Consider the following 72089-nt stretch of genomic DNA (forward strand, 5'->3'; position numbering starts at 1 on the left):
ATTTGCCTCTCAATTAGAGAGAGCAAATGTGCCGGCTGAAGAGATTATTACCTTGGCTCGGTGGATGTATTGATTTCTATTTTTAGTATATAAGGATCTACCCCCTTTGGTAGAACGAACTTAAAAAAATAAAATAAATGTTTGACATGACTCCAAAACTTCAAACAAAACTTGACATAACATTTTCCAAACATCAAGAGATTATGAAAGTGTAGACAAGCTTCGTCAAGGTGTTGATACCCTTATTAAAGGGTGAAATAGTTGTGACAACCTTTTTTAAAATCAACAAAAGTTTCACAACTTCATAGATTTTTGAATCTATAATGCAACACTTAAATTGATTCTAAAGAAAGAGGACATTACAAATGATTAGTGTAGACATATAAATTTGTCCACTAAATTAAATAAATATTTAATGCACTAATATTCTTATATTAATTAAATGTACATTTATTTAGTTCATTTTTTTTTTTCAAACTATGCCTGGTAAACTTTTTAATGTGACCGGTGACGCTGGCACGACATGCGCTTTTGACCCGGAGCTATGAACCGGTGAGGCCACAAACGGGGGACCTCATCCCCACACTTCACTTGTTCAAATCCGTAAGCACAATGGCCTAGCAAAGGCACAAGGCCTTGCGAGCACAATGGCCCAGCAGGAATTTGAACCTTGGTGGCCACTTCACCAACGAAGTGTTTAAACCACAACACTACATGTCTGAAGACATTTATTTAATTCATTTCAACCCCATTCTACTATTTCAATTAAATAAAATTCATAAATTTATTTAAATTAAAATTACTAACTATAGTCTAACTATTAAATAAATTGATTAAATTTATTTAATTCCCCCTTTCTTCTCATTTAAATAAATTAAGATTTATTTAAATAGATCCAAAATTCACACGCATATCTAAATAAATAAACATTTATTTAAATCCTATTTACCCTCACCCACTTGCATTCTCCTACAAAGCCCACTTGCTCACTAACCCTTCTTCTAGATTCTTCTAATCCCTTCTAAATTAGCCTAAACCCACTTCTAATCATTTGCACAATCCCAATCCCAAATTAACCCTCAACCCATCATCTCACCCATTTAAGACTCTTATAGATACTTAAATGCTTCCCTTCTTCAACACACTAACCCACATGGGTTTGGTCCCCTTTGACCAAAGCCTAACCATGGGTAAACCTTGCACAAGAGTTTACCCATTGGATATAAGCTTTATCCAATAACCTAACCACCCTCATGTCCTCTTAAACATTCAATGCTTCTTCCCTCTCTTCTCAAGCCCTCCCATGGTACCACTTGTCACCATTGCATTGGTGGAAGTTGCAAACATGGATTGAGGATCATGCCTCTCTCATGCAATCCTAGCCCTCCACAAGCTAGATCAATCTTGACCCTTCAATCAACCATTTTGCCTATAAAAGGAACCCTCATCCTCAAGCAAAGAAAATAATCATTTTGAGCATTGTTATTATAGTCGCTTAAACATTTCTATTTAGCTTTCTCATAGTAATTCCATTTGTGCATTTGCATGGTAATATGAGTTCATTTTCAACCATTCAATTCTTCATTTGGCATCCATGGCTACATGCTAAGAACTGAGAGCTACACTCAAGCAAGCTTTTGGATCTTGGAGAGGAGAAGAACAAAGGAGAGACATCAAGAGCATCATTGGAGCTTCTTAGGGAGTCTTTTCTCTCTTATTTTGCTTGTTATTGCTTCTATTATATTCTTTTAATCTCTTTTGATATGCATTTGGAAAATTTAAAGTTCATTTGGTTTTAGTTTTAGTTGAGGTTAACATATTGACATTTTGATCTTTGGTTTTGCTTGTTCTCCTTTCACGTGTATCAATTAGCATAGAGCAACATTTACACAAATTACGTATGATGCAATAATTACAATATCGTTGATATATTGTTCCATATCATAAAATATATTGTTAGATTATATATTGATATGATATTATAATATTGTATATGTATTAATAGATTGCATATTAATAATACACTATAATAATTGATATTATAACTCTATATATCATATGATTATATATTAATACTATATTAAATTTTTAATACTGTTTTTATTATTACACTCTATATTAATCTCATTTGATGATATGTTGACACTATATTAAATAATATTGTATTATTATATATAATATTACATTATATTTTAACCTCATGAATGTGTGCGTGTGCGTGTGTTATATACTATGTATTAATATCAGATCACAAATTTTCATAAAAAGCTTTCAAAAGTGACATAGTAGTCATGCACAAAAGATATGCCTTGGCACCATGATAGTTCCTAATGGCTAGGGTATCACTCTTACTATTGCAAGATAAATGTAAAAGCTAAAATATCTACATTTGAATCAAACAATAAAAAGAGACAAAGGAAAATGATGCTTCAACTTAATTTTTCCTTTTGTTTTAAATTAGGTTTATATCATCTTTAACTAAAATTTTAATTACTTTATTAGAAATTTGCTAAAAATACATGTTTTGTTTTATATATAGATTATAATACAAATTATTAAACATTAGTCTGAAATAGTAGTTTCTTTAAAAAATTCTAAAGCCAAAATTTAAGTGATCATACTTAGAAATTTCAGCAAATGAATTCTTACAAATATGTCAAATATTTAGAATCCAATATGACTAAAGTCATATCATTTGAGACACAAAAATTAAACACATTATCTTTCTGTTTTTTTTTTCTAGGTAAAGTACAACCAAAGTTGTGTAAATTGTATTAACTTATGAAAATTTACATTAGAGAAGTAGGGTCTTCTGCCCAAAAAATGGTTTCCATGAATCAAAGAGGCATACACTTAGATACAAATTAATCCTCGACTACCCACCCAACTATGCCAACAAACTCATCGACCTATAATACACAACAAAAAAGTAGATAAAACAAGTCGACCACCAAGGAAGAACCATACAAAGCATGGGTGGGACAATTACTTACAAACTAGATCATGTGAGCCCAAGCATGTTGTCAAGCCAAAATCATCCACTAAAAGACATAAATTAGGACAAAACAAGAGGCTACCAAAAACTAGAATGCCCAAATCCTCAGGCTTTATTATAGAACTCGTCTGTACTCACCACTTGGGCAAACCTCTACATCCACTGCATGTTAGCTTCCACCTCAATGCTCACCAATTTGTGAAGGAATTTCTTACCCATAACCGCCCACCAACAATGTCTCTCCAAGCCATTGACATCTAAATTTAGAATGAATGGTTGTCTAGCCACCTCACTCCTCGGTTGAAATAGTTTGAGAATAATTGTTGTGCTTCTGGATCAACTATGTGAAATTTTATTTGCAAGCTCTCATCTTGATGATGGATCATGGAGTGTGATCCAAAATGTTGATGCAAATAAAAGTTCACATAGTTGTATCCAGAAGCACAACAACTATCATTATGGATTGTCAAAATCTAATGTATTAGTTTGAGAATGTTGTCTAACCATAAAATCCCAACCCTTGGTTCGAAAAACACCACTACATCTATGCCATTTAAAATAAATTTTGACTTAAAAATCTAACATAGCAAAATCAAATACTAAAATTAAACACATAATCTTAATCATTAGATCTAATAAACGTTAATTATATTCATATTTTAAAATCATCTAACCTTTACTTCTACTAATTAAATTTTTAAACTATTCAACATCACCATACAATGGGAAAAACCTAACCAATGAATCTCTTGTTACTTAAACATTTACTTAAACCAACAAACATATGTGACAAAGAGAAATCAAACTAATAAATCACTTACTTCTATACATTAATTATTACATTTAATCATTATTCAAAGTGAGTCAAATCGAAGGCGACGAGGAATGCTATTTTTAACGTCGCAATTTTAATAGCCTCAAAATTATGAACCGCCCCACGGTTTGCAAACCACTTCTCATTAATTTGAAATAATTCTATTAATATTTTTTCCTCAATTTAACTGCATAATTTTTTTTTTGAACATTTATCTCCTGGAAATCAGTGATCCCTTTTTCCTTCATAATCTCTCCAGAATCTCTCTCAGGATTTAATATATTATATCTGTGGGAGAGGGTAAGTGATCGATTCCCTATTTGCGTGGAAAAACACAGGAGAAACAGGTATTTTTGATCGCTAATCCATGGTTAAAATAAATTGAAATTTTTATACAAATTTATCTGAGAAATCTTTTTTGTTTGTATGGATGGAGATATTTCACGAAAACAGCATTTGAACCTTTTTTTTTATTTGGATTCGTACAGATTCTTGCAAGGGTTTCTTTTTCATTTTTTTGGGGAAGGGTATCTTTTTCCTTTTTTGGTTTGATTACGCAGTGAATTTGGTGAGAAATTGAAACCAATTGGAAAATTAATGAAATTGATGAAAATGGTAATCTTATTCTTTTTAAAAAACTGCTATTATGGTAGATTTTGATAAGGGCTTGTTATTCTGATTACTTATACAGTAAATTTTGTAAGGGTTTGGTATTGATCAGAAAAATCGACTAAATCTAATCAAAATGTTATTTTAACTCCTTTCTCATGTAAAGTTGTAATAACATTACATTTTGACGAGGCATTTTTTCTGGATTGCCTTTATAGCAGAGTTTGATAAGAGCTTGCTTGATACTGACTAGAGAATTAGTAAAGTCTGATAAAATGTCATTTTTTCATTTCTGTCAAGACTACCACAATATTATATTTTGATAAGGCTTTGACAGTCTATACATCAAAATTGATAAAGTTTTGCCGCATACTCCCAATCCAAGAAATGAATAAATTTGCTCAAAATTTTATTTTCTGCTTTGAGTTCAGTTCTGATCGGAGAAATGATTAGTAGATATAATCACAATGCCATTTTTCAAATTTATTAAGAATTTGATGAAAGGATGTCATTTTGCTCCTTTCTTTTAACTGCTTTTGCTATAATTAAGATAAGAGTTTGGTATTGATCAGAAAAATCGACTAACTCTAATCAAAATGTTATTTTAACTCCTTTCCCATGTAAAGTTGTAATAACATCACATTTTTACAAGGCATTTTTTCTGGATTGCCTTTATAGCAGAGTTTGATAAGAGCTTGCTTGATACTGACTAGAGAAATAGTTAAGTTTGCTAAAATGTCATTTTTTCATTTCTGTCAAGACTACCACAATATTATATTTTGATAAGGCTTTGACAGTCTCTTCATTAAAATTGATAAAGTTTTGCCGCATACTCCCAATCCAAGAAATGAATAAATTTGCTCAAAATTTTATTTTCTGCTTTGAGTTTAGTACTGATCGGAGAAATGATTAGTAGATATAATCAAAATGCCATTTTTCAAATTTATTAAGAATTTGATGAAAGGATGTCATTTTGCTCCTTTCTTTTAACTGCTTTTGCTATAATCAAGATAAGAGTTTGGTATTTATCCAAAAAATGAATAATTTCAATCAGGAAAGTGTATAAATGTGATGATTGAATTTAATTTTAGCTTTTTTTTATATAATAAATAAATCAAGAATATCAAGAACCTGCTCTTTTAGTAGATTTTTACGAGTGTCTTTGTTTTACCGCTTTTACACTATATATTGCTAAGTGTTTGATGCTGATTGTAATTTTATACCCTAGGTTTGTTAGTCAGATTTATATCCTTTGATTATGCCCTAGATTGTAATCAGATTTGTAGCATTTTAATAAGTCATCATTCAGTGAAAATCAGAAATGAAGTAAGTAAACAGGAGACAAACACACATACCCTGGGAAAACCTCTAAGGAGGAAAAACCCAGCATTAAAGACCCACAGGTCAGATTATATATTCTCCTCTAAGATCACAAGTACAATACTTAGCTTCTTTGTCACATCTGATCCTTTTGTATGGCAGATCTGCACTTCTAAGTTCTTCAAGTCTGTACCAAAACAGCCTATGTCCTCTTGGACAATTTCGCACAAGTCTGAACAATTTCGCACTCCTCCTTGAGAATTCGCACCTTATCAGGCAGAGCTAATTCGCTTTACTTGGAATTGAAATATGTTTGACTTGCAAAGTGTCTTTCATTTATATGCACCTTTAACTCTTATTTGCAAGTCGGCCTCCTTTAAATTTTGGCGCCAATATATATTATTGTGGCGTGTGTATTTAGGATAGCGTGAAGAATAGGGCTGGGCATAGACTTGGGGTCACGTTACCCTTTAGGATAGGGCCCAGACCTAAAAGGGTTTGGATGTTGCCTTAAGGCAATCCGAACCCATATATAGCCCTAGTTACAAACAACACTGATGAGGAAATCAACAATTTTGATCAATTAGTGCGATTATGAGTATTTTTGTAATGCTCTTGCAGCTGATTTTGTCAACGGTTTGTTTGTATTTGGCAGCTATTATGGTATATTATGAGAAGGGTTTGGAAACTTTTCACCATTCATATTATTAATTTTATGAGTTATGCCACTGATTAGTTTGTCATCTGTTTTTCTCTGGCTGATTGAATTCCCTAGGGTATCCTTAACTAAAATTAGCTCAAAATTGAAAAATTGGTTTCTAGCCATTCTTATAAGTTTAAAATCCTTTCTTTGCTTCAGAAGGAGCCCTTGATGGGGCCGAAAATCTACCCAGTTTGGTTCTATGCCTTTTTCTTTTCAGTTCAGGACCTTTGTTTAGTTATTAAAATCCTTCTTCGTGGATAAGATCCATTTTTTTCTATGTTGGATAGCACCCAGGTACTTTGTTGCTCATATTGATTGGTTTGATTTGGTTTTGGATACATCTCTTTTATGTATTTGGTTTAAATCCTTTTTCATTCTCATAGTGATTGGCTAAAAAGATTTTACAATTGAGTTCAGTTTCTGCAAATAGCAAAAATAGATATAAAACTACATATCTTAAAGTTTTTTTCTTGTTCTCCACCTATACCAGTCAAAATTTTATAGCTATATCTGCAAATAAGCTTTAACATACCATATCTAAAATGCATCTGAAAAACACTAACTCCTATGCTATTTGGCATGGTTTGGTCATGGCATTGTCATTGTTGTAGAGCTTGGTTCTCCCTCCTCCTACCCCCTTCGGTTCCTCCAAACGGTTGCAAGGGAGGGTTGAACTGGTAATAAACTTGCATCCAACACCCACCTCTTGCCCAGAAGCCCACCACTGGTTCAGCCATTGCAATGGAAACCTCCATATTGCCCCTCCATTTCTCCTAGACACATTCTATCATTCCCCTTCATGCTTCCTCCTTTGTTCCTAGCTCAAGGAGCCATGCAAAGAACAGTGAAGCTATATCCATATTAGTTCTATATTTGCAGTCTAAGTTCAAATATTTGTCATCTAAAAGCATCCTAACAGCCTATAACATCAGAGGGCTACTTCTTTTGAAAATATTCTGCAGCCTCTCATTTGTCACTCTCACCCTAAATGTAATCTGTCAGTCCTTTGCTATTAAACTTAAATTGGCTTCCATGTTTGTGTGCTTCTCCAATTGTTCATTCCCATTTATTACCTTTGTCAACATCTTTCAATCAATATTGCAATGTGTATTGTAGGAAACTCCACCTTTAAAATGACAGTCTGCTTCCAACATGCAGAAGTGCATGGCTACAGCTCTCAAGGTACAACAACCATATGATTATGAACAACTGTTCATCTGCCTTCTGTGATTCTTAACTGGAATATGCTTCTGGTAAATCAACACAGGATACACCAAATCATAAACAAACTCAACAATCAAGTTGCCAATTTACCCAACTTCAAGATATGGTGGCTAGCTTTCTATTCTGTGTTGTTTGGGATGGTCTCAAACATAAATGAACCCATTCCTGGTCCTAGTAACGAGTTCCACCACTTTGAATTTGTTTCTGCTATTTTCTGCCCTAAATATAGGTTCAATCTGGGTCAAATCAATCATGTCTGCATAAGTTACATGTTCAGGTTGGATTTTACTTGTTTAATCCTGTTTGAGTACGTCATTAACACTTTAGCTTGGATGGTAGAGGTTAACTTGAGGAGGTCATAACTTCATCATTCATACTCTGGTTTGAAAGTTATTCAAGGGATTAATGTGGATGTTTCATTAGGTTTTGATTTGAATTTGCAAATTTTTAAAAGTATGATACATAAATCTTTAAATCTAGCTTAATTTTGCATACAAGGAGTCAATTGAGTGTCATCATAACCATGCAAGCCATGTGATTTGATTTGACTAAATTTGGCTGATTAATTTATGATTGCTTTTGCAATATTTTGATCTGTCAGATCTGCAGCTTACAGTTTTCATGTTCTTATTGTTTTACGATGCCAATTCTCATTTGTATCCACTGATTTTGGTTCACACTTAATGGGTTTTTATGTTTATTAATTGTGTTTTAAAGTGATGCCTTAATTTGTTTAGGTGTTCTAGCTTACCATACACATTGTTTTTAAATGTGAACCCTAATTCATTTAGCTGTGTTTACTTCTACCCATTTTTAACATTGTTGGCTGTGTCAATTGCAAATGCATAATATGAATTTAGACGGTTTTCTTTCTTCCTTATTTGTTTTCTATAGTGTGTTCGTCAGTCAACTCTACTTGTCTACTATAATTCTCTTCTCTTATTGCTTTAGATGACACTAATGGTGCATATATGAATTGGGTTTCACTGATCATTGATTCATGTACTCGTTTTTTATGTTTCCAATGGGTTTATTGTCTAGGTGTTCTAGCTTATTACAAGTTCCTATCAGATTGTGTCAAATGTGAACCCTTGCTATTGTAATTAGTTTCACTTTCTATTGTCCTAATTGCAAATGTATTGTACTGGGTATATGCAAGTTTAAATGAGCTGTAGTGGTGTGTCTGGCTCACCTCCCTTTTTCCTGCTCATTTTAGTTAGAAGCTCACCTGTATTATAGTATGGATTCCAGTTTTCTAAGGTTCCCACTCCTTGGGGACATATCAACTGCACACTTGAAACCTGCAAAGTAACAATTCATGCCTGTTTGAAATATGATTGTGCTCCAGCGCATTCATAATATTATGACATTTACTTTCTCTGTTACAAAAAGTTCTTACTTAAAAATTAATAAATCATGTGCCAAGAGCTATCAAATCAGATTGAGAACTTCTTATCTTAGTATATAGGATTAACAAGTTTCCTATGGTGCATTTTAAAATCTTTTGTTTGGCAGATTCTCATGCAAGTTATTGTGTCATTTCTTGGAACTTCATATTTCATGGTCGGTGATTATATTTTGTTGGAGCAGTTAAACATTTGGAATGTGTCAATTTCCCTGGCGTTTAAACTATGTTCTATAAATGTTTCTCTTTTTAATCTTCCATTTGGACAATACATATTCTTGTATTGTGCTTCTAGAGTTAACACACATTCATACCATTGTAATGAGGTTCAAACTTCATTGGTACTTGGCAAGCTGATTTTTATCTGACATGGATTTGGTGAAGTTCTTGGCCAAATTTTGGCAAAAAATTGGTAATAAAAAAAGAATATGAAAAGTAACTTTGTACAAAAATCAAATAAATCAGGCTGTGACTGATTGGAAGTGATGGGTGAGTGAATTTAGAGTTTTTAAAACTTTATTTTATTTTTTCCATATGTATTTGTAGCACATATTTGTTTTATTTTATTTTAATTCTGAGATTCCTTTTAGTCCGATCAGATTAGTGGGCTGTGCTGGCCCACAGAACTGAGGCTAGAGATTCACAGCTAGTACCTTGGCTTGGGCTTGCCAAGTGCTCGCCATTACTTTACAACTTTCAACACTTTTGTCCATCACGAACACATCTTCTTGTCTTCTAGTAGGATGTCTCTCAACTACAATTCCCAACTTTGTAATTTATTTTGTCTCCATTAGTTGTTTCGTAGATGTTTATCCCTTCATAGTTGTCTTATCACGGTTTTATTTTGTATCTTAAGAATTTCTATCTTAGGTGCCATCATTAGATGTATTTATAGTTTGGATTTAATAGGATATTTTAGCATATTTACATCTGTTTATGAGTTGATTCTGTGTTTGTCATCTCACCATTGTTACTTTGGGGGTTTTACATTTTTAGATATTATGTGCTATTTATTAACTCTTTATAATCTTGAATATATATGTGTATTTATAGTTTTTATGAATTTATGTGTTAAGTTTACTATCAATTATTGATGTCTAGTTTAACTTTTCTTTGCAAGTACAAATAATGTTTTTCCCATTGTCAGTAGGACTTACTATGGTTATCCTTGTTTTTGTTAACAGGGTTTCTGTTATAGGGAGTTCAATTGAAGAATTTGATCAGGGGGTATGTGCAGGATCATAAATTCACAGAAGAATTACTGAAAAGGTTTGTTAATATTTTAATATTATTTTCCAGCAGCACATGCAAAAGATGTCAGACAGGGTGGGATATGAATTGTTGGAGGTTCCAGATACCCCTCCAGATCATTTGGCTACACAGGATTGTTGTCGTTTAAGAAGGGATTTTGGTGCAAGGAGACATCGTTCTGTTTGTTTTCGGAAGAGAGGTGGAGAGGATGAAAAGTTAAGCAGAGAACAAGACCAAGCTGTAGGAGAAAAGGCCACTGTAGGTTCTTATTTGTCCCCACATTCTAGAGGAACATCACATAGATTGCGGTATAGCTTGAGGAAGGACGGTTTTACACAAAAGCAAGACCATCAGCAATGCACATCTTCCTCTTCAGAGGTTCGTCCTCATCAATATTTACGTCATCAGTCAGAAGGATTACCGACAGAGTCATATATGGAAACTTGTAGTAATATGTCGAGAGAGGATGAAAGCAATCATACTCTTAATATTGATGAATTATTTCAAACTGCTATAGAGGAAGTTAAAAGGAATGACAAATCCACAATTTCTGGTCATGCAATTCCTACACCTATGCAGAATCGAAGAAAAATGTTGGTACGCAATGGTCGCATATCTCCAAATGGGATTGCTGCAGATGAAGACATGTCAAACAAGAGTGTGAAAAGACTACGAGAGGCCAGTGTAGAGGGGCATGTTATGAATGATGAAGCTGCAGATGCAAACAGTTCAATCAGTTGCGATCTTGATTTTCAGCCTAATAACATTTCTTTACCTCGTTCTGCCCAACAAGAGGATAGAAGGAAAGGCAAAGCAATTATATCTGGTGATATGGTTGAAAGTGATGAGAATAATTGTGTCCAATTGCTACAAAGGAGGTAATTGATAAATTTTGGCTTGAATGTGGTTTGACCTCTTCCAATTAAAATCAGATGTACTTTATATAGAATGTGTTGAATTTTGTTGAGGGGTAATTCATTTTTTCTTCTATGCTAGTTATTCTCCATGTTAGATTAATCTTTGGTCAAACAAATATATGAAAAATTCTGTTCCTTTAGATTCTGTATATACTGTACAGTCTATCTGAAAATCTTGTTTCCATCATTGTTGTCCTGCTGAGTCATTTCTTGTTTATAACAAGCGTTGTATATACTTCTCTGTCATGGCATAGAGAATGGAAGTTTTTGAATTTTTGTTGTGTGATGTTTGATAGAGATTTTCAGCCTTCCTTTCAGTGCTTTTCACATTTAATGTATTAAGAAAAGTTTGAGTACATATCAGTATTTTATGTGCTTAAAAACTCAAAGTAAGGCTTTCATGCAAATAAGTGTCTCCTAATACTATTGAGTTCTATATTTGTTTCCATTTATCATTCATAGGGTGCTTGACCTTGTAGTCTTTTCGTCTTTAATGGATATGACAGGCTTTTATGCAAACAATTGTCTCCTAATGCCATTGTGTTTGATATTTGTTTTCATTTATTATTCATATGGTGGTTGACCTTGCAGTGTTTTCATCTTTAATGAACATGACTTGGTTTCTGGAGGTTTTTGATTGTTTATAATTACAGTGGGTGCTTGTATTTCATTTTAGGTGTTTCTATTGTCATTTACCTGGGTGCTTGGTCTTTGTAGTGTTTACTTTTTATGATTCACATCAATGCTTGATATCTGTATTCTAATGGTATAGTTCAGTATTTAACTTTTTAAAAGTCTTTAGTAATTATTTTTAGGAATTTTGTTTGTCATGATGTTCAGGCATTAAGATAACATTCTAATTTTATAAGGACTGTAATATTGCCATTTACTTACTTCTCTGTTGTCTTTTGGCAGGAAGAGAATGAGGGCTAATTCTTCAAGTTCTGGAGAAGTTAACAAATTCTCTGTATGTAGAGATAGTACTAGTCGCTGGCCTTGTAGTTCTTCAGGTTTGGCTATACAGGGCAAGAGCCAAGCTTGCAGAAATGATGTTTCTCTCAATAGTTCAAGGGATGATGCATCGGAAGGAAACATAAAGTTTACTCGTAAGCCTCAAGGTTGCTCAAGAGTGCATCGAAGTGAAAGGCATCTGGCAAGGCTTGACAAAACCAGAGGTGATTTACCTCCTTTATCTTCAGTTGGGGATCAAGGGAATTCTTCTGAAGCAGGTTCACCAGAAGTTGTATTCCTGAGGTCATGTAGACCGTTGCGAAGAAATCCTTTTTCTACTAGTAGATCTAGAAATGTTGTTCAGGAATCCATCTGTGATGTTGAGGTTGATGATCGTACCCCTATTGATGTTGATAGCTTAGAATGTCCTATCAATGAAACTGCAAACCTAGAGGAAAGTGATAAGGAAGCAAGTGCTAGGGCCAGACAAATAGAACAAGATGAACTTTTGGCCAGGCAGCTCCAGGAGGATTTTTCAGGGGATGAACTCGAAGGAAGTGTACAGGTAAGTCAGACATATTTGTGAATTTTTTATTATCTACCAGTATAATTAATCTTGATTTAATCATGTTCTTCCATCTGAATCTAAATTGAGGTGCATGTTCATAAATATGTATATAATTTTATGGTTTTAAAAGAATGTTGAAAAGTATGAAATGGTGAAACTATAGATGATTATAAATTTTTAGTTACAGAGTTGAAGTCTACATTGGTAGACCTTTAATGAAATAAGCGTCACTCATTTTACTCAATGTTAATATGAGTGCATGCAGCGAGACGATCCTATTTCACGTTTGATGTTACAAAGGGAGGTAAGGGAGCATGTAGCTGCCCCTTATTTGGATTCAACTCCTGTTTTTAGTGGCTTACGTGTAAGTGAACTATGTTACCACTTATCTGGAACCTGCATTTTGTTTATTTAGGTTATATCTTCAGAAATTATCCTCAAATGCGGCTTTTGATAGTTTTCGTAATGTGTCTCTTGGATGCTGTTCCCCTTCTGCAGTCTGCAGAAATGAGCAGCTTTGTTTTATTTATTATTTCTTTTCAATTTTTGTTATGTTAATTCTATCCTTATCAAGTACAGGTCTTATACTTAACATGAAAAATTGAAAATGCTTTTTTTATATTTAGAGGGGCTCTGAAGATTTGCTGCTATTCTTATTTTTAGTGCAAGATGCTTTCTGTCTTCTGCTTTAGATTTTTTAGGACAAAGCTTCTTTTTCTAGACTTGGTGCTCCACTGTGATGAGTGTTTGTTGATATCAATATATGAAGGATTCCATTCATTGCAAGCTTGAATAATCTCTCTGTCTTCTTGAATAGGTCTCTATTTGTACCAAATTTATTCCAAATTTACCAACTTTAAAGTAGTAAATATTCATTTGGCTTGTCAGCTATGTCACAGGGTTCACTGTATTTCATGCAAAATGTTTGATTATTGGTGAATTTTACAAGACCCAAAACATTTGTTTTAGTTTTCTTTAAAATTCATATGGAAAAATACTTAGGGTTTTTTTATTAAATTATATTTGAAAAAACACATTTTCTAATAGCTTTTTTTTTCTTTAAAATCAACTCTGAACAGGCCTCTCTCTAACTTTCATGCTCTGCTAAGTTCTGCACCTTTGGTCTCTTTATAGAATAAGGCAGCTAATTTAAAAAAAGTATGAATGGCAACTAATTTTATATTTTGTTAATATTTTTGAATATTAATATTTTTAATTTAGTATTCAATAATTAGATTAGATATTTAAATTATAAATAGAAATTTTTTTAGTTGATAAATTTCTAAAACTTCATAGCTCAAAGAGGGCCTAAAAGATCATAGTTCAAGATATTCAGAGGACAGAAATCAAGAAAATAGAGAAACAACAGTTGAAGAATAATCGGGGTTCTCATCAGAATTGTGATTGAATTCAACATCTGAAGGAGGGTCCATTTTCCTAGAGCAAGAGCCTCACATGGAATTGGAGTCTAGACTGTAAAATTCTTGAATCAATATATGCATGCTATCATGTGTATCCTCTAGAATCCCCAGGTTGGCATTAATCAAGGTAAGGGTATTAGCCTGATGCTGTAAAACTTGTCTATGATATTGCCATTGGCATGTAGCTAAGAAGGCTATTGGCGCTGTTCAGAAGATTGTGAATGCAGGAGATTAACTCTTTTCTGTACCTCATTTTATGGGCATTGCCGAGATTCAGCAAATTCTGTAGAGTAGGTTGAAGATCATGGGGAGGCCATGGGGTTCATGGCTCATAGAAGCACTCTAACAGGCCTCCAGAATAATGTTCAAAGCAATTTGAACAGGCTCATGGATTCCATAGTGCTTTTTAGAGGGCACAAAATCCACGGAGGTAGCCTTCCTTTCACCTTTCAAATGTGAGGATCTTGAAGGAGCCCAACCATCCACAACATCAGGAGTGAAGGAACTTGAAGATCTGTCGTTCGGCGTAATATGTAAATCTGCATTCACACCCCGTGTGCCTTGTTGTGACCTTTTTCACACATCGCCCCATTGCAAATTGGGACCCCCCCCTGATTTTGCTTTTTAGGGTTTTTGTTAGAGCGTTGTGACCTTCCTGCATCAGTATTGCCAAGTTTGTCAGTTTTGAATTGTCTGAATTTTGAAAGTCATGAGTCAGTTTGTGCAAGCCATGGTTAGAACAGAGTCTGGACACCGTCAATGTGCCTAGAAAGTCCAAAGGACAAAGATTGCAATTGATTTGAGTAGATTTGGACAACTTTCTATTTTTGTAAAGTTTTGCTTTTTTGCTTTTTCCTATTTTTAGGAAGTTTCGTTTTTGGCACTTTAAGCATGATCCCCGAAATGGCTATTTTTAGAAAAAATTTCCTATTTTTTAGGGAACCTTGCTTTTTCTATTTTTGGAAAGGGGATCTAGGGTTTGCACTTTTGGCTCCGAGTTACATTGAAAATGATCGACAAATTCCTTCAAAATTCAAGTTTTGACTGAAAAAGCCAAATTTCTAAATTTTAGGGATCATGAGGAATTCAAGGGATGATTGAAGTATGGCTTTCGAATTTCAAGGCAATCCGAGGAGTATTGTTTAAGTTATGAAGATTCGAAGTTTTGATCTCATGCTGTGGATTTCTGGAAGTCCGTCCTCCTTGGTTCTTGAAATTCATGAAGTCCACCCTCCTTGGTGCCCAAGATAAGTCAAAACCGCCTTGAAGGAGATGGTAAGTGGTGCCTAAACATGATAAAGTCCACCCTCCTAAGATCATAAATGTGACAAAGTCCGCCCTATCAAGAGGTTGAGCGCACAAACACAAGTCCTCCCTCCTTGGTCACATAAAGAACAAAGTCCGCCCTTGATCAAGTGAATGGTGCACAACCTTGGTGAAGTCCGCCCAAGAGAATAATCAAGGTGCACATTCGTCACCAAGTCCGCCTAGAACACATTGAATGGCCCATCAAATTAGTGAAGTTCGCCCAATCTGCAAGGTAATGTGGTGCATGATATCTGTCAAGTCCGCCCTAGGGAATGGTTGCAAAGTGCGCAAGTCAAACAAAGTCCGCCTTGGAGGTGATGAGTTATGAAGCAAGGTAAGTCCGCCCAAAGGATATGAAGGGAGCATGTATGAAGTTCCTAGCTTGTGCAAAGTCCACCCGTGTATGAAGTTCTTGACTTCTATGAAGTCTGCCTAAGAGCAGGATATTATGGTGCCCAAAGTCTGTAAAGTCCGCCTTGTGGAGAAAGAAATTTGGTTAAGGTCAAGGTGCACACATCTCTCCAAGTCCGCCCAAGAGTATAACATGAAGTGCACAAACTCATGGAAGTCCGCCCAGCAATATGGCCTAGTGCATGAAATAAACAAAGTCCGCCCAACTCACAAGGAATGGTGCACACATCCCTCCAAGTCCGTCCTACCTCAAATGCAAGAAGAAACACTTCAAGTAAAGTTCGCCCAGCAACATTTTGCAAAGGGAAACAAAGTCAGTCAAGTCCGCCCTCATGAGAAACATGCTAAATTTAGAGAGAAGGAATATTCCTATATGATATCAGCACAATCTCTTGATCAAGTTCGAACTAAGTGCAGATTTGGAAAGTTTTTGAAAGAATAATATGGAAGATCAAATTCGATTTGCAGACTGAAAACCAAAATAGAAACTTCCATTCAGACTGAGATTTATAATTCAGTTCAACTGAGATTTAATTTAGAAACTTTCTCTTGCACTTTGAAGGACTAAAGACTAAATGGAAACAAATTCAAGAGGATCTTCTATGTTTCTAAATGAAAAATTCAAACTCTATACAAATACTTCATTCATTTCTTTCATTTCAACAGTTCGAGTTTGGAGAGCAGGACAGTTGAAGAGAAGGTTATTTCGTTGCTTCAGGAACAGTTCAAGGATTTTTCTAAGGCATTTACAAGAAGGAGAAGTGAAGATTTTCACACCAAGCATCCTTTCTACTCATTCCTTGCCTAGATTCTGAAGGTGACAGGAGATTCAAGACATGTTTGTGGAGTTTTCAAGCTGCTTTTCAGATCATGAATGGAAGCCAAGGCGGGATCATCACAGAAAACACAAATGGAGTTTCAAGCCAAATTCAGAATTGAAGACAAGTCCACAAGCGAGGTTCGTCCGAGCATAAAGATGGCCAAAATTTGGTCAAGTATGGGAAAAACTATTTCATAGGAAAAATTCCAAATTCCTTCATTATGGCGAAGGCATAGAAGAGTTCTTCTCCAAATTCAAGGCACTTGAAAAAAATTTCAAGATATCAAGAAAGAAGGGTTCTCAGACTTGGTGAAGATATGAAAAAATTAAATAAATTTTCGAATTCTTAGGGATTTCATCTTACAATACCAAACCTATGGAAGCAATCAAGACAACTTCTCGAAGGATTTCATCTCCTGAAGAATTAAAGATAAGCTCCCAATCAGAATTAGATGGTGACAAGAAGAAACAAGTTTCCATACTTAGACAATTTCTTCACACAAATTGGAGAATTCAAGGAAGACATCCAACACGTTGAGGTGGCGCCTTGTCATCTTCCAACCAATCGGATTGTTCCAAGTCAACATGTCCAGGTTCAATGAACTTGACTTATCCACAAAAGCTTCTAGAGGGCACACTTCACAATGCCATTCAAAATTTTTGGACTCCTATATAAGGTTGCCTCCTCTCATTTGGAGAGTGTGAGCTTTTTGAAATATTGTTGCATGAAGGTCATTTTTTAGATAATATATTACATGTGTGCTTTCTCTTAAGGCTTTGTAATCCCTATTATTAAGCAAGGTTTTCAATTTTTTCAACACTTTAGTTAGAATTTATTTCATGTTGTTAGATGAATGAAAGATCTGATAAGTATTGGTTTATGGTGTATCACCGCTCATCCTTTTGGTGAATGGATGATTTTCATTCAATGTGCAAAGTTAGTCTGAGCTTTTTATTTTGTGCATGCTTAAACTTCCCATCAAAACACATCCCTTGAAGATTGCATCCACTTTGTGTAGTTGTCTTAAGTGAGGAGAAGAAAAGTGTGGTTTATTGAGTTCACCGAATCAATACCGTTTCTTGAATTCATAGGAGTAGAGTAGACTTCTAAACCCTAATCCCTTTTATCCTTTTTTTTGAAAGTCTAAATCTGAAAATCCAAAAAACAGAGAAGAGCAATCAATTGATAAACCTGTCTAAATCCCAAAGTGGTGAACGATTCAAGTGTAAGTCCCTTTGTGTATTACCAGCATATCACAAAGCCCATTGAGCTTATCCACACGTCAAGACCTGACAAAAACAACCTTGGAATCGCCATATGATCTTCTAGCAATCTTAGCATAAGCAGTGATTTTTCAAGAGGATAAATTATCTTTGGGTACTTTATTCTAATGTTTAGCATATGATAAAACGCACACCAACATGCCTAATCAGTGGGAACATTACTCATGAAATCAGGTGGCCTAGTAGTAGGTTCTTTCAGCAAAATTTGCTGCATTTCAATACCATCATTGAGGTTGCTAGAAAGAGCCAAAAAGGCAATGGCTATACAAAGAATTCTCTGAGCAAGAAACAAGAACAACACAGGAAGAGCTATTGATGTGTAGGAATTTCCAAAAATATCTATAGAATCTGCCAACTGTCACGCCAATCAGTAGAGAAACAATGCTGACAAATGATGGACTAGGTCCCGTTTTGAAAAAAGAAATGATAATAGGATATCATACTTTTCAACAAAACACCAAAATCTATTCCAGAGTCCACCACCAACCATATATAAAGAATACAGTAGAGAAGAAAATGAGATAGAAGATAATGTATGTATAAAAGCATATCCAAACGAGGCCTGCTGACAGCCGACAATAAAACAACACTCAGCCCATGAAAAGCATGTTTTCAGAATATATCATAATACCAGAGCTAACCGGAAGAAAACTAACCTGTCACAACTAGATAGAAAGAACATTTAGTGATCTGTAATTGGTAAGATGCCAAAGGTAATATAGAACTCCAAAGCTATGTCCAGAAATCCAAATTGTGTGGAACTTCAATATACTAGATGCAAATCTCCAAGGAAACATAAGATGAGAATAATCATTTAGAGATTCCATCTGTATTAGCTTTAATGAGTTTTGGTAAACTCATCATAGGGTGCATCCCATCTTAACAAATCCTCAAAAATCAGCAGAGAATGGAAAGTGTCTTGTAGCTTATGCTGGCCACCTAGTCCTTGGCCCTATTACCTTACTGCTTAGCATCAGAAAATCTAAATTTATCAAAATTATCAAGAAAGATTCAAAGCTTCAAAAGGGAGATTATGGAGTTGCTAATGAGAAGCATTGTGGGAAATCAAACAGTTAATGATTAAAATTGGAATCTTCTTATATTATAAGATTTTAGACTTGAGCTCAAGCTCCTAAAACAAAGTCTTTTGCCTTTGCAATGTCAGAGTTACACTAGTAAAGAAAGTGCCCAGGCCAATTACAACATCCTAATGATTGATAAGCCAGTATTATTTTTTAACAGCACCATCAAAATAAAGTTTGATCGAACATGTCAAGGGAGGATGCAATGAAACTTTAGGCATTTTCCTTTTTCCTTTTTCCTTTGTGTAGGGCCTTATTAAAATATTGACTGGCTTCCAACCAATTTAGAAAAATAGAAACCTTATTAGGGCTTGTTTCTTTCTTTTTATCATTATTTAGACATTTGCATTGTTAGTGTGAATAAGGGTTTGTACCTAGCTAGTAGGGGACTTATTCACACGACTTAAGTTTAATTAGGTCTTAGGTGCCATACTAGAAGTCTTATCAATCTTATCTTTATGACTTTATTTACTTCTTGTCTTAGGTCATTTAATATTTCTGTCAAGAGTTAATCATACTACATCACACATTGCCTTTATTAGCAAGGCGTCTCGTTGTATATTTCATATTGAATTAATCCATTCTTGCGTTCATTTCAAGCAAGCTATTCTTGCCATTTTCTCTCTTGTGGAAGTTATTTTGGTTTTGCAGGGTTCCTAGGGGTGTTGAGGAGTCACCATCAACTCCTACATGCATTACCTAGAGCAGGCATGAATGATCTCCTAATGATTTTCTTTCAACTTTTCTTCCTCTTTGAAAACTATTTTATTATGCCCCAACCAAATTTTCCAAACCATCATACTTGGAACCATATGCCACAAATCTTGAAGAAGATTAAGATTAGTAGAGGACAATGTCAAGCTTTCAGTTGCTCAGCAAGATAACCTAAACTCACCCAATCCATATTAAAAGGTGCTAGAAATGAATTCTAGAGTCACACAAAAAAAGGAGGTGATTACTCTTCTTTGTAGACCATACAAAGGGGACATCTACTGGGGCCAAAAATATCTTTATTTTTGAGTTGATCCCAATGAAGAATTTTCTTTTGGAAAGCTGAACAGAGAAAGAGATAAGCTTTAGGCCAAGCCTTAGCCTTCCATATCATTTCCTAGGGGAAGGTTGACTTCTGATTTGTCTTTGAAACTTGAAAGTATCACCTTTTCATAACCCTCCACAGTATAAATGCCCTTACCTTTAAGATGCCAACCCAATAAATCCTCTTAGTTACTTTAAAATGGTCTGTAGCTATGCAGTAAAGCAGATTGATTGGCAAAAGCTTCCATTGCAACTTCAAGGAGGTTAGTAAGTGTTTTTAAGTGAAACTTCCATAGATCTCGTTTTCCTTCTAGTAGTCTTTAACTTTGACTCTCCAAGAATCTTTGTAATGGATAGAGAACATCCTGCACTCAAGAATATCTCTGAAGGTTTTGTTAGTCAACCAACAATCTTCCCAGAAAGAGACCAAAGCACTATTATGGATATTTCTGAAACCATATGTCTTAATATGATTTTTTGCAGACATATATCCTCCTAGACAGAATAGCCCTTAGGCAGCTCAGTGTTGTTGACATTGAAGTCAGATGGGCCCCATGAATGTATGCATTCATTAGAATAGGGCTCCTGGAATTTTGATCAGAAGTTGTTAATCTCCAAACCAATATATAGCCAAAAGAGCTTGATTAAAAAGCCCAACTATATTAATACCAAGGTTGCTTTCTTTCTTACTGGAGCAGATTATGTCCCAGCACACAAGAGAGAGTTTGAAATGATCCGCAATGCTTTTCTAGAGAAAATTCCTTGTAAAAAGGCTATTTTTAGCAATGGTATTCCTGGGACCAGGCAATAAAGAGAAAAAATAGATAGGGATGGCCTAACAAACAAACTTAAACAGAACCAACTTACCAACAGAAGAAAGCTGTCTCCCTTTCCTCCCATTTGGGAAAGTACCTTTACCTAAGGAGAAACATCTACAAAGAAAATCTTGCTCCAAACCTTGACTATTGAGGGAAATAATTTTAGATTCCATTTTATTCACTGTCTAACTTGATGCTTGTTCATAATCTGCTAAAAGATCTCTTAGTTTTCTGACTTGAAAAATAGGAGCCAAGAAGAAAATGGTACATCAACAAATTGCTGATGAGTAATTGCAGTCGAATAGGTTGAAGCTTTTAAATCTTGAAGAATTCCTCTGTTCTTGAGGGAGCTGATGTATCCTAAGTCACAAGGTTTGAATTCAAGTTCGAGTTTGGCACCAATAAAATTCAGATGAAGTTTGGGAAGGGCAAAATAAAAAATTTGTCTTATATAAATTTGAATTTTAAAAATATATACAAATGATAAAAATCCATTAAAAAATTTAACTATATTATAAACTAAAACTATCAAATTTATTATTTAGAAAAATAAAATAATATAATATTAAATTTAAAATTAATATAAATATTTTCACTTATTAGGTGTGAACAGGAGTCTACGGAGGAACAATGTAGGATGTTGTTTAAGATTGGTAATGCCTAGACTATGAATGCTTTGGAAATGATTCTGGGATCATGCATGGGCGAAGGCCATCAACACAATGGAACTATTTTTGGTGTTTTATTTCATGCCATTGTGCAAACAATGGGGTCTGCAGATTGGCTTTCGGGTTGGCAACGATTTCGTTACAGAAGCCTTCTGGCCTAAAGTAGCTGATCAGATATTTGAAATTGGCCTTGGAACATTGAACTTGCCTTTGTCTCTGTTCATTGGCAGTACGATTGAGGAGGTGGGTGATTCAAAAGGGCAACATGAGGAACAGGTAAATGAAAGGGCCAAGCAGACTATTCCGATCCAAACTGTTTGGAGGGTGTTCCAAGAAAGTGCCCAAAGGAATGACTTTGGAGAGCTGTGCAAAGTTATTTTCTCTAGTCTGATTCCATTCTCTGCTAATGCATCAAGGAAGGTCTTACTGCTATGCAAGGGTATCGGGTTCTTTTGTAGAAATTTTATTGAATAGGAGCTACGGGTAAGGGTGCTATGTATATCTTTTTTGTAGTCTTGTTCAGAATATGGTGTAGGGATGCTAGGTGAACTTAAGGATGTCTTTGTAAGTGTTCAGTTGGGATTTGCACAAGGGTGCATGTTATCTAAGGATATATCTGTGTTCTTTCTTCAATATAGGGATCTACCCTCGTTATAGGTAGAACTTACTACAAAAAAAATAAAATTGTTCACTTATTAAATTAAAATTATTAAAAGTAAAGCAATATCATTAAATTTAAATACACTATAATAAATTTAAAAATATTAAAGTATAAATATTTTCAAAATTTCAATTTTAACTTGTAATATATAAATAATATGTTAAATTTTTATAAAATAGGCTGACTTTAGGCGGCCTTCATTTCCGTCATTTACAGATTGTGATGGACTTCATTTCTCCCATTTCCACGAGCAATGGACTTCATTTCCTCTCGGATCTGCTCTAGCCTCCTGATAACTGCTTAGGGTGGTTGTTCCGGGTAAACATAAACCGCTACCCTCATCTATTCTGTATCTGTTGTAGCTCCTGAACGGGCTCGGATACTTAAGTAAACACGATCTGTGATGGATTTTTTGTGATTCCTGAAGATGGGAAAACACCTAAACCTTGTTCCGTACGAATTCATGGCAAACTTGAACAAATTTTTAAATTTTTGTAAGAATTCATCGAACTTCGAACTTCATACATAAAGTTTGGCGAAGCTTGTGACTAAGGATGTATCTACCTGGAGCTTCCAACCTGAGGAAAAATAAGTATGGGGATAAGAGGTCCCTTTGATGAAGGCCATGAGAGGAAGAGAAAACACATTCATCGAAACCATTAACTAAGATCAAGAAGGAAGTTGAAGAGTAGCAGCCATTCATCGACTCTCTATTGAGGGCCGAGGCCAAATTTCTCCAGGACCCTGTCCAAAAAACCCTAATTTACTCTATCATAGGCATTTGCCATATCAAGTTTAATAAGTATGCCTTTTTTATCATTGGCAAGAATACAATGAATTGATTCATGGATAGTAACTATCTTATTAGTGATTTTGTATCCTTCAACACAACCAACTTGTTATTCAGCAATCAAGGATAATAGTATGGACTCTATTTGCAATGCCTTAAGATATAACTCTGTAAATAGTATTGCAAAGGGAGATAGGTCTAATGTTTTCAGCCCTATGTGATGGAAATATTGTCATTGATGTCAAAGGAATTTGCCTATTATCATATTGGAGATCGATGAACATATTGATGATGTTTGCACATATGAATCAGTATACTTTACAGTACCATATTGGATGATACTTTACAGTACATTTTCTCTGTCTGATTATATAGTGATTACAATCCCAGTCTAATTACAGTGAATATTCACAATGCCAATCATGGTGTATGCATGGCAACAGAAAAATGCAGCCAGTCCTTTATATATATATATATAGGCAATCATATATATACAAATATACAGTGACCAAGTGATATAGATGCAGATAGTACTTTATACATACAGAATATGTATACAGCAATAAGCATCCTTGATTGACAGCGATCAGCACTTTGGCAGCAATGATAGTTTGTCTGATAGCAGTGATTAAAAATTAATGTCAGACTGATTATTATCTAGAAGTTGTGATTCTATTAACAGAAAGAAGCAATTCATATTGATAAGTAGCACTGGAAACTAAAGTCAGCAGGGACAATAGCGTTGAAAAGTTTGTGGAAAGAGCCACAAGTTATAATCAACAATTCATTATCAGAGATTACAGCAGCAAGTTAAGATAGTTATATTGATTGCCACATACCTTACCATAAACCAGTAATTATATTGGCAAACGGAGGCAATGAGGCATTTTTAGATTTAAGACATCAAGCAATAAGATAATTTTGGGGGAGTTAAAAGAAAATCTTTCAGGACGTAAGATTATGGTAATTTGAAGGAAATGCATATCGACTATATTTGTCAATGAAAACAATTTCCTACAGTGACTCAGATCAAAAATATATTAAACAAAAGTATGAAACAATGATTGTTATGAGCAGTGATTCTTATACACAGTCGATTCTTAGAAAGGGTGAATTCAGACGAGACAGAGAAATGGGATTTGATCATACACTAATATGTCTAAGCTTTGGGCAGCGATATTAATCAGAGAGTCAAACAAAGTCAAAAAGAAAAGGAGAGACAAGTCAGTAAGGATGATTGCCACGTAACTTGCCAAGGATTAGTAAGAGGTGAAATTAAATGTTAAAATAAATAAACATTATTATGGGGTCCACCTCCTTATGAAAGAATTCCCCACTACAAGACAAGATTTGTGTGGCCCACCTCCTTATAATACAGCCCCACTAAAAGACAAAATCTTTTTTGTTCTATTCAAAGAAAAGACAAACATACATTTGTCTTATCCAAAGGAAATGCCAGCGATTAGAAGCAAATGGATTAAAATAGCATTTGTTTATTTGAAAGCAGATCCATTTGTAACGTTTGTCTCCAATCTGAAAAGACACGAGATGGAGTAACTTCATAATGATCGCTCAATGAAAAGGTGCGATCTTCTAAATCTTAGGTGCCCCGTGATTATTTGTGATACGATATCATTCAGAATATGACTAAACAACATAACATAATCGTTGTGTTGAGGAATATCGACTTTGAAGGTAGTGCCATAATTTATCAATGTCTTAATGTATGTTAACAACAAACATTTTTAGAGAGGTACGATTAAGGAAAAGATGTGACCTATTGAAGAGACATGATGGTTAATGAAATGAATCTATACAAGAACATATTAGAAGGGTGAACTTGGGTGGTGTGTCTGAACATGAAACAGGAGTATTCAGTTCTCAGAAGACTGGCAGATTGGATTGTGATCTTCGTGTGTAATAAAAGAAGATTCTTGAGAGAAGTGTGTGTATACGTGAAAATATGATGTGAGATGTTAGATGCTAAAGAGATAATCAGAAAAGAAGGAAATACTGTGTTCGTGGTGTGCATCAGACTGAACACATACAGATCAGCCACAAGAAGAGTTTAAATGTAAATTAACAGCAGATTGGACTGAAAATTGTGAGAAGATTATCTACAGGTGTATGGTGTATGGAATTTGAAAAGAAAGACAGATCAAAGATATACACCAAGTGTGTGTAAATAAAAGGAAAGATAATTCTGGAAGAAAGTAAAGAAAAATATAATGACTGTTTCCTAAGAGCAGACATAGAAGAAATATAATATGTGAGAGATGTGTGTGACGTGTGTAATAAAAAGGAGAATACAAATAATAAGAGGTGTAAATAATTCTGAAAAATATGACTCAGTCAAAATAAATATGTGTGATAATACAGATGAAAAGGTAGCAGATTTGTGGAAGAATTTATAGCAGATGTAAGAAATAGTCTATAGCAGATTTGTGAAGGAAAATTGAGACAGCTGTAAGTGACAATAATATATCAGACTTGTTGAAAGAAATAATTGCAGATTTGTAAAGGAATTTACAACAGATTTGTATCACAGATTTAGGATGAAAGTGTGGCCAGGTTTATATGACTGGTTAGTAATATTCATCATAGTAGTTTGAAGAAAGAAATTAAGTGTCCATCATCCGTTGTTATAGCAACATTGTCAAGGTGGAAAATCAGATTTATGTGAAGTGGGTTGGTGCTCACAGATTCTGAATTGGGAGTTGGTGCTTCCAGGGGGTTGGTGCTCACAAATTTCAGAAGTGGGAGTTGGTGCTTCCAGTGGGTTGGTGCTCACAAAGTTCAGATTTGGAAGTTGGTGCTTCCAGTGGATTGGTCACAAAATCAGATTTGGGAGTTGGTGCTTCCAGTGGGTTGGTGCTCATAAACAAACTTAGGGGTTGGTGCTCATAAACAAACTTAGGGGTTGGTGCCTCTAGTAGGATGGTGCCTACGAATATTGTAAAAGAGGAAATATATAAAAGCATTAATTTACCATGGTTTTCTCCCGTAAGGGTTTCCACGTATATATCTTGTGTTCTACTTGTGTTCATATTAGATAGATCACATATGAATGTTGGTATGCAATGAATATGTTAATGTGATAAGTTTATACTTGTGATTGAAGTTGAAAATGTTTAAATTGGTTGTTATACTGATTCACCTCCCCCCCCCTCTCAGTATAACCGTGTGCTCTTCACTATGTACATTATTTTTCGTAGGACTAAGAGTCAAGAAGGTTAAGTTTATAAGCCTTGAGGACAAATTTGACTCCATAGATTCAATCAAAGAAAAATTAATCCTAGAAAGGATGACTTGAACTTGAACAGCCATCCATGAGTCTAGACAGAGAATCTCTAATGAAAATCTTCAGATGGTTATATATAATAGCAAGCCCTCTAGAGGACTCTTTTGCCACCTTGTTGAAAACATCCCATTTCCCTATAGATCAAGAACAAGCTTGGATCTAATTCATGTTGTCCAACTTAGTTTTTTGTAATTAAACATTGTTGAGATTATAGTTATTCAAGAGGACATTGAAGAATTTGATTCTTTGAGGAGTAATTAAGACTCCTTATGTTCTAGGACAGAACCTTTCATTGATTAATGTTGGACTTTTTGGTGCCTTCCAAGACATTTTTTAATTGGTATTGGTTCTCACATTTTGTAATCTACACACCAATGGGGTCTCACCTTGTTATTGTTGCCAAAATATCCCTTTCTTTTCTATCGCCATTTTTGATAAATTGATTTTGTAATATCCCTTTCTGTACATGCCCTAGTTTTTGCTCACAAATCCTAGTTGAGATCCACAAGAATATTATTTCACATCAAATCACAGTTGTAATACTAATATCTGTATGCCTGAATCTGATTATATCAGGTCTGCCCCTGCTTGATCTCTTGCTGCTCTTAAAGTCTGAAATTAACTACTCATCTCCATAAGAATTATTATTTCACATCAAATCACAGTTGTAATACTAATATCTGTATGCCTGAATCTGATTATATCAGGTCTGCCCCTGCTTGATCTCTTGCTGCTTATAAAGTCTGAAATTAACTACTCATGAAGTCTGAAATACTGTGCACATAGTCTTCGCACATTTCTGCTCATAAATGTTCCTTAGATCTGTTCTAGGGTCTTCTTATTTATACCTTGAATACATATGATATTCAATGGAATGCTTATAATCTGCTGTATTAATATATTTATACGTTGGATGCAATAGGCCTGCTGTGATTTGTAGAATCCTTCTTCTGCTTTTAGTTGGTCTGAGCTGATTCAGTTCCTTCCTTGATGCCCTTCCTTGGGGATATTGTTCTACTTTTATATCTTTCCTTTGGGGCAGGGACATACCTCTTCACACATACCTTTACCCTTGGCAAGAATTGTGTCCTTTCAGATTGAGCACTTGACTTAACAAGTCTTAGATTGGCCCTACCAATTTCTTTATTATATATTATATATTATTATTATTATTATTATCTATTTTGAGTAGACTGTCTTAGATAAATCGCTGGCATCCTGATTCGCTTTTAATTCGGGTTGGCCCCATCAAATAAATTGTTGGCAATTTGAATCTTCATAATTCAGGTCGGCTTCCTCAATGTAATTGCTCACAATCAAATTCTATATTATCTAGGTCGGCCTTTGAAATACATTATTATTGAATATTCTAGTTGGCCCTATTTATTTTAATTACCTGGGTTTGACTGTTATAAAAGTTGTGATCTCCTTTACAAAGGCTGCTATCCTATTTATGTTCAGGCATATGATAGATTTTCTTATGCCTTCTTCCTTTGTGCTAGATGCTTCCAGAGGTTTTTGAACTGCATTAAAGTTATCTTGATTAATTTCCCTTGGAAAATTAAGCTAAGGGGGATCTTTTCTCTTATCTTGTTTCTTGGGGCTTTGGATGATGTAGTATTTGGTTGCTTCTTCAAGAGTTTTTTTGACCCCTTCTGAAATTGTAGTTTCTAACATTTCTTCATCGTTTCCTTAACTATCTACTTGTTTCCATGATTATTTGGCATCCCTTATACTTTATTGTTACACATGGAGCTTTTGGATTCTTGATTCTCATTATTTGCTTCTTTTTAGCTTTGATGAAGCCATTTTATCCTCGTTAATCTTAATTGACCCTTTTCCATTTTGGGTTATTCTTAGAAAAGTGGGGCATTGTCAAACGAGATGACCATGTTAATGATAACCTCGATAGCTGAAGGCGAGTCCTTAATACTCTGGTGCTGTACACCTTTCATGTTTATAACCTTAGGAAGGGGGGAAGTGAGATCTAAATCAACAGATATTCTAGCATGGCCTAATTGACTTCTCGAATGGCATGGCTTGGAGATATCAATGGTCACCCTTAAAGATTTGGTGATCGTTTCAAATATGTAGGGAGACTGGAATTCTTGGATAAATATGTACATGCATATCCATAAAGGTGCTGTAGTGGGGTTTGCTTTTGAAGAGTTAAATCCCACATGTTAGTGTTTTATGAAAACGTTTTTATTTGAAAGAAATAAGTACCTCCACTAAAAAGTTAAAAACACCATTTCTGTTAGATGCATTAGTAAAAAAATCTATAAAATAACCCTTAGCATTTGAAGCTCATATTCTCCTTTAGTCTTCCAATTCTTCCTAATCCATGCAAACAACTCTTCCAAAGAAAGTTGGGAGCCTAGAAATTTTGTGTATTAGACTCTTACCTTTATTAGAATATTTAATTATATTTTAGTCACCTATATTTAGTTCCTTGTTTAATGGTCATTTAGCTTTTAAGCTTTATTTAGCATTTAGCTTTTTCTTTTTAGTTAATTAGCTTTTAAGTTTTATTTAGTGTTTAGCTTTTTGGTAGTTCACTTTAAACGACTTGTTCTTAATTTAGAACGTCGTCCTTGTATCTTTATATACGCTTGTATATTGTTGAATAGATTATTCGATTATTGAATCATTCATTCAATTTATTTTTCATGGTATCAGAGTGGGTCGATGGGATTCTTTAAAGTTTGGCGAGTTTTTTAATAAAAATTCATGGCCTTCTTTCTGGAATAGTTTCTAGATTTTTTTTATTGTTTTTTATACAAAAACGATTTTGCTTTTTTGAAGGCTTTTTGAGGGTTTCGAGGGTTTTTGCTTCGTGGGCGAATTTCTTTGTACTGGGCAGCAGTTCATGTTTTTTTTAGGGTTTTGGAGATTTTCGGGCTTGCAACCTAGAGGTTTTTTTTTTGCAGATTGAAAATTTTCCTAGGGTTTCTGCAATTTTCGACTAGGGTTTTGACCCTTCAGTTCAAGTCGAAATTTTATTCTGGTTGCAGATTCTTAGTGGGTTTTTCGAGACCTCATCTAGGTCGTCGTCAGATTTTTTTGGATGCATCGTTTTTTGTGCCTCAATTTTTGAACAGTCGGATCTGCATTCTGATTTCAGATTCTTGGTGGGTTTTTCAAGACCTCAATTGGGTCATCGTCAGATTTTTCTGGGTGCATCGTTTTTTGTGCCTCAATTTTTGAGCCGTCGGATTTGCATTCTGACTTAAGATTCTTGGTGGGTTTTTTGAAAGCTTTTCTAAGTTGGTTTATATTTTTCTGGGTGCCTCGTTTTTCGTGCCTCAAATTTTGTGCTAGCAAATTTGCCTTGGAATTTAAAAACAGTCAGTGATTTTTGCTAAGTGGACGTCGGGAATTTTGGTGTCTTCTGGGCACCATTTATGTTGTACATCTGACCTAGGGTTTCTGCCCCTATTTTTTTTGCGTTTTTTTGGGAAAAAAATCGTCAATATTTTTCTGGTTTTTTTACAAAAAATCAGAGGTATTTTTTTATTTTCTGCAAATTATTATTTTTTTCTGATTATTTTCAGGTAAAATTTCAGGTTTTGAGTTTGCAGAAAATTTTAATTTCTGGGTTTCTTCCAAACCTCGAAATTTGCACCTTGGAATTCGTGCCAGAATTCTCCTCCAGGGTTTCAGATTTTTTGTGCAGCTGCTTCTATTTTGATTTTTGAATCAAATTCTTCTGTCTCATGCTTTCACTAGGTTGACCTCGTTCAACCTCCATTTTCGTGATGGCATCTTTGACCAACATCATGTTGGAACACAGTCAGAAGTTCAACATCTACCACAACACCTAGAAACAGTGCATGTTCACGATATTTGAATATCGTTGCCTTGATTAGATTGATTTAGGCCAGACCTCGTCCACAGGTCCTAGGGTTTTCACATTTTTTTTCCTTAAAAATTATTATCTGTCATCTGCAAAGCTTGTGTGGGTTTTCTGATTTTTCACCATAAAAAATCATGGGAGGGTTTGCTTGATTTTTTCCTCAAAAATCAGGGTTTTACCATGTGATGTTTGGTATTTTACCACGTGATGTTGTCTGGTGTTTTCCCGCGTGATGTCTGATGTTTTACCGCGTGATGTTTGGTGTCTTATCACGTGATGTTTTGGGTCTTGCCATGCGAAGTTTCAGGGTTTTGTTCGGTTTTTTCCTCAAAAATCGATTTAGGGTTTTTTACCATTTTTTCCACAAAAATGATGATTTGTATCTTTAGTTTTGGAGGGTTTGCCGATTTTCCTCAAAATCATGGTTTCAGGTTTCAGTTTGGTTACCCAACGTCAGGTTGGATGGATTCTAGTATTCTTGGTCATTAACACTTTTGCTGTGGTATTACCAATTTTGTCTTGATGTGCTCTTGGATAGACTCATGATTTGATATTGTTGGGATCACAAGGTAGACTTATGTTGAATGCTTGAATGCTCAAATGGTGCTGGAATGTGGGATTTCATTTGATTTGAAAAAAAGAAAAAAAAAAGATAAGGTTTAGGAAGCAATGGACAATCTTCGATGAAATTCAACTAAGTCTTGCTTCAACATGCAGCGAACATCTCCACAAGGCTAGAGCAATCTCCCAAGGGTAGGTCTATGATTTTCAAACCATCACCACAAGCATAGACACCATTAAGTTGATGCATATCAATGATAGAGTAATAATTGAAGTTAAGATTTGGCTAAGATGGATCCAACTGATTACGCAAGGCACTTTACCATCGGCAAGGTGTTAGTAGTATGGATGTACGAATTTTAGCATTGATCATGCACAAAGTTCTTCCATTCATCTAAACAAAATGAAAATCAAATGCGAAGTAGAGACCATGCAAATTGTTAAATTAACATATAGAATTCACCATATCTTCAATGAAGTTTACATGTCTTTTGCAACAATCTTTGCCTTCTCTTCCAACTCTAACTATTTGCTATCTGCTACTGAGCTACTAATTATTTTCTATTCACTATTAACTTTTACAAATGAAGAAGTGGAGCCTTATATAGTGCTCTTATTGCTATTCAGTGGCTCAGATTGATTCACAATGGCCAAGATTTTACAATAAAACTCGATTGCAAAGCATTTAATGCTTGACCAATGATAAAATTACATTTGATGGGACGCATGTCCTTCCTTGAAAATTCAACCAATAGATAACAGCGGTAGCTGCATCGAACTTTGTGCCCACAAGTGGTAGTTATTGCTTTGTAGGATGAGTCAGGTTCATTGAATCTAGATGCCTTCTCATAAAATAATGTGATTGGATAAGTAATGACTAGGCGCCACCTAAGCGTGCTTGATCTTTGTAACTCATCACAAGTTGTAGATGAATGAGGCATATCTCTTGATACTCAACATTATCAAGCCCCTGATGTAATGATGACTTTGCTCATGTTGATCTTCTAACTTAGATCAACTCTTCTGAAACTATCTCTTGTCTTGATCACTTGCATTCTGGAGCTTCCATTTGGCTACACTGGCAATGATTCTTAGATTTCCAAAGGAAATTCAAGATTGTGAAAATTTCGTCCCTGAATGCTTGATGAGGGTCAACCGTGCTCCTGCCATATCTTACCTATGAGAATTGTTCAATTTAGTTCCATGATATGACAGTAATGTTTGCAAATAGAATCAATCACCTAGACTAAGAATTTATGCCTTAGAATGATAATTCATCAAAATCTTTCATTATCGACTTAAATCCTAGGCACCTAGATTAAATCCTTAACTTGCGAATCTGATTCCTAATGGAATATGACCATATAAGCTAATAATCTATGCCTTACAAATTCTCAAAGATGATCAAAATGTGTCCAATTAAAGCATTCCTCATAAAATCTTATTGAAGACAAGGAATGAGAAGCTTGATCAGCCATGTAATGTGGTCTGATTTTGTATTGAAATGATGAAATCCACCTTATTTCAACCTGTAAACACCTCAAAATAGACTGATTATGTTAATTTGATTGCTCTTTTGGTTAGAATCGCCTGCCTTCAAATGCTTATGCTCTCTGATCAATTGCTGGATTCAGTCAAACTGTGGAGTAGATTAATGGTTCTCCCCAATTCGCTGATGGATTAATGAACCCGCTGAGTCAAGAAGCTTGTGAACAATAACCAAGTTCGATGCCTTGGATGTATCCATCCCAGCCTATGTCAAAATCACACTCTCAAAGTGAATTCACTGTAATCTGTAATGATGATCGTGCTGATGTATGACCAGAATGAAAATTGCTGTGCCTGGAGGCAAATTTGCTGTGGTATTACCAATTTTGTCTCTTTAATCAACTCGCCTTACTCCAATCCGAGTCGCCCTCTTTGGGAGAAATTCGCTGATAGTTTCAAATCACTTTCAGTTCTGAAATGAATTCGCTGTATCTCTAAATTTACATCACTGTTATTGCCAAGCGCTTTGCATTAAATGTCTCGTGGTTGAATTCTAAGGTCAAGTTTTGGATCTTGAACCACATTTTAAATGAAGATGCCCACCTTGCTTCGTGGAAAGGATCCACTTTAGGAAACACACCTCACAAATATCCCTTACATTGATCAAAACGTGTTCAATTTGCATCGTGGAGGGATCAAAACCAATGGTGTCTTAAATGTGTTCATCTTGATTAAATTGTGTCCCTCCAAATTAAAATTTTCACACCAGCAAGGCAACCTTCATTAAACGCCTTGTAATCCATTCTTGGGATTTTGGTTTTTGCAACTCGTATTTTAAATGTGTGCCCCCAAATTTTGAAGAGGCGCCAATCATACATGCATTGTGCCCATTAAATGGATTGCTTTGTTTTAAAATTCAAGGCAACATCATCTTTCATTAAACGATACATCCTAAGGCGAACTTGCCCAAGACGCACTTGTCTTTGCTAGGAGAGGTCGTTCAAATCATAGAGGTGCTTAGTCAAAGGACGAAACGTCCTTGGTCAAAGCACAAGGCATTCCTAGCCAATGACAGGTAGTTCTTTTCAAAGGACAAGATGGTTTGCTCAAGTGAAGGCGTCCCTAGTCAAAGGACGAAACATCCCTTGATTTCCATGCCTTAGCCAAATTTTTTATATATCGAAAGCGAATTGTTCAAGTCCAACCATTGCAAGCATAAGCTTATTGCGTGCTGATTTATCTTGGCAAAGGACAGATGTATTTTCTTAATTCATGTCCTTGAGGCCCAGCTGGAAGTCGCTTGTCTCTTAACTCATGTTTTTGAAACGGTCAAGAAAAATCGCAAGGCTAAGTGATCGACTTTGATAAGGTTTAAATTGTGCCTTTGAAATGGTCAAAAGAAGAGCTGATGTCGATGTTTGGAATGGCATTGTTAATGCCTTAGAATTCTTATTTGCTCTCCTTTGTAGGGTTTATGGGTCCAAGTAACGCGTGGCAAGGTAGGGAAGGGGTCAAAGACAATCGCAATGCTTTTTAAAAAACTTTTTAAAATCTCCACGTTAAAGTGTGGTGGGGTCCACGCATGCGTGGCATGATAGTTAGTAAGGTGGAAAGGGTGCCACCGGAATGGTAAGGAGAAGCCGCGGGGGTAGGGGTGAGTGGAAGGTGTGAGGGGAGTTTGTTAAGAGTTGCGGGGGTAGGAAAACCTAAAAATGGTGGTGAGGGGGGGTAGTGATGCTGTGGATAGGAGTGGGGTTAAGGAAGTGCTAAGGAAAGGTAATAATGGGAGGGGGGGGGGGGGAACCAGGACATGGGGAGTTATAAGGGAATAGCAAAGGGTTGGGTGTAGAGTGTAGGATATAGGAAAAGGATAGGATAGGGGTGGGAGGTAGGGTAGTGGGTAGGTTAAGGGGGTGTGAGATATAGGTTAGAAAATGTAGGAAGCAGTAGATATGAAAGGTAGTAAGATAGATAGGAAGTGAGGGTGAGAGGAAGTAAAGGGAATTTAGGATAAAAGGAAGGATGGAAGGGATGAGATGTTAGGAAATGGGGAGGTTGGTGAGATGATTTAGAGGTGATAGGGAGTGGTAGTTATGAGAGATGGTAAGAAAGGAGATGAATGGGGATGAAGGTTAGAGGAAGGTAGAGTGAATGGAAGGAGAGGTTTAGGGAAGGGAAATTAGAAGATGGGGGTGGAATGAAAGGAAGTGAGGGGAAGTAAAATGTAGGATGGATGGAGAAAGGGAGAAGGTGAAGTGGAAATGGAAAGAGTAAAAGGAAGGGTAGTTGGAGGATGGGCTAAGGAAAGGAAGAGAAGATAGAAGGGCTATGGGATGAAAGAGTGAGATGAAGGGAAGCGATTAGGCTTGGGCACCCATTGGCAGTGCTGGGAGAGGCAAGTCGGAAGCTTAGGAGGGCAAAGGAAGTGGCGTGCTTGACTTCATCCCAAAGAGAGAGACTTGTCTTGATTACATCTTAGCCACCTGGGATACTGCACTTCTTCCAAATGAAAGGCAAATAGCTAAATGACTCAACAACTATCCTAGAAAGCAGAAAAAAGTGGGGGTCCCCATTTGCAATGGGGCGATGTGTGAAAACGTAACAATAGTATGCATGGGGATGTGCTGAATATGTAAGCTTAATTTATGAAGCCTGATAATATTCTTATGCAGAATTTAGTAGTAATATTAATATGGACTGCAATATGTATGACAGTCATACTTAATTTCAGAAATATTCATAGTACATGAAAGACTATTATATTTATAGCCCAGTCCTTAGACTTCTGCTAATACCTATGGAGTATGGGAATGATTTGTGCAAAGGGAAAGGCGGTCTAATTCCAACAAATTAGGTGGTCCCGAGATGGGGTAAGGATCAGTGTCCCGTAAACCTTGAGGGAGTAGTCCTGAGGTGGGGTAAGGACCTGCATCCATAAACCTTGAGGGAGCCTGTTGTAGTTTGGTTTCTCAGCACCCTGGTAATATAATTACCCCTTCCTCCCTTAGGGTTAGGGCAGTAACAAGGTTAGATCATAATATAGAGGGCTATGAATTATAAAATGTGGAATTAATTGAGAAAAAGCATAATAACTTGATAATGCATTCAGCAATATATGATAATTGTTGAAACACATAACAGCTTCCAAGTAGGGGACATCACAAATGGTATCATAGCTTTGATCCTGCCATCTTGTAGGGTAAACATTAATCAATGAATCATTCTAGTCAAGAATACGGAATCCAACAATACATGTATGCTCCGTGTTTGCATATATCCATCCATGTTTATGCTCCATGTTTGGTTCATGCCTGATATGTTTCCAGCATGTTTATTCAATGTGTGTTTCCAAAGCCATTTCATATTGGAAGTCATTTTGAATACTCCATGATTATTGGTTGAGGACAAGCAATTTTGGATGGGGCGGACTGTAATGTCCCCACTTTGAAATAGAATTTAACAATAAATAATAATAATAAAATTAAAATATTAAAAATAAGATTAAAATATAATTAAGTTAATGAATGGTGAAAAGACATGAATGAAAAGTCGACTCCCTCAAACATGAGATATAGAAGGGAGAAGAGAACCTGATTTGAGGGGGGGGTGAGTGGCAGGGGATAATTGGGGAATCAGAAGTGCAGACCTGATTGTGAAAGGTTGTGTCCCTTTCAAAGGGCAGAAATAATGACGAGTTGCACTCTTTTAAAGGGTGCTAATGGTGAAAGGGTATGTTTGTTGCCAAAGGGCATACATGATGAAGAGGTGTGACCTCTCCCTCACACTGAGAGATATAAAGGAAAGGAATCAAAAACATCCAGTGACATCACCATCGATCAGTTAAGATCAGAACTGTTATTGAGTCAAAGTCAGTGACATCCGTGTTCTTGGTGGTATGCGTGGGGATGTGCTGAATATGTATGCTTAATTTATGAAGCCTGATAATATTCTTATGCAGAATTTAGTAGTAATATTAATATGGACTGCAATATGTATGATAGACATACTTAATTTCAGAAATATTCATAGTACATGAAAGACTATTATATATATAGACCAGTAATACCTGTGGAGGATGGGAATGATTTGTGCAAAGGGAAAGGCGGTCTAATTCCAACCGATTAGGTGGTCCTGAGATGGGGTAAGGATCAGTGTCCTGTAAACCTTGAGGGAGTATTCCTGAGGTGGGGTAAGGACCTGCATCCATAAACCTTGAGGGAGCCTGTTGTAGTTTGGTTTCTCAGTTTCCTGGTAACATAATTACCCCTTCCTCCCTTAGGACTAGGCAGTAATGAGGTTAGATCATAATATAGAGGGCTATGAATTATAAAATGTGGAATTAATTGAAAAAATCATATTAACTTGATAATGCATTCAGAAATGTATGATAATTGTTGAAACACATAACAGCTTCCAAGTAGGGGACATCACACATACACATGAATATATAGCAAACACGGGGCATACACGCAAATACATGTATTGTTAGATCCCTTATTGACTAGAATGCATCCATTGATTTATTTTTACCTTGTAGGCAGGCATGATCAAGAAGAAAGAAAGAAGTGTTTGAATTTGCAACAAGCAAGTGCATCATAGGGTTTGGAGGAGGAAGCATGATAGGTCTGCCCAAAGCCATCCCGCACTAAGCCCAAGAGCGTACACTTAACTTCTTGGCCCATGGAAGGCACATTGGAGTCTTGGACATCCACTCAAGGTGGTCTACCTAGTGGGGTGCTTGTATGTGCTTTCTCTATTCACGCGGAAGGGGGCCTAACCCCGCCTTACTACTCCCATGAGCCGGGAAGGGGGCCTAACCCCACCTTGCTTCTTATAAGCCACTTAGAGCCAAAAAGAGGGCCTAACCCCATCTTGCTGCTCATAAGCCATTTATAGCTAGAAAGTGGGTGTAACCCCTAGTGCCAAAAACATGAACAAAAACATACATTTTTGACTTTTTTTGCACCCAAAAACCCTAGAATGTCCCCTAAGAGCATCATTTCATCCAATACAAAGATCATTTTGCACTCTTCACTCTCTCTTTTCTCTTTTTGTTTTTCTTACATCTAACACCTTGTGTAGCTTATCTTGGCTACCCCTCAAACCTATTAACGTCTCCACTCCCAAAGGACCACTAGTCAGTGGGATCTCTTGTCATATAAGAAATTTGATTACAATGATGGGGTATAGGAGTGGAAACCAGAATCAAGAACTTAGATAACTAAAATTATTACTATTAATTGCCAATTGATAAAGATAAATATTAAATATTTAACTATCAATTGGCATTTGGCATTGGTCAATGATGAAGTATCATACTATCAAATGTATTTAGTTTTATAATTTTGTATATTTCTTTATATATATATATAAAGAAATATATATATACGGACAAACCTGAACCCATGTACCCAAGGGCAAATTTTTTTTGGCCCCTACCCATGAACTGGGTTCTCGTACCCAAAACCCAAACTGGCAACTTAGTTTATGCCCAAGGATGAGTATAGGTTGACAACAGGCACTAAAATGTTTCCCATACGCAGAGACAGAAGAAGAACCAATTCACTTGGAAAAGCCCCAGTTGAAACCATCTGCCATGCCTTTTTTGCATTGTGACATTTTCAGCCCCGACAAAAATGGTAAAATTACATTGGCTCCATTTGTACCTGTCATTGATACAATGTCCTGCATTTTGCAGAAGCTATAATTTTAATATATGGACTCAAAACAAGCTACTGTTTTTTTCAGAGTGTATAAATATTTTTAGAGGAATCCAAATATGTGAAAATTATTAAATTTAGATGTCTCCTTTATGCAGTTTTTCCCTCAGCTATAAACCTGTGTTTAACATGTATATAGCCCAATTGAAACTGAATATAAACCCAATCAAATTTGATTCACCAAAAATACCAGAAAATATTTGCACTAAAGTACAGATCTTATAACTGTCTAGCATTTGTTTCAGTAGTTTCATTTTTAACTTGTGCTGCCTTGTCAAGAATTCGATGCAGTGTCGGTAACATTTGCATTCATGAAGGTTGTGTTAGTCTTGTTTGTTGCTTTTAATGTCTCTTATTGCAGTATTGGTTTCAGTTTCTTTGGTGATGTTCAATAAGTTTATCTCTACAAAGTTGTTGGCTAAATTGTTTTAGGCATGGAATACATATTTTTGATAATGAAATGAAAACTTGATATATAAAACTATGTAAATCTGGCAGGCCAGTTTTGGAATCGGGGGAAGGAGAGAACCAAGCCATTCTTTGGCAATTCGTCCATCACTACCTCCCTTTCTAGCTAGTCATCCAACTGTTCCACCACATAGAAGGAGAGATGTAGTTTCAGGAAGATGGCACCGTGCATCAGGGAGACCATTTCGTGGCAGCAGATTCCAATTCCCATCACATATGAACATAGAAATGGTAAATATATCTGAGGAATATAACTATTACTTTTTTCTACTCCATGATCTTGTGTAATGAATGCTATTTTTAATTATTGGTGACCTATTTTGTAGAGAGTAGATATGTTGGAAGCAATGGAACATGCTGTTGAAAGCAACGTCACTCATCAGTTCCTTGCTGGAGTTCAACGTGACTTCAATGAGTAAGTTCTCCAATTTATCATAGTTTTGTTTATGAGATGCATTTTGAAGTTAAGAGTATTAAATTTTTTCTTTCCCTTATAGCTTTTCACCAAAATATTTCCATTAACTATAGAATAGTATGGGTAATAGGAAAAGACTATTGAACTCATCTAAAGCTTTGCACTCGTTGATTTTTGATAGCTTGGCTGATGTTCTTTCCTGGGAGGTGCAATAACAGTTACACTTAAAAGATGGGTACAGAATCATCTTATGTTTAGTAAATTAAACTGCTATAGATGGATACTTTTAAATAGTGTTAGCTTTCCTAAATTTAGAATATTATAGTGAGTGTTAGATTTCCTAAATTTAGGTGTAGGTGTCTAGTCATTTTCTTGATGTTTTTAGTTTGTTAGATATATATTTTTTTAATTTTTATTATGTGTCTAAGAGTTCTTTTTTGTGAGTGCAAGAGTAGTAATTTTTGGGTCCTATTTTTAGAGACTCAAGTGAAGGAAATGTGATAACTTTCCAACTTCAATTAGCGCTTTAGTTTTGTTTTGTGCACCCAAGTCAGCAGCAGGTATATTTAATGACCTTGGATGCTGACTTTTATAACACATTAAAGTAGTTCTTATTTCATCATCTTTGTTGGTTTTGGTAGCAGATTTGTGTTGCAGGTTAATGGTATTAGATAAGTGAATGTACATGAGTGATCTGAAGTAGTTCAGTGCAACTCAAGAATACACTAGTTTATGTTAGAAAGCTCTAGGAGGAGAACATCCTAGGAAAGCAAATTTGAAAGGAAATACAAGTGCAAGGAAAGAAAAATAAAATCCAAGTTTATTGATGAAGTAAAAGTTACCAAGAGAAATGCAGAAATCTTTGGAGCAATCACCCAAATGTGAAGAAGGAGGCACAAGAACTTTTGAAAGGGGAAAAGCAAAGAAAAACCCCTTGTGTTATTATGAATGAGGCAATGCCTAAAATGAGAGAGAGAGAGGGAGCAAGAAGCTCTTTACAATATTGTCATTAAGGAGAAATGAGAGAGGAGACATCTCTTATAGAGATGAGGAGAGGAGTTACAAAGTAACTCCCAAATCTATGAATGCCACCATTCATAAAATGTGTGTGCCATGTGTCCAAATCCTCTTATGGAGGAAATCTAATATTCCTTAATAAAGGAAAATAAAAAGAAATGACTTGTCCTCACACATGTACTAGAGGACAAATTACATGTAGGAATTCCAAAGGAATATCCTAAACTAAATACAAATAAACCTAAGCTAAGTAAAGATTAAATATTTTAACACCCCCCCTTAAGCTTTACTTGGGGAGTTTACATCAAACCCTTCAATGGGTTGCAATCCAAGATTTTTACAATGAAATTGGAACTTTTCTTTACAAAGTGGCTTGGTCAAAATATCTGCAACTTGGTCTTCCCCCTTGCAATAGAGGAGTGAAACTTGCTTGTCTTCAATTTGTTCTCTAATAAAGTGGTGTTGGAGAGAAATGTGTTTTGTCCTTGCATGGAAAACTGGATTTTTAGCCAAGGCAATGGCATTTTGGTTGTCACACTACAGTTGAGTTGGTTCGTGTTGAGGTAGACTCAAATCTTCAAGTAGTCTTCTAAGCCACAAGATTTCTTTGGAAGCATTAGTGCATCCTTTGTACTCAGCTTCAGTGGATCCAAGAGAGGTAGATTGTTGCTTTTTACTATTCCAAGAAATTGCTCCTGAACCAACAAAAAAACAATAACCATAAGTAGATTTCCCATCATTGGGATCTCCACCTAGATCGAAATCAGTAAAACCTTTTAAAGTAAAATCAGAATTTGCATCATAAAACAAACCTACATTAATAGTTCCTTTAATATATCTTAAAATTCTTTTAGCAACTTTAAAGTGTGTTTGTTGAGGTTTAGACATGAATCTTGAAACCAAACCAACACTATAAGCAATATCTGGCCTAGTAAGAGTTAAATAATTCAAACTTCCAACTAATTGTCTATACAAAGTAGGATCAACAAGAGGAGTTTGCATATCAAGCATTAACTTAGTGCCTAATTCAATAGGAATTGAAACATGGTGAGCATCATTCATTTTAAACTTATCTATGAGATCTTGAACATATTTACTTTGAGATAAGAAAATTCCTTTAGAGGTTTGCCAAATTTGCATTCCTAAGAAATAATGTAAAAGACCCAAATCAGTCATTTGAAATTTTTGATTAAGTTGAAACTTAATATTAAAAATCAAAGTATTGGAACTTGAAGTAAAAATCAAATCATCTACATACAAGATAACAATGATAATAGCATCTTCACTATGTTTAATATACAAGTTAGGATCATTTTTACTTATAATAAAACCTTGAGAAAGAAAGAATGCATTAATCTTTGAATACCACTCCCTAGGAGATTGCTTTAATCCATAAATTGATTTCTTTAATTTACAAACAAAGTGTGCATTACCTTCTTTAATAAAATCGGGAGGTTGAGACATAAATTTCCTCATGTAAATCACCATTAAGAAAAGCACTTTTAACATCCATTTGGTGAATAGGCCAATTCATTCTAGAAGCTAAAGCAAGCACAAGTTTAATTGTAGGCATTTTAGCAACATGAGCAAAAGTTTCAGTATAATCTAAGCCTTCAATTTGAGAAAAACCTCTAGCAACTAATCTAGCTTTAAATTTACTAACTTGATTATTAGCATTCAATTTGGTTTTATAAAGCCACTTGCAAGAAACAAGATTTTTACCATGAGGCAAGGGAACTAAATCCCAAGTTTGGTTAGAAATTAAAGTATCATATTCTTCCTTCATTGTTTTTTCCCAATGTGGTTGATTTTTAGCTTGATCAAATGTTTTAGGATCATTAGAATTCATAATAGTAGTCATTAAAGCATAATTACAATAATTAACTCTTCTAGATTGAAGTCTATCCATTCTAGCTAAGTATTCATCACTATCTTGAATTAAAGATTTAAACCATTTAGATCTTCTTTTAGAAGTAATGGAGTCATCACTAGAAGAAGAGTCATGAGGAGTAGAGTTATTATTATCATCATCACTACCACTAGAAGGAATAGAAAGAGATGTATTAGGAGTAGGGTTAAGAGAAGAAGGTTGGTCCTCCACAAGCACAACTTTGCTTTGAGCAAGTTCATCATCCTCCACTTTAGAACAATCATGAATGCCTTTTTCTGCAATACAAACATCTCTTGCAACTTTTACCTTGTTAGTAATAGGATTGTAAACTCTATAACCTTTAGTATTTTCATCATAACCAACAAAAATAAAAGGAGAAGATTTAGCATCTAATTTTTTTCTTTTCTCCTTAGGTTTGTGAACATAAGCTATGGAACCAAAAATTCTTAAATTCTGCAAATTGGGCTTTCTACCAGACCAAGCTTCTTCAGGAGTTTTATCCTTTAAGGCTTTGGTAGGTGTTCTATTAATTAAATAAGTTGCACAAGCCATAGCTTCAGCCCAAAACTTGTAATCCATATTTTTTGCATGCAATAAACATCTAGCCATTTCAACAATTGTCCTATGCTTCCGTTCTGCCACACTAAGCTCATGTTTAATTCCAAAAGATTTCAAATAAGAATTAAATGCATTATTGACATATTCACTTCCATTGTCAGTACGAAGAATCTTAATTTTAGAACCAAATTGCCTTTCTACAAACATATGAAATTCAGTAAACACATCAAGCACTTGATCCTTACTATGAAGGAAATATATCCATCTTATTCTTGAAAAATCATCAACAAAGGTAAGTGCATACCTTGAACCTTGGATGGAGGGATTTTCCATGGGACCCAAGAGATCACTATGAACTAGATGCAATTTAGTATATGCCCTCCAAAATTGACCATGAGGAAAGGGTTCCCTATGCATCTTACCACTCATGCAACCATTGCAAACAATTTGAGAAGGAACAATACTAGGCAATTCATCAACCATATTTGCTTTTTGCATCAATGAAATATAATTAGAATTGAGATGGCCAAGTCTTTCATGCCATATAGTAAAATCAACAGTAGTAAGCAAAGAATACTTTGGAGGAGAAAATTCATAGAACTTGAATAAGTTATCACTATCCATTTTAGCAGTAGCAATAACATGATTAGTTTTTGGATCAATGATATAACATATGCCCCTATAAAAGTTAATCTTATAATCTTGACAAAGTTTAGAAACTGAAATCAAATTTGATTTTAATTCAGGAACATAAAGAACATCATGTAATTTCCCATTAGGAACATTCACATCACCAATAGCTTCAACTTTGCAACTATGATTATTAGTTAATTGAACAGGAATATTGGAAGTATCAGGATGCAAAGATTCAAAACATTCTTTATGAGAAGTAACATGTTGAGATGCACCAGAATCAATAATCCACTCAAGTGGTTGAGAAACATTATAGGTACATGTAAATGCATGACGAGATGAATTACCATTATTATTACCTTTCTTATAATGAGGTTTATGTTGTTGATTATTTTGATTATTTTGGTTCATGGGCTTTTTACCATTTTGCTTCTTAAAACAATTATTAGTAATATGTCCATCTTTCCCACAATATGTGCAATGGGGTCTTGTTTGAGAATTATTTCTTTGATTATTGTACATATTATTATGATTATTATTATGAGAATTGTTATGGTAGGATTTAGAATGAGATTGATAATTAGAAGATTTGTTATTATTATTATGACTATGATTATGATTATTATTATTGGATCTAAAATTATTATTATGATTTTGATTTTTAGACATAAAAGCATGTTCACTACTTTTAAGAGTGCCAAATTGAATTAATTTAGCTTCCTCTTGATGCAATAAATTACGAAAAATATCATAAGTTAATTGAGTAGCTAAGGTAGGAATAGCAAGTTGAGCATGAATATTCGTAATAAATTGTTGAAATTGACGAGGAAGACATTTTTTAAGAATAAGATGAATTAAACGTAAATCAGCTAGAGTAACTCCTAAACCAGTTAATTGACTATTAACAGAATCAAACTTTAATAAGAATTCATCCATGGTTTTAAAATCCGTATACCTGAGATCTTCAAGTTGATTTTGAAGCTGAATTTTTCGGGATTCATTTGAGCTATCATAAGTTGTTTTAAAAAATTTCCAAGCTTCATACGCTTTTGTACAATTTCCAATTAAAACATACAAATCAGGAACCATTGAAATACCAATTAAACCAAGTGCTTCCTCATTTTGAGCCTTCCACTTGTCTTGGTCAGCTTGAGGAGCAGTTGTAGCGGGCTCAGAGGTTTTATCAGTAGCAACATCCAAAAGGTGTTTGAAACGAAAAATAAAAGAGATATGTGTTTTCCATGAATGATAATTACTACTATTTAACTTAATTTCAAGAATTAAAGTAGACACGATAACAAAACAATGTGAATAAATAATGATTTAAAAAAAAAGAAAATCCCCTTTGATTAAAAAATATGAACCTCCTTTGAATAAAATTGAATCAAATATAATAACTTTTTAAAAAAAAAAATTTACAAAAATATTTATCAAAATAAATGTTATTTTAAAATAACAAATTTAAATTTAAAAAAAACTCTAATTTTAATTAAACAAATTTTTTATTAGAAAAAACTTCAAACCTTTTATTAATAATAAAACAAATTTTATTAAAACTCTAGTAAAAAACTTTATATAAAAAATCATAAACTCTTTTTTTTTTAACTTTTAAATTTTTCAACTTTTTACATGTGAGAAAATTTTATAAACTTTTTTTTTTTAAAAACTTTAATACAAACTTTTTAAACTATTTTTTTATATATTAAAATCTTTATAAACTTTTCTTTAAACTTTATAATTTTTTAGAAAGTTAACTTTATCACGTGAAAGGATTAAGAATGGAATAAAACAAAACTTAAACTTTTTAATAAAGGAAAAGCGTATACGTTACAGGAGAGAGCAAGGAATAAGGATGAAACTCTCGTAATGAATGTAAACTTTCATACGTTGCAAGAAATGAATAGACCAAAAATGTAAAAGACTAGTCAAACAGCAGAGGCGATAAGCTATGCAACGCAAGAGATGATGGAAATACCAGAGGTGTTATTAAGAATTATTATAGCTGCAGAAACAAGCGTTACAAAATAGAGAAGAGTGATAACAATTGGAGCTAGATTTAGATTGAGCTAAAAGAGACTGTCATCTCACAAGTTGGCTTAACGTTATAAGCAGAAACAGTATGAGCAGAAATGAAAAGATGAAAATAACATAGGAAATAATGATAAAGACAGAAAAAAAATGAGCAGAGATAGAACAAAGGAGCTGAGATTTGTCTTTGTGCAGAGAAAACAAAGCACAGACAAAAAACCTGAACTGGAGCAAAGGAGTGTGAGATATGTAACAATCTTCTACCTCAAAAATTACAATAATTAGCTATGCTACAGCTGCACTAAATAATTAAATGTTAGAATGAATTAGATTAACCAGAATACGTTGAAATACACAGCACAACATAGATTGGATTGAGACAAACGGTGAATTAGAACTAACAATTTCAGAGAATGAATTGATTTTTTTTTTGTTCTTAGAACGAACCTACAAACAAACAGAGAAGCAACTGAATAATGCAAAATGTTTTGGCGGTAAGCCGACCAAACAGATTAAGGAGGCCGAGTTTGGCGGTAAACCTTCCAAGCTATTCACAAAAAAAAAAAAAAAAAACCAGAAACTTTGGCGGCAAGCCTTCCAAAGCCACAACTTTAAACCAGAAAGAAGAAACTTTGGCGGCAAGCCTTCCAAAGATTTTTGTTTTTTTATAAAAAACTAGAATAGAAGATTAAACCTGCAGGCAAACTTGTTAACAAGTTTGAAATTTTTTTTTTTAAATTTGAAATAAAAAACTTGCACAGTAGAAAATATTAGAGAAAGAACTTCTTCTCCTCTCAAGAATGCCTCCAAGAAGGTGAACTCCACAGAATGGTAACCTTCATCAATTTCAACTTAAAACAAGGATTAGAAACCTGCTCTGATACCATGAAAGGAAATACAAGAGCAAGGAAAGAAAAATAAAATCCAAGTAAGTTTATTGATGAAGTAAAAGTTACCAAGAGAAATGTAAAAATCTTTGGAGCAATCACCCAAATGTGAAGGAGGAGGCACAAGAACTTTTGAAAGGGGAAAAACAAAGAAAAACCCTTTGTGTTATTATGAATGAGGCAATGCCTAAAATGAGAGAGAGAGAGGGAGCAAGAAGCTCTTTACAATATTGTCATTAAGGAGAAATGAGAGAGGAGACATCTCTTAAATAGAGATGAGGAGAGGAGTTACAAATTAACTCCCAAATCTATGAATGCCACCATTCATAAAATGTGTGTGCCATGTGTCCACATCCTCTTATGGAGGAAATCTAATATTCTTTAATAAAAGAAAATAAAAAGAAATGACTTGTTCTCACACATGTACTAGAGGACAAATTACATGTAGGAATTCCAAAGGAATATCCTAAACTAAATGCAAATAAACCTAAGCTAAGTAAATATTAACTTGAAGTGGAAGAGAGAGAACATCATCAAGGTGATATCCACCCTACCACGAAGCATTATGCTTCCCCATGCTACTTGTTGGTGTATGTTTTATCATATACCAAACATTAGAATAAAATATCCAAGGATACTCTATCCTCTCCAGAACAAAATCACTACTTGTGTCAAGATTGCGAGAAAGACCACAAGGCGACTCCAAGGTTTACGTGCGAACGAGCGACTTTGTGTTGGATAGCTACCTTGGTTATGTATGTTGAAATACAAGGGGACTTATGCTTGGCTCGTTCAACTCACAGTGGAGATTTATCGTTGAGTTTTGGATCATGGACTTCAAGAAAACTGAAAAGGAGATAAGGGTTTAGAAATTCTAATCTATTCCTAAGAATTCAAGAGACGGTAAAGATTGCGTGAAACTAATAACAACAATTTGTTTCGCCACACTGAGGACAACTACGCAAAGCATGTGCAATCTTTTTAAGGTTGTGCTCAATATTTTCACATTTATGAATAATACCAACAATTGAACAATATTACTTAAAGTAGAAGTTAAGCATCCGCATCAAAAGCACAGGCTAACTTTACACATTGAATGAAAATCATCCATCCAACAAAAGTATGAGCAAAAGTTTCACCAATCTAAATTATCGATCCTTCATTCATCTAATATACATGAAATAAAATCTAAACTATGATGAGGCATAAGAACCATGCCAACTCCAAAATAAGAGAGGTAATCACCATCAATTCGAACAATGTATTACTTATTACTTTGGCAGTTGTAAGCAACAATTACTTATCTCAACATGTTTTGCAACATGCTCCCATGATTTACAAATGAGGGGTGAGCTCAATTTATAGGCTCTCTAATTACAACTCAATGGCTAGGATTGATTTTCAATCAACAGTCGAGATTACAAAATAAAACCCTAATTAGGGTTTGTTACAACTAACTACCCTTTGACCAATGAGAAAATTACATTTGAGGACACTTGTCTTTCTTGCTAAATATAAACCAATAATAAAATAGAAGGTTGTTTTATTGTGAAGTGTTCTTTCTAAAAGCTTCTGGATAAGTTAGGTTCATTGAACTTGGACACGTTGACTTGGAACAATCTAATTATTGAATGTCTTCCTTGAATTCTCCAATTTGTGCCAAAATTGCTTATGGAAATATGTTTGGAATAGTCTTTTTGCCATTATCTGATCTCGGTTAGAAGCTTGTCTTTGACTCTTCAAGAGATGAAATCCTTCTAGAAGTTTAGAATTTTCGCCAAACCTGAAGACTTTTCTTGATGCCTGGAAACTCTTTCAAGTGTCTTGAATTTGGAGAAGAATGCCACTATGCCTTATGCCATAATGGAGGAAGTTTGGAATTTTTTCTGTGAAGTATTTCACATACTTAGCCAAATTTTGGCCAGTCAATTTTATTTTGTGACACCTTCATGTGGATCCTTCCTAGCCAAGATTTTGACCATTTCTATGTTTGGACACACTTTGCTTGTGGATTTGCCTTCAATTTTGGATCTAACTTGTGCTGAGTAGAACAAACTCCACCTTTGGGCAAGAATTTTATTCATCGCCTTTTTATTTTCCTCTTTGTTCTTCTTCTTTCTTCTTGTTTCCTCTCCAATACTTAGTCAGAATTTGATTCTTTTGGAAAATTCCATACTTAGCCATTTTTCATGTATCAAACTTTTTATTTTCCAACCCATTCGTTTGTTTGACCCTCGATTTCATGTGCTACTTTGTCAAATTTGTTCTTCCCTTTAGCCATTTTCTCTCTTTGGCATGGCAAGTCGATTGTCTTCATGTCTTATCCTTGAGCCATAGGCAAATTTTCATGTCTTGCCTAGGCATCTTCACATATTCCATTTATGCCCAAGCAAACTGTCTAAGTCTTGCCAAATTGTGTTTGTTTGTGCCATCTACCTTATCAAATTTTATTTTCTTCTTAACATGTCTAAGCCCTTTCCTTTTCTCTCTCAACCTTATCTTCATGGCAGATTTGGAGGAAGTCATACCAACTTTGTTTTTGGCGGACTTGGAAATTAACATGCTTGCCAACTTCAACTCTTCCAAATCGGACTTTGATATTCATTAGCCATTTGTCCAAGGCGGACTTTGTGACTTCTTTGCCATCTACCTCTTGTGCCTATCGGACTTCATGCTTCATTGGATCTTCCTTGTGTTAGGGCGGACTTTCTCATACCTTGGACATTCTTCTTATGCTTGGTGACTTGATGGTTTCCTTGCCAAGGCGGGCTTGGCAAATGCTTGGATAGCGCGGAGTTTGGAGTAGCTTGGACATGTTTCCTTATGTGCCTAGGCGGAGTTCAAGGAAGCTTGGACATGCTTCCACTTTGCATTACCTTTGACATCTTAACCTTGGCGGACTTTATGCTTTATTTGCCATCTTCCAAGCTTCTAGACAATCTTTCTCTGCCATTCTTCCCTTGGGTGAATTTTATATAGACAACCATTTTTTTACACTTATTCAAACTGTCATATCTTTGACTTGCCATGTCCAATTTTTACCTGCCACGTTCATCTGGAACAAAAACCCTAATTAGGTTTTTACCTTGCCTTGTGCACTTAAAAGACAATTTTTCAAATTTGAAGGCATGGGCATTAATCATATGGCTAATCTTCTAGAACAAAACCCTAATTAGGGTTTCCATCTTGCTTTTTTTCCTTAGAGACCAAATTTTCAGATTTTGAGAACATGGGTAGCGATAATATGGCTTGAGGATCAAAACCCTAATTTCGGAAAAAAAAGTAGAAAAAGCAAAACCTTGCTTTTTGCACTTGGAGGCAAAAATTTTCGAATCGGAAAACATGGGCAATAATGATATGGTTTGAAGATGAAAACCCTAATCTCGGGAAAAAAAGCGGAAAAAAGATGGCCCTGCTTTTTGTACTTAGAGGCAAAAATTTTCGAATCTGACAACATGGGTAGTAATCAAATGCCATGAGGAACAACACCCAGGTTCTACTTTCAAAAAAGCAGAAAAAACAAAAAACAAGCCAAAAAAGCTGCATCCTGGAATGTGCCCAAAGTGCAAAAAATCAAACTTTCTCTTTTTAGAAAAAAGCAAAAAAAGCATAAATTCCTAAAAATAGAAAGTTGTCAGAAATGACTCAAAGCAATTGCGATCCTCGTCCTTTAGACCTTCTAAGCATTTTGACAACGTTCAAACATGATTCTGAGCATGATTTCTCTACTTGGCTCGGGATGACTTATCAAAAACTCTTAACTCATTTGCAAAAAAATTGGTGATTAGCAGTTGTGATGCCAAAGCAAGACCCTAAAAAGCAAAAACAGGGGGTCCCCATCAGTAATGGGGTGATGTGTGAAAAAGGTCACAACACTAGTCCATAGGAGGAGCCCAATCCATCACAAAGGATCTAGCAAGAGGTGGCCAACATGCATGATTGAATCTAATTTACTTCGAATCATTGTTAAGCTAGGATACCTATATGCTCATGCAATGTATATCTATAATGCGCTCATCTATTGGTAAACATATTTTGGAAGAGTGTAAAATAATCTCAGCAATACAATTTATGGATGAAATCAATGACAATCAATGTTTACAACATAGAATGTTCTGATCATCTCACCACGATATCTTGACATTCTACATGAAGGATAAACAATACCCAGAAGATAAAGCCCATACTGCCATTGATCATATTATCTCAATGCAATAACATTTACAGAATAGTCCGTTAAAGAAACAATTCCATATTCTAATCATATCTTCCTAAACCCACTCATCACATTGATATAGGGGACGGAGGATCTTGCTTCCTCATTTGCTAACTTCTGAAATCTAGAACCCCTTCTAGGATTTAGTGGAAGGGATAATCTCATTCAAACTCAATTATCTAATAAAAAATACATTTATACATCGTATATTTTCATCATTTAATCACTTTTATTTTCGATCTGCTGATTTGCAGCAAAAAAGGGGCAGCATTTATATGGTCATTACTTTTATGCCCTTTATCAAAATTAAAAGTTGTATATGTTTTGGATATGTGAAGGAATGAAGATTAAAACCCAGAAAGCATTTCATGAGAAACCCAAGCATATGCGAGCAGTTTTCTCTGTAACACAATCCACTAGTTTACCTAGCACAGCAGTTTGACAATAGGATAATCTTATACTCATATAAAGTTATGAACGCATAACATTGATCCTAGAGAGTCTGATATTTAAATAGGCATCTAGAACATCACTATATAAGATTGTCACAGGGTTCACTGAATTTTCGGTTTCAAGTATTGTCTTGGGGACATATCTTGTGCTTTAGATTGCATAAATCGAGAGCATCAAAATTTCAAGCAAGATATTAACTATTCCAAAGTATGATGCCATTTCTCACTTAATTATTATTCAAAGAGAAGAAGTCTTCAAACCAACATGATTGATGGCAACTATATAATACAAACAAAACCATAGTACAAATTACTAACCAACTGCTGATTTAGGCATAACAATTTGCGTGCTATTGAGCAAAGAGCAACCAGCCGTATTGCTTGAATATATTAGTGTATAATATTTAGTACAAGATTGGATCAGTAAAATAGAAGTGTATATCAATTAGTTATTTGCTGAATCTAAAAGAAAGTAATTCAATCAGTTTTCCATCTATCATGTGGTTCATAGCTATGATGCTTTGTAGTACCCCTACCCTAATCAATCTCTAACCTTGGTTTAATCTTGATTAGTTATCGTAATATTATGTTATAATCAGATGTTGATTTTACGCATAGCTGTTGATGTGGTTTTCACACTAGTTGTATGCAAGTTGTTAGTGTACCTATCTCGTGGTATTAACATCGGGCTAATGCTTTCATTAGATTTTATATATGTATGCATGTATGACTCTTGGTTGCAAGAAATTTCAGGTACAATGCCGCTTGAATGCGAGGTTCGTCTTCACCTGGATTGCAGGTTTGAGTGTACCTCTTTAATCCTTAGAGTTGGATTAGGTGGTCGTAAGACCCTAGTTGACCTTAGTCGTGCTCCAGTGAGCATCGCCAGTCGTCGTCGGTATTCCCTTCTTGTTTGGGTTTGCGAGTCGTCTGTTTGGTTGACTTTCTCGGTTTGCGTGCTTGGTGTGTTTGGTTAAATTGATTAATTAGTCCTTAGTAATTTCTTGATTAAATATGTATTTGTGCATTAGAGATTTATGGGCTAGATTAATCGGAATTTCGTTATGCGATTTTCGTTGTTATTGAATTGCTTGTTTTAAATTGGAAGTAAATTCGATTTAATGACTAATCTTGAATATTTAATGCATTTTATATATGCTGTTGAAAAAGAAAGTTATGTATTTTATCGCAATAGATTAATCGTATTCTGTTGGCTTTTAAAATTTGAAAGGTTAAATCGTATTAATTGAGGAAATCGTTTTTGAATTAAAAAGCAAGTTAAATTGTTGCTATAGTTGAAAAGAATTAATTTTGAGAATTATTTGTAAATAAAAATTTTAATTCCCAAAAATGGAATTTTTGGGTCAACTCTTCCATATAACCCAAATTTGGGGAAAATTTTAAGAAAAAAAAAATGGTCTTTTTGGAGAATTTTTGGTTGGAAAGAAAATTGGGAATGAAATTGGAGGTTTTGGGAAGGAATGGTGCTGGATCTGGCAGGTGGGCTCTCCTTCAGCGATTCCAGGATTGCGTATTAAGGTAGGATTCTGAATTTGTTTTTGAAGAATCCATGTGATTGTCCATTTTGAATTGGTTGGAAATTTGTTTTGAGATTTTGGTTACCCCTCAATGTTTCCTTTTGGGTGGTTTGAATCCCATTGTGTATGGGGAGATGAATACCATCAAAGAATTTAGAAAACCCAAAACGAATTTCATTGAAACCGGATTTTAATGTAACCCGAAATTTATAATCAAACTTCGTTTTGGGTTGTTTCAAAATGAAATTAGAGATTTAGCGAATTGTGCGTTTTTATTGTTTTTAGCGAACTGTGTGTTCAAATTAAAATTTAAAACGTATCTTTTTTTATGAACTGGGCGTATGTTTTTTTTAAACCGTGGGTTTGGGGTTGGAGGGCGGGGAGCGGAGCTCCACCCGCTCCTCCTCCCCTTCCCCCGCTCGCACCCCCGTTTGGGCTTACCCCCCCCCCCCCCGCTCGCCTGTGTTTATTGCTGCGGCTGCGGCCCACGGCGGTGGCCGCGGTGGCCGCAGGGCGCCGCGGCACCTGCGGGCACCACCGTGAGCGCCGCCCGCGTGCCTTCATCGCCTGCGGCTAGGGTTAGGGCACGGCCCGCCCTCGCCGCGTTTCAAATGCGTTGCTTTTTAATAAAAGAACATAGTTTTAAATTGGTTTTTTTTATGTATTTTTTTTTAGTATTAAAAAAAATGCATATGAGATTTATATCATTTTAATGAAAGTTCTTTTTAATGTTAAGTTTAGTAGATTCTTAATTATGATTAAAGGTGGCGTATCATGATTAATGTTAATTCGATATTGATTAGTTTGTAATGGAATTTATAGATTGATCATTATTCAATTCCATTTCATGATTTATGCACCCCTTTTAATTAAGTTCTGAAACTGTTATTTTGCAAATTGAATATTGTTGTGTATATTCTTATTGATATTGGATTGATAAATCTAGATCTTACCTTCTAGCTGATTAGAGTATTTGGCTAATTAAGGTAGTATTGTTTAAAAGCACAATAGAGAATAATATGTTATTGGAAATCGTTGAAATACGATGTAGATACAAATTGATGAGGTTAAAAGTTATCGTAGAACATATCATTTGAGTAATTGAAAAGTAGTGAAATATTTATCGTTGGGCATTAGAAATTTAACGATATGCTTTTGATAATGATTATCTCCTTTTAGACTCTCTTTTTATAATTATATTTCCGTGCTTCGTATGGTACATCTGGGATTGAAAATTATGAATCTGTAGAGATTGATTTTGAACCAGTATGTCTATGATGTTTTGTCGGAGATTAAATATCTTATTTAATAGATTAATGGTTATCTGAGTTTTATTATTATAAATTTGGTTTAAAAAAAACTTATGGCTTAAATTGCCTGTTCGATGCTTTGAACCTTAAGAGTTAGAAAACCAAGAACAACTTATCCCCAGTTGAGGTAGATAACTGTAATCAGCTTTAGATCATGTAGAAAACTCGATCGACTTGTAATGATTAAATCAATTTGAAGAAATATTGCCTTTCTGATTATTGCCTTGCGAGTTTAATTGCTGTATTCGCTTCAATTATGAAATGGCAAGAGTGCTTTGTTTGATAGGTCCCTGTCGTATGGAATGACTTGGGGTACCTGTTTCAGTCCTCGATTCCGAGTTGACTGTTGTATTGTGGTAGTGTCGTTGTTGATCATTTCCTCTTTGTGTGAGTCGAATGATGATTTGTGGTTGACCAACATCGAGTTGACTGTTGTATTGTGGTAGTGTCGTTGTTGATCATTTCCTCTTTGTGTGAGTCGAATGATGATTTGTGGTTGACCGTTGTTGGTCGGGTCTCTAGTTAGAGTATCGTCAGCAAGTGATTACCCTTGAGTCGTGTTTGACCTGATGATTGTTTCTCCCTTCCTGAACTCTGTTCGTCTGACTATGTGTATTCCTTGGTTTTGAGTTCGTCCGAGTATAGTCTAGTGTCGTATGGGAAAGTGGCTTTCGATTGGGGGCCGCGCCCAAAGTGGCTGCTGGGTAACCCGTCGAAAGTGAGTCTAATAAGTGATAACCTACAGTAGATTAGAATGTAATCTCTAATAAGATAATGTGCCTCACACATGGGACGAGTGCTATCATAGATTCGACATGCTGTGAGAAGGCCTGAAATGGCAAACCATCTTCCTTGTCTTCACGAGAGGATGTGTGGGTCCACATGAGGCTTGGATGGGCCGGAAGCTCGGATTAGGTTGCCAGGGTAACCCAGTGTATGGGGCCGGGACCTATGAAGACTTGCCATGGTAACCATACCAGGTTGTGTGATGACACTTGTCCCTACGTTCGCTAGTGTGTTGTTGTTTGGTCCTGTTAGGAGTACCTTTGTGAGTCGTCCTTTTTGTCTCTGCCCTTGTGAGTGTCGGTTTCATGTTAGACCTTGGGTGGTGATGGCTCAGTTTTATGGATGCTCTCATGGACCTCTTGTTTTAGCTTTGATTATGTTCAGCTGGATCCTGTTCCTTTCAAGGATCGTTTATTATTATTGGACCGATGTGGTCGCTTGTATATTGTTTATGTTTCGCCTTGATGGCCGGATTGTGTGGTGTAACTTAAAAAAATAAAAAATAAAAAATTTTTGCACTCTATTCTTGAGTTATGGCTTAATCCCTTCGGGGTTTCCTGGCGGGGCATTACATGCTTTTATATTATCTCCCATTCATGATCATGGATAACTGTGTCACAGGGTTCACTGAATTTTCGGTTTCAAGTTTGAAATTCAGTGAACTTATAATTTTTTTTTGAAATTCGTTAAAATCATCTAAAAATTCATATGGAACAAGGCAACTTTAGTTTTATTAAAAAATGTTTTTGTAAGGCATTTTTTAAGGGTTTTTTTATAACTTTTTCTATAAATAACATCCTGACCTTGACCAAGCACATTATCATTCTGTTAGTGAATATTCTCTTGCTAGTGGCTAGGGTACAACAAGTTTGTTCTATCCACATGATAGGGGTCTTAAAGGCATAAGTCGTGACAACAGACAAACCCAACGTGAGAAAAAAAGTATTTCACGGCCGCAAAACTTGTGGAACAGGCCACCTTTTCTAGTTTTCAGCACAAATATTTATTTCTGCCACGTGAAGAACTCTACACAAACCTGCATACCTAACCTGCATTGCAGCCTCTGGTCAATTGCAAGTCTCCCATAGAGGTTGCCGGCTCATTTGTAGTTTAGGGCTTTTGTTTAGAATTTTGTTTAACTTTTTCTATATCTTATAAAATTTTAAACAATGATTTTAGATTTTTTAAATGACTAACACGTTTGTAAAAAATTCTTTTATTATTTTATTCCAATTAAGTTTTCATTGAAAAATTAATATTTAATTTATTTAAATTTAGTATCATTTTAATTTAGTTATTAAATATTAATCATATGTTTTTAACATGGAATTTAATTTTTAATTTTTAATTTTTAAATTTTGGTAGTAAGTTTTTTTAATTTACTAATTATATAAATCTAGCATGTTTTGATTTTGTTTTTTAGAATAAAAAAAAAATAACTATTTATATATATTATATAAAATTTAGTATTTTTTAAAGTTAAAATTAAAAATTATTATATTTTTATTTATGTTTTTTAAAAACAAATCTTAGTGGTTTCTTTTTTTAAATAGATTTTAGTATATTTTTTTTTGTTTTTTATGGTTTGAATTTGATTAACTTTATCATTATTTATAGATGTGTCATCTTTTCATAATGCTTTCAAATCTATTCAGAAATGCTAACTATTTTGATAATTTTATGGGTGTAATATTTACTTTAAAAATAAATAAATTTATATTGGAACTTACATTTTTTTTATATCCTTGCATTCTCTAGACATCCCAATGATGGATCACTGAGTGTGATTCGAAACGTTGATGCTAAAAAAAAGTCTCACAGTCAAAGCCAGAAGCAACTAAATAAGACGAATTTAATGTCGCCCTTCAAGGCAAATTATTAAAAATAATAACAATGCAAGAAGTCGGCCTCTAGAGGCGATTTAATTAAAATTAATAATATTTAACATTTATTTATGATTTCAATCTTTTATTTATTTAATATTTGCTCACCGACCCAGCCACATAAATTGGGGACATTACACAACACAACCTTTGGAATTAATAATCAGATAAAAGGAAGCTTCAAGCCAATTGAGCCAACACTTTTAAATGCCTGACTACAAATATAAAACACAAATAGATGCTAGAAGCTACCTGTCTCAAGGGCTTAGTATTCACCTTGGTGTATCAAAAAGAATGTATATGATTCTAGTGTGGTGTCTACATGAGGTATGGTTTTCAAGATTTTGATTGTTAAATTAGTCCAAGTGATTGACAATTTAGGCACTAGGCTTGGGTTTTGTGGTAAAACCATAAGACGTTTGGACTATGTAACTTATCTGGTTGTATGATGACACAGATGATTAATGGGCTTGGGAATCTTATTAATGACTACTGGTATAGTGTGTTTTTACACTTGTACCCTTGCCGGTGATGAAACAAGTAGTAGTGGATACTTTTCTTGTCATCATAGTTAACACTGATCACAGAAAAATAATGGAACCCATGCTGTAATAGGGGAAGCACGATCATTCCTCCTCCTGGTTGAGATGTACTTGAAGGCTTATGTGTTAGTAAATCAAGTAAAGTGGAAGATGCTTGTAAGGTTGCCACTTTCATCTTTTCTAGCAAGTCACATTGTGTATATGTGATGTATCTATGAGTTAGTCGCTATGTGTACATGTGATGTATACGTGATTTAATCATATTGTGTATATGTGATGTATGCTTGAAGTAGTCACATTGTGTACATGTGTTCTATACATAAAGTTAATCACTATGTGTATGCATGTATAAGTTGGTCACCATGTGGTTGTGTGTATTGGTACATTGATGGCATGGAACTAACATTTGATAAGAATGTGTTGGCTATTATACTATTGTATATGGTTTGAATTAGACTGATAAGCTCAATTAATGGTTGAGGTTGAAGATCTCATCCCAGTGGTGTGGATGAAGTCTTTCCATCAAGGTATGTGAATCATGGTGCCTCTTGAATGAACCCTCAAAGGATTAGGTTTGGGTCTAGGGTTTTGTAATGTTATGTGAGCTTATTCACTACAAGATTGTACATTTGTGGTGTATGATACCACCCTTGTGATGGTTGAGGAAAGCTATGAAATTAGCTCCTCTAATTTGGAAGATGTTGCTTGGTCGATCAAGAGGATATTGAAAGTGTAATGAAATTCAAAGAAGAAAGGAAGAAAGTGAACCACAAACAGTTCAAAATTATGTTTTTTGTAGAGTTACAAGGCCAAAGCGTAAAATACCAAGGCTCTTGGGCATCATCTTGTATTTGTACTTCCATGTAGATGACCGCAATCAGCTATCAGAATTTAAAACTGGTCTTGAGCTCATCAACCACTTATTTGAGCTGTGGTTTGATAGATTTTTCAAGTCAAGTTTCGAATTTGCATTTTTTTTAATTGACACAATCATTCTGGCTATCTTATGTATCTGTTTCCTAAGTTTGTGTTGTGCTATATTGTTTTGGTTTCTGGTCTGTGTAACTATGGTTATAACTTCATACATAACTAAGGCCATTTCTTGTATCGGGTTGATGTTTATTGATAGTTAAAACTTTCATTCCCTTTAAGAGCTGATCCCTGTAAGCATGCACTTATTGTGAAGATGATCTGGATTACAAGGGAGTGACTGTATGTCATATTTTTTTTCTGTAATGCATTACGTTCATGTATGCTTTTGCATTCATGAATATCTTAGTGTATAATAAAAAATTTCAAATGTTTTGATCAGGAATGATTATGAGATGTTATTGGCACTTGATGATGACAATAACAATTCCAAGGGTGCATCACAACGGCATATTGACCGCTTACCCATATCAACTGTTCAGGTGAATTCAATTTTTTCATTATTAAAGGAAACAGGTTATCAAATACTATTTTTGGATGCTTGTCTTTAATTTTAGCTGATAATGTCTTGTTGTATTACAGAATGATATTTCAGATGAAGTCTGTTCTGTTTGCTTAGAGATGCCAAAATCTGGAGAGGTTATTCGGCATTTGTTATGCATGCATAAGTTTCATAAAGAGGTAAAGATTAAATGTAAATTATGTATTTTTCTTCTCAATAAGAGAGTGTATCTACTTTTGTATAGAAAGCTACTTGTTTTCATGTTCTCATTAGTGTCAGAAGTTTGCTTTGAAACTAATATTTCATTTCTTGTAGCCATGTTTATTTAGATGATTTTCTGTTACTGCGTTGTTTATTTGTTGGCATTGTTGATTGCAGTGCATTGATCCCTGGCTTGCAAAACAAGCATCTTGTCCCATATGCAAGTTATCTATTTAAATACTTCCATCGTTTAGAAGACAGTTACCTCGACATGCAGAGCTGCACTTCATTTACAGAAGCTTTTCTGGTTTGATTACCAGGATATCAGCATTATTAACGCTAATGCGCCTATTAGCTGCTTCTTTCTAATTATTTTGTTGTAATGTGGCCATTTGTATCTTTGGCATAGCCTGATGGTTTCTTGCCTTCAAGGAGTAGTGCATGGTTGTGTTTATGAAATAGTTTCTCCCGATGGGGGCTGATTTTGTATTGTCCCCATATTTCAAGTTCCATTGGAACTTTTATTCTTTTTATTTCTTCATTAGTCTATTCGTTTGTTACTTATAGTCAAAATTGCTCATTTTATCATTTGCTTCAATCCCTCTTAACCTTTTGGTCTATACTTTAATATTTAATATTGTTCATATATATTTCAAAATTTAATGTTTGTTAGGTCACGGCCATCCTTGGTTTGTAATTCAATTTCAAATGAGACAAATGATAGAATAACCACGTTGAGTATTTAAAAGTGTAAAAATTGAAAACTATGTTCAGGAACAAACTACCCACCTTGTGATGTGGGCACTCTACAGATGCATGTCCAGATTATTGCAGAATAATGCAGATTGTGTAATTTTTTTCTGTAATATAGTTTCTGAAAGCTTCGGTCATTGCTTGGCCTGACAATATCCAATAACACCTACTGGTTGTACATTACATCCATTTTCCTCTTTAGTTTTTCTTCAAATTTGGCATTTTTTTCCCACTGTCTTCAGCTACTTTATTAGTTGAGAATCAATTTCGAATCCTTCCCAGGTAAAATGCTGCAGAGGAGGAGATTATATAGCAGTCCCATTTATGCATACATCTTAATCGTTGTACAATTTTGTTGAAGGTAGTTAATATTATTACTGACTTGGTAGGTAATTATTAATTTTGTATTACATTGGTCAATACTTTTAGCAGGAGTAATGTTTTGGTATGCATCTGTAAGTTGCTTTCTTTATCAGAGCACATGTTTACCTCTAAGTTACTGCAACACATTATAATTTTAACATTCTAAATTCCTAGAAGGGCCCAGTACGACCATAGGAAATTTGAACTTATTTCGGTAATATGATTGGGACATTGTATTATTGAACTTCATTTGCCGCTACATTTTCTATCATTTCTTGTTTATTTATAGAAAACCCTTTCTATTGATATGATTGCTCTTCGCTGCTGGCTGTGGGCCAACTTTTGGTTCCACTCACTTGTCACCACCCCTTCTGGACTAAAAATATTCGGTCTTTGTTTTGTTGGTAAAACTATATTGCCCCTATACATGGTAAGCATTTTTAGTATCATACTAAGAGGACGTCTCTGAAGGATGCAAGCTTATCAAAGTGAGTCTACAAACTTCTACAATTATAGTAGCATCTTGCTTACAAAAAACCGTAGAATCAAAGCATATTCTAGATTATTTTTCTGTTGCAAGATCACATCGAGCATAGGTGGCAAAATGTCCTGACAAGTCTATTTAGAGAATCTACCATTGAATCAATCATGATCATGACAAGACTATTCTAGTAAGCTAGTATAAAAGTCAATCATAACTAGTCTATTTTAACGTTTTATCTGCCATTGAATTAGTTCATTCGGACCATTATTTCCTATTATGTTTTATCATCACTGGTTTTCCTAGTAAGGCCAGATCCTAACGTACATTTTGCTGGTTTCTATTGGACATTTGCATCTAGCCTTCTTAGTTGGGTCTAGGAACTATTCAGCATCTTGTGTCTACATTCCAATCATTGTAACATAAATATCCACTAAAATGTGTGAAAAGGTGTTGTATATAGAATAGTGATCTTCAAGTCATGGTGGATTGAATGCTAGATGGTCTTCGCTACTGTATTTTAAAAATTATTTTACCCCTTCTAATAACTACTATCCCTAGTACTGGTAAAAAAACCTATTTTTTGTAGATACCATTATTCGTAACTATTATTTCTCATCTTTAACAAGGAAAAAAGAGACTCCTACCAAATTGAGAATGGTCAAATATTATTAGTGTTCCCATCCAATGGCACTTCCCTACTCCCCTCATCCGAGCCTCTTAAAAGTATGTATCAATAAAATATCAGCTCTAGAGGGAAAATACCTTAAACCTAGCACATCAAACTAATCCCAATTATCGCTTTGAAATGAGGTAGCATCATATAGTTAGTAATCTTTCTTGAACAAGTCTGACAATCACACAATGACCTTGCAAAAACTAGCCTGAACATAACAAGACTTTACATGACAGCTTCACCGAACTCTTGGAAGTGGAAAACCTTTTTAATCTTTCGCTTAAAAAGATGGTTAGCATAAATGCCTCGTTTCTATGCATGCTAACAATTCACATGAGGTAGGAAGGTTTGTAATTAGCAAGAGTACTTTCAAATCACAATAGCAAACTGTGAATGTGCAGAAGGTCAAATGGGATTGTTTCATCACCAACAAAACCAAGGCCTTTAAAATTTGGCTATAAAATCATGTAAGAAATGAAAAGTGGGAACTTGAATTTTTTCTCTTCTAGAAGTGAGACTTACCTAATATGAATATAATTGTTTTGATTCGATCATGAATGTAAGGAATAAAACCAAAATGAACCTTAAAAGTAAAAATAGCATGCAAGGAGTAGAGGTGCAAGGAGCAAGGAATTTCAGAGGGAATTGGCGAAATCAGCGACCAAGTTGAAGGAGGATGGGGAGACTCAATGGATCATGAAGTATTGTTAGAAGACATTCGTGCAAGGATGAACAATGGTTGGAAGGCCTACAGGTTAGATCAACAAGACACTTTTTGCCATGGGTATTTAAGTAAGGCCAATGGGTGGATAAGGCTAGATTGCCATAACTCTTTGTAGAAAGAAGGCACAATGGGGGTATCTCAGGCAATAGGGTGGTTTTTGCCAATATGGTAGGACAAATTTGACACAAAAATTTACTCGAGGAAGATGGAGAAGGAATCAGGATCGTAGAACAAATGGACACTCGAGGGATGTAAACCCTAACTTCAACGAATCTAGGTATGGATGACATCAACAAATAGATCAAAGGAATGTAGACTCCTTGAAAAATTGGCGAATCAAAACTTCAACAATGCAAAGGCCAGACTAGCAAAAGTTGGAGAAGCAAAGTGCTAATAATGCAAGCAAATGAAATTCGAACAACCCCAAACAAACAATTAGGTGAGCAATTAGGTGAGTCCTCTCAAGAGAGGTTAAATTTCCCTAAGAGTATTTTTATTTTCTTAAGAAAATATCGAATCAAGAATTCAATAGAAAAATACAAGGATTTAGGATTGTTTATCAAATGGGGTAGGGGTTGGATTGATCATGGTAAAATGCATGATTGGTGTATATCCAAATGGGGACATTATATGCTGCTTTGATTTTTTCCTAGTAGTATTCTCCTTAGAGGATGAGCATAAGGGGGCAATTGATCAGGGACCTGTTGTGACCTTTTCACACATCACTCCATTGCAAACAGGGACCCCCTCTTTCTTGCTTTTTGGTTTTGTTAGTTTAGGGTTTTGGCAGTTAGGTGACAATTTTGAGCTTTTAATGCCCGAGTCTTGCCCTTGGATGTGGTAATGTTCCTAGGTCTTCAAGATGCAAGCAATATCAACTTTATGAGTTTTGAAGTCAATAGGATCAAAGTGTTGAAAAAATGATCCTAAATTTTTCGAAGTGTTGAAGTTGCAACTTGCCTTCAAAATGTGAGCGAGAAATGTTGCAAATTGGTGTGCATTTTGTGCTAAGGTGCTAAAAGTCCCTATAGGAGTTGTTATTCCACTCCTAGGAGGTAAAACAAGTTAAAAATGCACAAAGTTCCAATGGACTTATATTTTCCACTCCTCAAATCTTGAGAAAACATTAGAAGTCCTAATGGAAATGGAATTTCCACTACATAAATTGATAAAATTGGGTAAGTTTGGACTTTTAAAGTGTGAAAATCAACTTAGTCTCGATGGAAAACGTTTTTCCACCAAGCAATTAAGTCATAAAATACAGTCTCAATGGGAGGTGTTTTTCTATTGAGCAATGAAGATGAAAATGGACGAAGTCTCGACAGAGCATGATTTTCCACTCCATTTTGAGCATGAAAGTGTTACTTTAATGTTAAGGATAATGAAAATCCCAATGGAGGCCGTTTTTTTACTCCAAGATTGAGTTTGCAATTGATTTTGTGGAAATTCCCGATGACTCAGGAATTTCCACTCAAGACAAAGGTCGTGTCTCGATGGAGGTCGTTTTCCCACCAGCCCCACAAGAATGAAAATGCATAAGGAAAGTGAGTTCCGACGACCCACGTTTTTCCACTTGATGGTAAAATGACCAAGGTGAAGTGCAATTTGAGTGTCTTGATGAGGTATGATTTTCCACTTGGGGGGAAAATTTATTGAATGAGCAAAATAACAATGAATTTGAGTGTCTTGATGGAGGCCGATTCTCCACTTGGGATAAAAGTGTGAAGATTTGATGAAGTTAATGTGTCCTAATGGACAATGATTTTCCACTTGGAGGTATTTTGCTAAGTTTGTTGAGATTATAATGGGAAAATAAGTCCCAATGAAGGGTGAATTTTCACTTGGAGGTAATATTTCATGATTTGAGCAAGTTTGTAAGTCTAGATGATGGTCGAATTTCCACTCAAGGTAGAATTATCAAGATGGGGCAAATTTAATTGAAAATTTTAATGTCCCAATGGCCTACGATTTTCCACCAAGGGCTGAAAATCAAGTTTAAAGGATAAATTTTGGGGACAAATTAGTCCCAATGAGGATCGATTTTCCACCGGTGGACAAACAAAGTGAAAAACACTGTTAAAAATTACTATCCCAATACAAATTGATTTTCCTATGTGGTTGGTAAACACATTTTTTATCCAACATGCATTGTGTGATGAAAAGTGAGGGTGAAAAGATGAATAAGAAGCCTAGGCCAACAACTATTATAATATTATTAAGTGATTGATCTAATGCTTTGAGAGCTGGAAAAGCAAGTTTGAAGTTCACCATTTCTAGAGAGCGGGTGCAATTTGTTTAAGGCATTGATTGCCTCTCCATTGGAGGTCATTAGGGGTTGAGAAGGGCGACTTTAGGGGGCGCCATTGTTGATTGAAGGAGCTGCAATGATTTTACCTACCCCATTCTCAAACAAAGATGTCATTCCCAACCATCAATTCAAACAAAAATGTGATGATTTCCAACTAATTGGGGGCAGAAAATTCAACTTGCAAAAATGTGATGATTTGCAACTAATTGGGGGTAGAAAATTCAACTTGCAGAGGTGTATTTAAACATCAAACTCAAAAAATCAAACCTGGAACCATGTTTTGGAAATCAAAAGCCATCATTTTTTGAGTTTAGAGAAGAGTTTACAGACTTGGGCATCAAGATTGGACTTATTTTAAGTTTGGAACTCAGGTTTTTAGAGGGCGAAATGGCCATATTATGATCCAGATCTTCATTATTTTCAGAATTTATGTTATTTAATGTTGAATTTCTGATCTTAATGAGCTTACAAGTCTAAAAATTATTCAAAATCATAACTTAGGACAATTCTGAAAATTAATCATTAAAGTTATTTTACAAGGTTATTGACTTCCAACTTCATAAAGGTACCATGTCAAAGGCAAGGATAGCTATGAGGAAGACTCAATTGAAGAATGTGCTTGAAGGATACTACCTGGAGTCACAAATATCTTCCAAGTGGAAGAAAGTTGGAGATACTAACATGGAGTACTTGGATAGGAAGATGATGAAGCGAAGAATGTATGGAACGAAGAATCAGCTACCCTCTCCATTGGCGATCAACATCATGAAGAGTGGAATCTACCATGTAGCTGATTTTCTACCATCTATTCAATGCAACGAGATTATGGTTGAGTGTGCAAGGCACTACAATCCATAAACCAAAACGATCAAAACACCTAAGGGGTTGATGCTTGCATACCTAGCCAAGGAGTCAATAAGGGAGACATTTGGAATCCCTAGATACTAGGACATGCAAGAGAGAACCAAGGAGGAGGACCAAGTTATGTTTGAGAAAAGATCAAAGTCATGTATGATGCTCATTAATAACAAGTGGGTCCTTGAGGGAAGGTGTCATCACTCCAAGTTGCCATGAAATTCTTATGTTCAAATTTCAAAGAGGAATATAGCAACTTGATATTTCTACTCAACGAGAATCATGGGGGCAACTCAAGGGGCTCTATTTGGAACGTGTATGTTCTACTTCATTGAGGGGATATTTGAAACGTGAATAGTGATGATAAATTAGGCTAATATTATAAGTGACAACCTAGACATCTAGTTGGGAAGTTTGGAAAGATCAAAGGCTTTCTACATGACTTCCTACCTAGTTTACGTGCCAGAAAGGCAAATAGTATACAAAGGATTGTTATGCAAGGCCGAAGTTGGAAACAAACCTAAACATTACAAGGTGTACGATTGTTATCTACAACTCCATCTACATGAGAAAGAACAATATTGAAGGGTGAATGATTTTGTTGGCATTTTTGATGATTATGTTGTGATTGTCATTGATGGACACACACTTACATTGAGATCATTTTTGTATGTATGAGTTATGCTCAACCGGCAATTGTTCCAACCGGTATGATGTATTATAGTCCTTAGACTATTGGTGTTTTGCAGAAAGTGATTACCGATCTGAAGCGGTATGTAGACCCCAAGCGGTTCGAAGATCTCAAGTGGTACGGAGGTTCAAAGTGGCAGAACACATATTTGTCAGTCTTCATTTTGTCAAACCGGCAACCGGCATTTTGCTTGAACCGGTATTTTGTATGAACCGATAATACTTTGTGATGAGTTACCATCCATCGATTGTTTGATGGTGCTGACACTTTAGCGGTGCTTTTTGTGTCGTGTTACCAAATATGTCTAGATGCATTGAACCTAGGAAATTGTAATGTAATCCTATTGGACCGACATGAAATCAGATTCCTTTATAAGGACATTATGTCTAGGGTTTTAGGTTTTTTATAATGTTGTTGTTGCGATAGTTGATATTGCGGCTAGGGTTTAAGGTGGTTGAGGAGTTAGAGAGTATGAATGTGTAGAAGACTGAAGTAATGTTGGAATGCATTAGGAACGAGCTATCAAGGATCTAACCAAGCAGTCTATGCTATTAGCTAGATCAATCACTTGTTGATTACTCACATCTTCGACAAGTCTGTAGCCCTTAACCGGGTAGGCCCAAAAGCCTTTTGTAAATCCTCTAACAAGGTGGTTCACGTCTGTGGATCTAAAATCCTCTAGCAAGGTAGTCTTTAATCGGACTTATCTCCTAACAGAGATTGAGATTCCTAACAGGATCTGTTCTGGTAAAGAACATTGTAAGACCTTAACCGATCTGACCTTAACCGGTCTGGTTCCTATTCTGCAAATAGTTACTTGTGAGTTCCATCTCACCGTGGTTTTTCCCATTTGGGTTTCCACGTCAAAATCTCGTGTTATGTTGTTTGTGCTTATGTGGGTGAATGCATTATTAGCTATTTGGTTTGCATGTGTGTTAATCGGTTTGTCTGCTAAACTGTTTTACCGGTTTACTGTTAGTCTTGCAAAGTGTTTAAGTGCAAAGATTTTTGGCATACTAATTCACCCCCCCCTCTTAGTATTCATCAGATGCATTTACCTATACATCACACGATTGTTGCAAAGTGGATTGCATGTCCAAGGATGCAATGTCACTAGTTGAGAGAAACAGATCATGATTTATATAGTTTCCTTCTTTCACATACCCTAGGATTTCTAAGGATTCACTTCCAAACCATACACGCTTCCTACGTATCTGATTGACAAGATGGTGTTACTTGACGTAATGAGGTAACATTCAGAGTTTGATTGTATCCAAAAGGGAATCATAGGCAAGGTATTACTTTTCCTATCACACTTGGGAAGATAATGAAGATATGCCCCACTGCAACAACAAGAAGAACAATTAATGAAGAGCTAGATTTCTTTCATCTTGAAATTTACAAAGCTAGGAATCGATTTGATCCATTTCAAAGAATCTCAATGGCTAAAGGAGAAAAGTTTACACACAAGATTGACATCAAGGACTATTAGGCTCAATCTACCATGAGCTCAGAGTTAAGAGAAAGATGTGGTCTCAGATGTCAGTGGACTTCATGAGGAAGTGTAACTTATTCTCAATTCTTGATCAAGTGAAGGATGATGGGAATCATATTCATTCGTAATATGCAAAGAAAGACAAGCCCATTCTATCACCTAATTGGTCACAACTTGAGTTGGTAGATTTGAGTATTTTGATGAGAGAAGTATGCGATTATTCTAGAGAATGGGTGGACAAGCAGATAGATTAGTTAATAAGACAAAAGACCACCTTGACTTATGAGATAAAGAGGAATGAGGATTCCTCTCTCAATGATGATGAAAGAATGATACGCAATGTAAGAACAAACAATGATGGGGACAGTTAGCCCCCTAAAAGAAGAAAAAGTATGCTTGGAGGAACACAAGTGAAAGGTAAGGAAATTGTTAGTGAGGAATCTAGATGCAAGAAGCACAAGTCTAGCCCTCCTCAACCTACCATGAGGTCTTTGTCTGTAAAGGAGAATGATATGACAAAGGATAACAATGAATTCGAGAAAGGTTCTGATACAAAGATCTTGACGAAGAATGATCAAGATGAACATGCATCGGTGCAATTGAAACTGCATGAAGATGAAGAACAACTACCAAGATCGCCTACAATCCAGCTTGAGGTGCACTTGGGTGATGATGTGGTGAATTTGAGCAAGAAGGGAGCAAAGGATGAGGTTATTTCAGCCTTATGAGGACTTGATGAGGATCAACCAATCGAAGATAGAATGGAATTTTCTACAGTTCTCAATTGGTTGATGAGCAGTATGGAGAAAAAGAAAGTGATAGAGGCACAACTCCTTGAAGATATTGAGAACTTTTTAGCCCAAATTGGTAAGGCTAAAGAGAAGAAGTAGGCAAAGAAGTTCTCCAAGATTACAAGAGATGATTCAGGAGCACAGATTGTGCAAGTGGTTGTCCCAACTGTTGATAAGCCTAGAGATGTGATCACTCCTATGGATTATCAAGTCACCACAATTGAACTTGGACCTACTATGAAGTTAGAGTTTCAAGAGCTAAATGATACCGCCTAGGCAATTGAGTTGTGATTGAACAAGGTTGAAGAGAAGAAAGAGTTGTCAGAGATGGAAAATAGGAGACTTAAGAAGTATATTGTAGGATTGAATCCCTTAAGGCATGAGGATCCTACCGTTGTTTCACCTATTGCTATTAATCATGGATCACCTGTTAATCATGAGGCGATGAGGAATACATATCAAGAGGTTGGAAGATGAATAGAAGATATTTCAAATCAAGCGGATGATTTGTTGTTGCAGTTTGTCCAAGCATATGATTGGACAATGATGCTCATAAGAAAGATACAATACTTGGAGGGAATATGGGAGGAGTTCCAACAAGTGCAAGAGAAGACTATTCCTCGCCTCAAGGTGTTGAAGCGGATTCCTACATCCTTATTGATCCAGGAGGGAGTTGTTCAGGAAGGTAATGTGTATGATTTTCATGGATGGTATTGTTCCTTGGCCATGAAGAAGTTAGTGTTTGATCATGCAAAGGATGAGTGCCTAGAGATGGAATGATCGATTCAAGAGATACAATCAAAGATCCTTACATCTATTAAAGAGTTATTGGGACAAGATGTCCACACTTCCAATTGTTTGAATTGGGAATAATTGAAGGAAAAGATGAAGTTTGTTTACTTCAAAGAGGTGGTGTCTATTAGGAAGAATCAACTAAACAATTTGGTTTCCCTCATGATCCACATCAACAATTTGCAAGAGTTTACATCAGATTGGGAAAACATTTTCAACACTTGCTTAGATGCCTTGGACATGACCAAATTGCAACTTGATGGATTTTCAAGTGTCACAATGGAGGAGCTCAATTCAGTTATGTCCATATTCATTGAATATGCAGCTAGAGAGAGGAATTGAGGAAGGAATATTTGAGAAGACAACTTGCTTGATGACTAGGCGACATACCATTGGACCTTATTTCTTGATTTTTGTGATTCCACCTTTTTTATGTAAACCCTAATTAGCGCAATGTTGGCATGATCTTGGTCCTTCATTTCATTTGGAGACTATATAAATCCCTTCCCCTCTCATTTGTAAGAGAGATATTTTTTAGAATTGTTGCTTATATGCTGCCAAATTGAATTTAATCATTGAAACTTGGTGGTTTTATGACATTTTGAAGCACTATGTGGCTCTCTTGCCTCCAACTTTAGTTTATAATTTGTTTTAATTAATGTAGTTGCATGAAGGAAATTATTATGTGAATTCATATGAAATTCATTTTATCCATACCACTAGCTATTTGCTGATTGTGAATTTTCCTTTCATGGTCAACTGAAATCTAATTTCATCTTAACTTCAAATTTTACTTGCTTGTGTTGAGTTGTTCATTGTATGACAAGACTAAGCCTAGTTGAATTTCATTGAGTCATTCATTATCTCTTGCATTCTGGGTTTAAGATAGGATTAGAATAGAACTCTCTAAACCATTTCCTTTTGAACTTTATTTAAATCTTTGTTAGAAATATATCAAGAGCTCATTTTGAAAAATCTTTAGTCATTGAAACCATTGACAAACCTATTTCCATTCATTATAAGCTTAAGTCTTCAGAACAATTATGTAAGTCCCTTTGTGTAAACAACAAATCACATTCACCATTGAGTTACCCACACTTCAAGAACTGATATTGGAAAACCTAGAGTCATCTTCGTTGATCATATATTTAGCATTTGAGGTGATTTTGATCAAGAGAGTGTAAAATGCTTTGGTATTTTATTCTGTGTTGGAGGCGCCTAAAAAACACATCAATAAGACCATATATAATGGAGGGCTTTGGAGTCTTTTTGAAAAAAATGGAAACCTAACTTTGATCCCTAGAAGGAAGAGATCAAAGAGCAACCAATTTGGATTCGATTATACAATCTTCCAGTCGAATACTAGGAAGAGGACACACTGAAAGAAATCGCTCAAAACATAGGTAACCTTAGATAGATGGATGGCATAATGATTGATAGGAGTCTGGGTACGTATGCAAGATTATCCTCAATGTCTCAGCTTCAATGATAATCCCACAAAAATTGAAATACATACAAATTGGGGCATCTGGCGACAAAAAGTAGAAAGAGAGGACAATATGGCATTGTGCCCTAAATGCAACTCCAAGGAGCATGGTGTCTTGGTATGAAAAATTGATGATTCAAGGGCAACCAAGGAAGATGTGGAAGAAGGAAATCTTGGCAAAATGGAGAAGAGCACAATTGACATAGACACGAATTCACCAGTCCTTGGAAAGAGTGGATTGGACGATGAGGAGACCTTGAGAGAGATATGGAATGCATCAGAGCTAGAGATAGGGAAGTTTTAGATCAATTCAAATGAAGTAGGATTGGAGGAATGGGTGGGTATGAATGTCGTAGGGGTAGAGGAGGAAAATTGTTTAACCCAAGCAGAAAACCCCTTGCTCAATTTAGAGAGTGAAGTACAACAATAAAATGAATTGATTGGGACAACAACATTGGGTTTGGAATAGATTTGTCTTAACCCCACCCAACAACCAACAAACACCACATTGGAGAATGAGGTAGATGTTTCTCAACCAGTAATGGATGAAGCAATAGAGGAGAAGGAATCAAAATATGAAGAGGAAGAATATGGGGAAGGCAAAGAGGTGCATATGCTGGAAGCATGAATGTTGGAGCAGATAGAATCCAATTTGAAAAAAAACAAATATGAGGAAGAAGGGTAAGCCAAGGCCAAAATCCAATGAAGCAAAATTGGCAACTGTTGCGAATGTAGCTGGATAGAGGAAACTATGATCAGGGAACGATATTATCCTTCCTGGGGGGTAGTGAGGTGTATTACATGGAATGTTAGGGGCTTCAATGGCCCTAACAAATGGTTCTTAATCAAGCGCCAAAAAGATCAAGCCAGAGTAGATATAGTACTCTTATAGGAAAGAAAATGGGATAATAATGACAGTGAGAAGAGGATGAAAGTTTGGAGGCAATGGGTAGGATTGTTTTTGGAAGTAGTTGAAGCCTTAGGGGGTTTAGGTGTGATATTAGATCCACTAATGATAGAAGAGACATTAGTGGAAAAGGATAAGAATTGGATGGTGATAAGATGTAGTGTTACAGAACAATGTTTCCCTCAACCTAATTAACACATATGGGTCTGTCTCTACACAAGATAAGAGAGAACTTTGGGGTCAACTCACAAGAATCCTGGGGAATCTAAGGAATGCGAAGATAATTGTAGGTGGAGACTTCAATGCCACTCTAAACAATGAAGAAAAGATAGGGGGTTAACCAACATTACTCTAGAATGGAATATACACATGGACAAACAAGAGAAACATATTCACCAATATAGCAGAAAGGCTTGACAAATTTATGATCTCTAGAGTTTGGGATAGAAACATGTAAGTTCAATCTTGGAATGATCCTTCCATACACAGGGTTTGATCATTATCTGGTAGAGTTAATGATCTCTTTGGAAAGCTCACCTCATGGTAGCCCATTCAAATTTGAGAACATGTGGCTTAGGGAGCCCGCCTTGAAGGAGTTGATAAAATAGTGGTCGACAAAGATAGATGTAGGCAAGAATTCGAAGTTATACAGAGTAAGAAAGAAACTCAAACATGTCAAAAAAAAACTGAAAGAGTGGAACAAGGAAAAGTTCAACGACATTTTTGTTGAAAATGTTTAGAGAAAAAATTGTCCGAACTCAATGAAATCATCATCGATAGAGGAATGAGGATAGACGAATATGAGGTAGAAAAATCACTCAATAATGAGCTCTCAAAATTGCAAACAAGAGAGGAATGCTTTTGGAGGTAGAAATCAAGAGAAATATGGCGAAGTGAAGGAGATAGGAACACAGTTTTTTCACAATACAATAGTAACAAACAAAAATAGAAAAAGAGTACCTGAGATTAGGAAGCAAGATGGAAGCATGGTGAAATCCATAGAGGAAGTAAATAATGAAGTTACAGACACTAAAAATGGGTAAACACATGCATTCTTCATTTTTAACCTAATCGCGCATATAGTCTTCATTATTCATGCGATCATGTCCCGCTTCGCCTTTCCCATTTTGTATCCTGATGATATCATTTTATCTCCATTTCAAGTTTATGATTTCATTTTGTTATTTGCTTCATCCCCTTTATGCCATTTTTTTTCCTTTTCGATTTTGTAGTGTCGTTTTGTCCTTAAACCCTACCCCAATTAGGTCATTTTGCTTCCTTTTTGGTCATGTCGCTTCCTATTTCCCATTTTCTATCTCGTTGGCATCATTTTCTCCCAATTGTTCTTTTATGGCATCATTTTGACCTCTTCTCCTATCCCATGGTGTTGCATTCATCCTTTTTCCATCTGTTGACCTGCTTTGACCTAGTTTACTTGCTTTTACTCAGTTTTACCTAAATTTCCCATTTTCACTCAATTATTCCCATATTCTATATAAACCTTCCCAATTTCACCCATTTGACCAAAT

General features: G+C 35.3%; 1 protein-coding gene across 3 annotated transcripts; it reads left to right on the forward strand.

Annotated features, from left to right (window-relative positions):
• The first annotated feature begins 3919 nt into the window (after positions 1 to 3919).
• Positions 3920 to 58836, forward strand: LOC131042533 (uncharacterized). Of its 3 annotated transcripts, XM_057975846.2 has the most exons (9): positions 3922 to 4156; positions 10255 to 11199; positions 12154 to 12754; positions 13023 to 13121; positions 38480 to 38680; positions 38776 to 38864; positions 57918 to 58017; positions 58118 to 58216; positions 58416 to 58836. In XM_057975846.2, exons 2-9 carry the CDS (start codon positions 10376 to 10378, stop codon positions 58473 to 58475), a joined length of 2073 nt encoding a protein of 690 aa, XP_057831829.2. In that variant the 5' UTR covers positions 3922 to 4156; positions 10255 to 10375; the 3' UTR covers positions 58476 to 58836. The 3 variants fall into 3 exon arrangements, with proteins under 3 accessions (XP_057831830.2, XP_059070826.1, XP_057831829.2); XM_057975847.2 differs by lacking the exon at positions 13023 to 13121 and having other exon boundaries at positions 3920 to 4156; XM_059214843.1 differs by lacking the exons at positions 57918 to 58017; positions 58118 to 58216; positions 58416 to 58836 and adding an exon at positions 39046 to 39100 and having other exon boundaries at positions 3921 to 4156.
• Positions 58837 to 72089: the final 13253 nt, after the last annotated feature.

The sequence above is a fragment of the Cryptomeria japonica genome, chromosome 11 (genome assembly GCF_030272615.1).
Source record: "Cryptomeria japonica chromosome 11, Sugi_1.0, whole genome shotgun sequence".
In the NCBI taxonomy this organism is placed as follows: domain Eukaryota; kingdom Viridiplantae; phylum Streptophyta; class Pinopsida; order Cupressales; family Cupressaceae; genus Cryptomeria; species Cryptomeria japonica.

Coding starts and splice junctions, on each gene's coding strand:
- LOC131042533 (XM_057975846.2), top strand. CDS start 10,376: ATGCAAAAGATGTCAGACAGGGTGGGATATGAATTGTTGGAGGTTCCA. Junction 38,681..38,775: donor CACATATGAACATAGAAATG/GTAAATATATCT, acceptor CCTATTTTGTAG/AGAGTAGATATGTTGGAAGC. Junction 58,018..58,117: donor TACCCATATCAACTGTTCAG/GTGAATTCAATT, acceptor GTTGTATTACAG/AATGATATTTCAGATGAAGT.